The sequence below is a fragment of the Cryptomeria japonica genome, chromosome 11 (genome assembly GCF_030272615.1).
Source record: "Cryptomeria japonica chromosome 11, Sugi_1.0, whole genome shotgun sequence".
In the NCBI taxonomy this organism is placed as follows: Eukaryota; Viridiplantae; Streptophyta; class Pinopsida; order Cupressales; family Cupressaceae; genus Cryptomeria; species Cryptomeria japonica.
Genome location: NC_081415.1, coordinates 218,723,459 through 218,795,547, shown reverse-complemented (window position 1 = coordinate 218,795,547; position 72,089 = coordinate 218,723,459). Strand labels below are relative to the sequence as shown.

Here is a 72,089-nt window from a genome sequence, read left to right as displayed (position 1 = left end):
GACAACCTAGAGAGAGAAAATGTTGCATTAAAGAATGAAATGCAATCCATTATGATGAGACTGACTAAGGAGATTGAGGACCGAAAGAAGAATGAAGAGAATTTGACTCAATCATTGAAGGAAAGAGAAAATGAATGCTTCAAGCTTACCTATAAAAATGATTAGTTAAATCTTGAGTTGACAGAATCAAGGAATAATGGTCAAAAACTTGAACGACAGATTCTTTCCCTAAGAGATGAACTTGCTATTGCAAATGTATACAAAGAAAAATTCAATGCTACCTTAGCAAGGCTTGATGAGATGTTGGAAAGTTAGAGACATGAAAGGACATGCGAGGACTTAGATTTGAGAAAGGAGAATCCTCTGGATCTGGACAAAGCAGTGCAAAACCTAATTAGAAGAAGAACAAGAATCCTTCGATAAGACAACCTAATGCTCATAAATTCAATTGTAGATTCCTTACTTGTAATAAATTTAGTCATATGGTGAATCAATGCATAAGTAGGATGAATAATGGAATAAACAGTATGAACAATGGTCCTACCTTTACCGATCAGTGGTTCATATGCAATAATTTTGGTTACAAGTCAAATATGTGTAGAGAAGTAATGGATAACTTCCAAAACAAGAGATGTTATGCTTGTGGGATGTCTGAGAACATCTCTAACTAGTGTAGGATAAGACCAAATCAGATGAACTTTATACCTATGTAGAATATTTTTTGTCATGTATGAAATAAAACCAGTCACATTGCAAAATATTGCATAAGCAAGAATAGTGCTCTGGTAGACAAGAACAAATCAGATGAGAAGGGAAAGACAAAGATAGAGGAGATCAAAGATAAGCATGAAAATATGTGGGTCAGAAAAGATGAATTCAAAGAAGACAATGGATTTGTACCCAAATCCAGTGCTAGATCTTCATGCGGTAACTAGGGCTTTATGCCTTAGTAGGAACTTTTCATATAGATTCTAATAACCCCCTCTTCGGTGATCTACAATCGATTTTGAGAGGTTGCAGAAGGGTTAAATAACACATGCAAATGTTATCCGAAAGTTTCAGTAAATATTTGATGCTCCGATAAGCGACTCCATGAAAATCAAGGTAACTGGTTGCAACATTTATTACAATGCAGAATTAGGTTTTCAAAGGTTAAAAGGGCATTTCAAAGGTTTATTCATCATAATGCGATCAAGAGAATAGTGTAGAGTAGAAGAGAAAAGTGATTTGGCAATCTAAACAACAATTACAATGATTCTAAAGAGAATTCCAGTGCCTGGTTGTGAATTAAGGTATTTATCTATTTGAGACTATCAGTTTCTGCAAACCCTAAGTTATAAATGGCTTCAACTTCTGGAATTACTACCCTATTAGTTGTGGAAATCAAGGATAGAGCTTGACCCATTTTTAAGAAACATCCTTTTTAAATCTATCAAGAATGATCTCGAAAGAGCATTTTCCTCTGTACCCTATGGCATTATTCACAATGAGGACATAAGGGAATATGTCCACTATGATCTTGATGAACTTGGGAGTGTTGACATGTTGAACTTGTACAAGAAGCATATGGTGAATAGCTTGGGAAACCACAAGTTGGAATATCGCAGGCCAAGGGTTTCACTTAGTTCATGCATTTTTCAATGTTTGATGAGAAAGAATGGATCTGGTTCATAATTAGCATAATCCATGATGAATTTATGTGGTTGGATTAGCCTAACAATATTGCTCAACAAGCAATCCAGGCCATGACTTGTTTGAGTGCATCCGATGACGTTCCCATCCTGAGGAAAATATGAAACAACATTGTGATTTCCACCATTGATTATCAGTTTGACAGTAGAGCAATGACAATAAATGACATTATGGAGCATGATGTCAACTTTGCATCAATAGTGGTTGGATATAAAGTTTACAAGTGAAGCAGACAAAACTCTATCTCTGGTACTACTATATACTCTGCCTATTTGATATTGAAGGAAGACAAGAGGTATGATTTGTGTACAATTCTCTTGAATGATTTGTTAAGAAATTTGAATAAAATCAAACAAGACAAGAAGAACACCTTTAAGTTTGACACCCTTATCATCTGTTTGGCACTATATTTCATGAATGAAATCCCCAATGTCCAAGGAAAGGTCCAATGGGCCTATGATAAGCCGGTTGCAATGCAAATCCAGGAAGAGATTATGGGAATTGGTGATACCACAATGAGGATATCTACTCTATGGGGTTATTTCAAAACATTTCAGGCCACAATAAAGAGCAGAGAAATAATCCCAAAGGAAATAGTGGAGAATTATTAGAGAAAAAATTGCTTCATGGTTGATAAGGACCAATGCCTTATGGAAGCAGTTGAGCCAAGGACAGTGTGGATTATTCCTATGGGTTATGAAGTTGATGTTGCTACCCTATATGTCTATGCTCAACACATGTTGAGTAATTCAGTTGATGAAAAGGAAGGAAGGTTTGGCACATTCAAGGAGAAAGACCTAGAGTTGCATAGATAGTTCATAGCCCCTGCAAGGAAGAATAAAGTTTCCAAGATGGCTGAGGAAGTAGTTGTTCAGATGGGATTCACCCAAGAGGAGGTAAAGCAGGCTAGAGAGAAACATGCACAAATGGAGGCTAAAAAGGAAACCAAAAAGTCTAAGGCCAAACCCGTTCCCTCCAAAGCTCAACCAAAAGAAACCAAGTCTTCCCCTGCTCTGGTAGCACCATCTTTAGGATAGAGCCCATTCAAAAAGGGAATTTTGAAGCAAAAGGAGAAGCCTAAGAGAACCTATGTTATTTTATCTCTGGTGGCCTCTAAGACTGAGTCAAATGAGGAACCAGATAAGGCTAAGAAAAAAGATGAATTTGTAAGGGTGGTGAGGAAGCCACAGTCCAGTGGAGCCCAGCAAAGCAAGAAAGCCAAATCTAAACCTGCCCCTATCGGAAGACCCAAGAGAGGAAGAAAGGTTAGAACTCAACTTGACATAGATCTTGAGTTAGGTGACCAACAAGGTAAATACACATGTGTTCCTCTATTAACAAAAGACCAACTTATTGATGAAATAATAATTGATGAAAATTTAAAGAATATTGGAGTATATTATGAAAATTTGGATAAGGTAGATCAAAGAAAAGTTGAAGAAGTTGTTGTTTTGTATTTACATAACTTTAGCAAAGATTTGATTCAGCTAGAGAAGAGCTTCCCTAAGGATCTATATAACACTATTGATGCAAGGAGGCTAACAACTAGTAAGATTCATAAGGAAATGAAGGAGAGAGAGTTGATTAATGTTTGCACCGGTGTCTCCCAAGATGAAGCCAAAAGGCTCATTGAGGAAGCTAACAAGAAATAATTTAGAAACAAAAATAGGGTGAACGTGTTGATGATTGGGAAGGTGGAAGAAGTGATAAAGGAAATCAAAGATATCTGGAGAAGAATCATGAAGAATGATCCTTTGTATAAAGATGCAACTAAGTCTTCTCAACTAGAAGTAAAAGAAGGTGTTTCCAATGATCAAAAGGATGAAACTAAGACTGAAGGACATCAGGAAGATCAAGGAAACATGACTCTTAATGGTGAGACTAGTGATAATCCTCTAGTGGTAGATAGTTTTGCAGTCCCTGAGATTCATAAGGATGATACTGCACCAAGTGGCAACACCAGTTCATAAAATAAAGGGGGAGGAGCTAAAAAGGAACCCAAGAAAGCAGAGGCAAAGGATGTTGAGGTAAAGGGTAAAGGAGTTGTTGATCCGACAATTGACAATCCTACAGTCATAAGGACCCCACCTCAAATCTCTATCAATCTAGATGGTCCTCTAAAAATTGGTCAAATGTCACATGCAGAGAAGTTGGTGCTTGCAATAGTTGTTCAAGCTCAAGCCAGTAAGGATATGTTCAAATCAGAGTCTGAAGACAAAAAGCTCATTTTGATGTCTGTTGATATGTTACAAAAGGTAGCTCTAGGTGTATAGTTAGATCCTAATGCTAGCCCTCCGAGAAACTACTGCATTTGATTAATAATGTAAATATAAATTTTGATTCTTTAGAGAAGGCTACTACTAAACGAGTTTTGGATAGATTTAAGGAGGCAAGAATGTAGACATTCCAAAAAATGATCGAAGATGATAGAGTTAGACTAAATAAAGGTCTGCAAACTATTCCAAATGTATTGATAGAAGGTGGTAAAATATATAAGTCTTGTCTAATATTGCCAAAGTTCATAGTTGATATAGACAAGCAAATAAGTATTTTCTAGGGTAAACTTGATGGTATTTCATAATCTTTTGAAAATAATGTATCCCTTACTAGTAGTATAGAAGGACATATATTGGCTCTAAATGATTAGATCTTGAGCCTTATTGCAGATAAGGGTAGAATTTTGAGGAGAGTTGGTGAAATCCTGAGCTTGATTGCCCCCCGATTGGACACCATATTGAGCAATAAGGTTGATTGTTTGAAAGCTATAGGACACCTGTTCCATCTGAACTAAAGGATGTGGAGATTCATGCATATGTTTTGGGTGTCTTCATTACAGTTTTGGACAACTTGAAGAGTGGGTGGGACACTCACCTAGGAATTTTGGAGAACATTTTTGTTGACATCTTTAAGTATTTGTAAAGTCTTTGGTAAATATCTTTGTATATAAGTTTTGGACAACACCCCATCTTTGGAATTGTTGTCAAAGGGGGAGAGTAAAGGTGAAAAATATACAATAGAAGAGTGTAATTACAAGTTTCAAAATTATTTATCTAAGGGGGAGCCTTAGAAATTCCTTTGATCCAGTGTACAGTTTCCAACACATCCATTTTTCACGAGTGTTACCATCAATGCCAAAGGGGGAGATTGTTGGCAATTAACACTCATCCAATGGCTTTTGATGGTTGATTATTGGTTTAGGGTTTTAATTGATGGAAACTCTTCATGATATTCCCATCTAGTAATCACAGATGATTTCAGGAAGAGGATGTCAACTAGTAGCCAGTTAATTGATATTCCAGGATGAACATAGCAGTTTTGGTCCGAAATCTTTCCGGTGATTATGGAGTTATGAATTATGTATGGGATGATTGGGCCGACATAAAGATATCATTTTATCATCATTTTGGTGATCCACATTTACCTTTAGTGATCTGATCAAGCTGGCATATGACTACACGTTATGTTAATAGGCCGAACTGATAAACGATCTATTTTGTGATTGCAGATATATAAGACTGGTGTGGAAGATCTTTTTGGTGTATGGTATGATTGTATGTGAGAAAGTGGCCATTGAGAATCCTTTTTGGTGCAGTTTTATGTGCACATTCTTGATCTAGTTGCTGACTGAGATAGAGAACAGAGCATAACAGAGTAGAATAATAGAGGTGATACAATCAGTGTATTTGGCACTTAACCAGAAATCATCCAGGCATTAGAGATTCTATTTTGGAGTTCATTTTTTGTAATTCATCATTGTAATTAATTAGTAAGGCAGTGAGCCTTCCAGGGTTGTAGCCCTTATTGTATTTGAGTTGTAAGTTCTAGGCAGTGTGCCTAAATGCCTATGCATTCCCCATATTATAAAATTGTTTTTCTACTGGCCATAGTGGAATAATATTGTGGATTCAAATCCCACCATGTTTTTTCCTATTTGGGTTTCCACATAAAAATCTCTATGCTATGATTTTGTGGTTGATTATTTTATGTTCATGCATTTCAGTTTCATGTTAATGCTTCTGGTGGTTTAAAGTCAAATCAAAACATTTAATAATTGGTAGATCACCCATTCACCCCCTCCTCTCAGTGATCCTTGATTCCAACACTTTATTCATATCATCAATAATCTAATTGTTTGAATGATTTGAAGTCTTACATACTTGGGAGTTTTAGAATTTTTTGGAATTTCAAACTCTTGAACTCTTTCTTCTGCATCAACATCTACACCTTCATTCTCAGGGTTTTCTGGAGTAGTCTAAACTTGACTTTGGATCTGCACTTGTCTTCCTTTATCTAAACTAGCATCCTGATCATTAGAATCATATCCACAAGATCTAATATGATACATACTACCTTCATCAACCTTCACATTATCACTTTCAACAATCTTTCTCAATCTCTTATTATAATATCGGTAGGCCTTACTTTTAGTAGAATATCCAAGAAAGATTCCTTCATCACATATAGCATCAAATTTTTGAATATCTTCATCTCTTTTGATAATATTTACTACCAAAAATTTTGAAATATCTATCAATAGGAGCATGACCAAACTATAACTCAAGTATTACTGGTACCAACTTTGACATTTAGTCGGTTAAGAGTGTATACTACAGTATTCACAGCTTCTCTCCAAAACATATGTGAAACATTTCTGTTAGAGTTATCTTGTATTAGCTAATAATTATTTATTTAATTAATAGTCTATTATACTCTACGCTTAAGCTAAACTTAGGCATTTAATAATATTGTAGGTATTTAATAATTATTCTAATTATTAAATATTATTTATCCCTTTAGGGCTTCTTTAGGGTTGTACATCTTTAGGGTTTCTATTCTCCTATCATAAGGATTGTATTGTAACTTTTCTTTTTCATTCCCTCTCTGAATGATAATCTCTCTTTTAGAGCCTTTTTTTGTGTTCAGTCTCCAATCTTCTCTTGTGACAGGTATTCTTGCATACAGATGCTCTTGGGATCTCAGAAGTTGTACTTTCTCAACTTCTTCATGGTATCTGAGCTTTCATCTGCTGCTACTTGTCCCTGATTCCTTTTCAGAAGTTTTTCTCAGGACGCAAAGGTTTTAGTTCTTTTTCAGAGGTTTAAATTTGGATCTGAAGTATCTTTTTTGTTTTTCAGCATTTTCAGCTCAAATGGACCTCACCATTGAGCTCAGAACACCCCAAAACCCCCATTTTCATTAAAAAATTGTCCGGTTTGGACAACTTTAGCTTTGGGAAAAAAAATTGAGTTTGCCCTTTGCAGGCACATTTTTCGAGGCAAAAATAAAAAAACAAAACCAATTTTTTTTTTTTAAAAAAGCATTTTTTGGGCCTTTTTATGGTGTGCTCAGGCTGTGACCACTTCTGCCAGCTGTTGGCGGTTTTATTTACTGTCATGTTTGGCAGTTCCCGCAAGTAGTTTATTAAACTTCCCCATCACCGCTCCCAGCTCCCAGCGCCTAGCCCCCAGCGCCAGCCGCCACCCGCCACTACCATTGCCGCTCACAGTGCCCAGCATGCAGTGCCCACTACCCACCGCCCAACCGATGCCTAGAAACCCCGTTGTCGCCGCCCAGAAACCCGTGGCCACCGCTGCCGCTACTTGGAAACCTCGCCACTCCCTGGTCGCCGCCCAGCTAGAGAGCCACCTCTCCTCCTCTTGCTTGCTCTTGCAAGCCCTTTTTGATAGGGGGGAGGTTTTTTGTTCTATCTTGGGCAAATGGAGATAGATTTTCAAAAATGAATAGGTGTCAGAAAGCTCTTTTCGAGATCTACTTAGATATGGAGGTGAGATTTGCTGATTTTTTCATCTAATACTTGTTTTTCTCCGTCCAAGTCAGCTCTCTTTCCTGCACTTTAGGAGCCATATCTTGGGCAAACAGACTGCATTTTTGGAAAATGAATAGGCATCAGAAAGGTCTTGGAGAGATCTTATAATATTTGGAGTTATTATTTTCTAGAAAAGTCACTAGGTACACGAGACAGTGTCTGATGCATTTTATTTTCTCTTGTCTTCTTTTCTGGCTATCAGATTGTACTGGTTTTTTGTTTTACATATTGTGGGGGGTGTTATTTTTTTCTCTTTTCTGTGACTTACTTCAGAAAATCAGAACACCTAAACTCAAAAAAAAAAAAACCTTCTGCATCTTCTGTCTAGTCTGAAAGATCATTAATTAAAAAAATCAAGAGGAGGTCTAGGTTCAGGTACAAGTACACATGGCAGATTCTTCAGTTGAGCTTCTTACATACCAGAACTGTCACCTCTAGAAAACTTGTATGACAAGGCTTCTCAGATCAAGGGGGTTGTGGTCCTATTTGGATGTGGATAAGCCAATGTTGCAACATCCTTTTGAGATTCTTCAACACCACAATAAGATGGATGAGGCTATGGGTGTCATCTTCTTACATGTTTCAAACAACTTGTTTTTTCACCTTGATGGTTTTCTCACTCCTCGGGCTATGTGGTCCAAATTTGAAACTCTCTTTGGTACTGTAAATGAGTTCAGAGCATTACAGATTGAGGCAGAGCTCTCTTCCTTATTACTTGAGTCTTTTGCTCACATTGAGGACTTTCTAAACAAGTTTAAAACCACCAGATCTATCCTACATAGATGTGGTAAGAATAAGACAAACCTAGAGTGTATCTACCTGATTCTCTCTAAGCTTCGAGGTCCCTATTAGATATTTGCTTCCACCTTTTATTCTACTATGGATGCATTGGGTACATGCTTCACCATGCCTACTTTTGATGTGTTTTGTGATTGCTTGACTCGTGAGAAGTCTCACCTATCTTAGTTGGACACTCTCGCAGGATCAAAGCCTAAAGCGTTGGTTTCTCAGACATCTAAAGAGAACAAGAAGCAGAAACTAAAGCCTAAGTATTCAGCTGGTAGTGAGCATCCCTCAAAGCCACCACCTAAGTCTGATTTCAAAACAAAGTCCAATCCCAAATAGGAGCACTCTTCTAAGTCTAGTGAGTCTTCCTCCAAGACTAAGAAGAAATCAGATGAACTTTGCAGTTTCTATGACAAAGAAGATCATCTAGTTTCTCATTGTTGGAAACGATTAGAGGCTTTGGAGGTAGCCATGCAATAGCATCATATTGCTACTCCTCAGCCTCCATCTTCCTCTTCTACTAGGAAAGGACATGCTCTTTCTGCACGAGCTATTCCTTCTGCATCCACTTGGATTATTAATTTTGGGGCTTCTTATCACATGACACACTCACCGTAGCTTGTTAGCTCACTTGCTCATACTAATAATTTACAGATTGCAGTTGGTGACTCAACACAACTTTTAGTTTCAGGTTCAGGTTCTATTCCATTGACAGGTGGTTGTTTCCAGGATGTTCTTTTGGTTCCTGACATTTCTACGAACCTCCTCTCTATTTATCAAATTTGTCATTCTGGCTCTGGTAAAATAGTCGAGTTCTCACCACATGATGTGGTTATTCAAGAGCTCCATGATCCTGATTTGGTTGTGGCTACTGACAGTCTAGATGGTTCAAGTGGTTCTCTTGTAGCACATGCAGATTCAGTGAGCAGACTCTGGCATGTGCACTTTGGCCATGTCAACTATAGATACTTATAGCAGATGAGAACACACGCACTTGTTATTGGGGTCCCTTAGATATCCTATACATATGGTGTATGTCAAGGTTGTGCACTTGGCAAGCATCACCGTGATTCTTTTCCTATAGGGAGAGCCACCCGTGCTAAGGCACCCTTGGATTTGATCTATAGTGATCTTATGTCATTTCCAACTCCATCTTTTTCAAGGTCCAAGTATGTTCTCACTTTCATTGATGACATACATGAGTGTACTTTCTTAAGTACAAGTCTGATGTCTTTGATTCATTTTGAGTCTTTAAGATATTTGTAGAGAAGCAGTTTGGTCTTTCTATCAAGAGGATAGGCACAAATAATGGGAGAGAATATGTGAATCAGGCTTTTACGGATTTCTGCACCGAGCATGGTTTGTAGCATCAGTTATCAGTTCCTCACACCCCTCAGTAGAATGGTATCATTGAGAGAAAGAATATAACACTATGGGAGATGGCTAATTGTATGCTTCAGTCACATTCTATGTAGCCTACTTTTTGGGTTGAGGCAATTAATTGTGCCACTAATATTTAGAATCGGATGCCTCATAAGGCATTGCGCCAGTTGACTCCTAAGGAGGCTTGGTCCCATGTCAAGCCTGATGTTTCTTCATTCCGAGTTTTTGGTAGTGAGGCTTGGGCATTTATTCCAGATGCTCAGAGGAAATCCATGGAGAGGAAGAGCTGACCACTCATTTTTGTTGGCTATTGTGAGGATGTTAAGGCATATAGGTTGTTTGATCCTGATTCTCGAGAGGTCCTATTTAGGTGGGATGTCCAGTTTGATGAGCGCCTTCCTCAGATGGATTCTCCATTAGCAACTTCTCCCTCACTACCTCCTCCTCTCTCTTCATCTTTTGAGGATTCTTTTTTCTTTGAGGATGATGCAGATAATGGTCCACCATCATCACCACCTGTCACTCAGCCTTTTCCCAAGTGGTCACAATTTATAGTTGATGTTGTTGGTTCTATGGCAGGTGATCTTTCTGATACTCATCATACTCATGCACAACCATCTGGTTCTAGTCTTCTGAGTCATGCCATTTCGGATGATCCTCAAAAAAATTTCAGAGGCGACAAGTCACCTAGAGTGGGATATAGGGCCATGGATGAGGAGTATTCTTCTTTGATGAAGAATCATACTTGGGATCTTTGTTCTCTTTCAAAGGGAAGAAAGTTGGTTCGGTGAAAGTGGGTGTATCGTACCAAGTATGATGTAGATGGTTCTATTAATAAGTATAAGGCTTGTCTTGTTGCGAAGGGGTTTTCTCAGGTGGAGGGTATTGATTACTCTGAGACCTTTTCTCTTATCGCCAAGATGAATTCTATTCACTTTGTACTTTCTCTGGCAGCTTCACGGGGGTGGACAATTTTTCAAATGGATGTGAAGAGTGCTTTCTTGCATGGAGACCTTTGTGAGGAGATCTATATGGAGCAGCATCAGGGTTTATGCAGGATTCCTCTTTGGTTTGCAGACTTCAACGTTCATTATATGGTCTCAAATAGGCTCCTGGGGCCTGGTATGAGAAGATGGACTCTTTCTTTCTCTCCACACTCTTTACACATTGTCATTCTGATCACACATTATATATTCAGCACAAGGGGGATGATATAGTTATTCTTGTGCTCTATGTTGATGATCTTATCATTACCGGTAGCTCGTCCTCCTTGATTCGGGATATTCAAAGATCCTTGATGGAGTAGTTTGAGATGACAGATCTTGGCCTTCCGCACTATTTATTTGGCCTACAGGTTATTCATTCTTCCAATGAGATTTCCATACTTCAACAGAAGTATGCTCTTGATATGCTTCACAGATTTGACATTCTTACTTGCAAGCCTACACCCACACCATTTGAGTCAGGTGTTGTTTTGTCTCCCACTTGTTCTACACCTTCCATGGATTCTACCTTATATGGGCATTTGGTTGGTAGTTTGTTGTACTTGACACACACATGCCCGAATATTTCTTTTGCAGCCAAACATATTTTGAGGTACATTCGGGGCACTACCCAGTTTGGCATTCACTATACTTCAGTATCCCCTCACATTGTTGGCTTCATTGACTCAGATTGGGCTGGTGATGCTCAATGTCAGAAGTCTACTTTTGTCTTTGTTTTTTGCCTTGTTTCTGGTCCTATCACATGGTCTTGCAAGAAGCAATCTGCTATTGCATTATCATCTACAGAGGCTGAGTACCGAGCAATGGTGTTAGCCAATCAACTTTGACAGTTGATGATTGAGTTTGGGTTCCCCCCTGATAGTCCCATTATTCATTGTGTAGCATCCTAAAATTGTGACACTTGCAATTTCGACTACATTTGGGTCTTCACAATGGCGACGCAACACTGAACCTGAATGGAGACCCTAAAACTTGTTCATGACACCAAAAACTGCATTTTTCAGCACCCTGGCCTGATCCTCCTTGCACCCTGCTGTCCCTGCAGGTGGGACCATGGCGCCCAGTGCCCTGGTCCCTGGCCCTATTTTTGGGCCCCGTCTCTTTTGGGTCTCGGGTCTTTATGTTTGCAAATTGGAAAATAATCTTTCCTGGTTGGCCTAAGGTCAGAAAAATCAGTCTATCAACCCTAATTGACAAGTATATAAACTACATTTCCTCTCCCATTTTGGTAAGAGGGAAAAAAGGCGGAAGCGATATTCAAACATTCAAGCATTCAAGCATTCAAGCATTCCTTCAAGCAATTGATCATTCTAAGTCTCCATTCAAGGCTAAGTGTTGCATTCAAGACAAGGATTCAACCATTGAAGAGGAGATCACATATCACATACAACATACAACATACAACATACAACATACAACAACAATTACACCTTCGCATGTAAGAATACAAACATTCTTACAACAAGGTATTGGTACTTTATTACATTACAATCATTTACATTTACAGCAATTTCTCATTTCTTAGTTAATTCCAAAATTGGGGTTTGACCTAAGGGCAAACCCCTAATCCCTAACCCCCCAATCGTCCTCTCTTTCCTGTGTGTAGGTTGCAGGTACGTGGGTGTAATTGAAGATCTGGAATCCTTATGCAGAGACAAACAGATCCCCCTTCGTTTCGCGGATTTTTCGGAGGACCGTGTGCACGTCGGGCACCATCGTCCTGTCAACTTTCGCTCAAATTTGCAGGACAACATTGTCTCGACATTTTACTACTAATTCTAGGTCCGCAGCTTCATCCTATATTCCTATCTCTATTTATAAGCGAATCTTTCTCACTTTTCATGCATTCCTAGCTTAATCCTTCTATCTACATTCTTTACAAAAGAGGGTAGCCTTGTTGTCACAACCCTTGAAACTCATTTAGAATCCAATCTTGCATTGTGTGGGATTGGATCTTGTGGGTTTCAACCCCTCTTTTGAATGTAAAGTCCCTCCTAAGTGAAAACCGTCAACCCTAGTGATCCCCTTTCTCTCTCCTTGGAGTGGTGGGGGGAACACTTAGGGTTCGATTGCGATTTTCCGCTTTACATTTTGGTGAACCTGACGTGAACATCCTTTCTGATTATTCATGACTAGATCTGAAAATTGGATGCCTTGATTACATTTCCATGTTTGATCTTTTGCAAATTTTAGAGGTTAATTGCATAAAAACCCTAAATTTTCCTTTTAGCAATTGAGCTTGTGAAATGTTTAATTGTTAATGCTTGTTTCAGATCTACCCTTCTATTACAAATTGTCAATTCATATTTGTGCTTTAATTCTGAAAATTAAGTGGTTAAGTGTCAAAACCCTAATTTTTAAAACCTCCTTGATTCAACCTTTGGCTGATAAGTTCACTGATCAAAACATTTCCAAATTGGCTGTAACTTTGGATTCCGCAACAAAATCATAATATCTTTCATCCCTGAAAATTTGGAAAAAAGTTGTGAGGACCATGTGCACCCCGAGCGCCATCGTCCCCGACATTTTTTTCAAAATTTTGGGAGCTAGATCTTATTGTATTTTTTTGCTAAAATCCAGAATTTTGGTTGATTTTATCAATTACAACACTTTCAAAATTAAAGTCAAAGTTGGTCTAGTGATTGCTTGGATTAAGGCTTCTAATAATTCAAAAATTATTGAAATTGAAATTTTGTGTCAAAATTGTGTTTCTTACTGTCCTAAATCTAAAAAGTGTGTTGGCGTTCATTCGAAATTTCAGCGCTTCATTCAAATTTTTGCAGTTTGTAACTTTTGAAATTAAATGTTTAATTGCAACAACTTTGATTTCCACTTTGAAAATTGAATTTTGCGTGAAATTGAGTCAACTTTTAAAATTCAAAACTTGCATTGCTTTTGGTATTCCCTCTAAAATCATAAAATTCAAAATTTCTGTTTCCCTCTCCTTTTCAAAATTCAAATTTTGCATTTTTCAACAATCTTGGTAGGGTTCAATTTTGAGATTGCAACTTTAATTTGGCCTATCTCCAGATTGTAAAATCACTCAACTTTTTCAGATTAGCTTTAGAAACATCATAACTTTCATCCCTGAAAATTTTGAAAAAAGTTGCCAGGACCGTGTGCACTCCGAGCGCCATGGTCCCTGACATTTTTTCTGAAATTTTGGGAGATTGTCCTGATTGTATTTAACATCTTAAATCTAGGAGATTGGCTCATTTTATTGAAATTTGCTACCTCTAAAATTCAAAATCTTCTCTCTCTCTCTCTAGTGCATGAGTTTTACAACAATAAGTCCTACTTACACTATTCCCGTTAGACGAAGCCTTAGAATTAAGTCTTTCCAAGGTTTAATTACTGAGGAGATGGAACCTAATTTGAATGGCCTTTTTAACGAGGACACGGGTAATTCCTCTAATCCTCCTAATGATGAAGAAGCTCTCCATGAGGTTTCTGTAGAACAACTTTCAAAATTGGATAACCAATTTGATGATTTTCAGCAATGGATGTCTTAAGAGTATCCGGATAGTCAAGCTCTTTCATTAATTGAGGGTCTAAAATGTATGGTTCAAAGTGATAAGAATGGAATTGATATTTTGCGTGGTATTGCACACATTGTGGATTTGAATGTGATGCCTATGAAGAGTTGTGCCAAAACTTTAGGTTATACACAACCTCCTACTCAAGTCAATTATTCTATTCCTTTGACAACTTCTATTGCTAGTATACCTAGCTTTACATCAAACATAATGGCTACTTCTATACAAGACATTCCCCCTATGATCACCAGTCATGGGGGCAATCCTTCCTCTTCAATTAACCCTCTTTCTTCATTCAATCTGACTTCTTCATTCATTCCTTCAATGAGTGTCCCTATTACATCTCCACAAATGAACATGACGCAAGGGGGCAATTCGTTTAACCATTCCATTCCTCCTTGTAGTGCTCCTCTTTTCCAATCATCTCCTATGACTAACTATCATAGTTTCCCGCCACCCTACTCTCAATCAATACCTTCTTTCAATAACATAATACCTCCATCACAATCTAACATGTCTAATATGAGCTCTTCGACTGAAGCGACCATTAACAATCTTGCACAAACTGTCTCTTCTTTACACCAACAAATTGCCTCTATGAATCAATCTAAGTTTAGTGTGCCCACATTTGATGTTGCGAGCCCACTTTCTCTTGACATTGTTTGAGCTATCCCTCCTAAACATGTTGAAATCCCGCATTTGGAGCTTTATAATGGTAAAGGTGATCCTCTAACACATGTTAAGACTTTTCAAACAATATGTACCGATTTTGCTTACGACCAAAGGTTGCTTGCAAAACTGTTTACTAGGACATTAAGAGATAAAGCCCTACAATGGTATTGCTCGTTGCCTTCTTATTCTATTACTTCTTTCGAACAACTTGCAAATGCTTTCATTCAACAATTTCAAAACAATATAAGTCCTCAAGTTACTTTGATTGATTTAATGCATTGTAAACAAGGTGTTAAAGAAAAAGTGACTGATTTCATTGGTAGATATAAGCATTTGTATGCTCAAATCTCTTTTCCAGTACCTGACAATGATATTCAAAGAATCTTTATTTCTAATTTACAAAAAGATATTAGAGAAAAACTTCTGTTTTCTGAGTTTACTTCTTTCCAACAGTTGTGTGCAACTCTTCACAATTATCAACTGACTATGAGTCAAATAGAACAAGCAAATCCTATGGCTCCGAGTGATAAGGGTGATAGTAGTCAACAACCATTTGGGAAGTTTAAACCGAACAGAGAGACCATTAAATTCAATGAAAACATCATCAACAACAATGTGAATGCAGCATTAGGTGTGCCTCCTATTTCTAAGTTTTTCAAGAAAGAGAGAAAGTTTACTCCTTTGAATGAATCATTGCATAGTATTATGAATAAGTAATTGGAACAAAATATGCTTACTCTCCCTCCTATAAAGAAAATCAATCCTACAAAGATTAATTCACCCTATTTTGATAACAAATCTTTTTGTCAATTTCATCGTCAACCTGGGCATGATACTGAAAAATGTTTTGCTTTAAAGGGTAAAATTCAAGATTTGATTGATAATAATACTATCTCTATTTCAGGAGTGAATGATAAAGGCAACACATCTGTAGCTCCTCCTAACCAAAATCTTAAGATTTTAACTGATCCATTACCTTCTCATACCTCTAATGCAATTGAGACTAATGATTCCTCTTTCTCATCTGATGGTCTTGTGTCTATGACTCCGAATGTGATTAACTTTGTAGAGAAGCGAGAAAACCCTAAAGAACCTTCCATCACATTTGATTCTAGTGAAACTATCAGGGCACCTGATGGTCCTTTATATATAGTTGCAAAAGTCAAGAATACACCTTGCCATGGAGTGCTTATTGACCCTTCTTGCATGGTTAATGTTATTACTGAAGAATTTCTTTTTACTTTGCAATTGAATCAAGTGATCTATGACAAAACAGATGTGATTGTGAAATTATTTGATGTATTTTCTTCTCCTACAATTGGTTCTATTACATTACCTATTGAGGTCCATAACAAATCCCTTGATGTGAACTTTGCTATTATTCCTTCTTCCGAACAATTTCGTGTGAAGCTAGGATATCCTTGGCTATCTTCCATGAAAGCTATTGCTTCTCCTATTCACAAGTGTTTGAAATTTCCCCATAATGGTGAAGTTGTTACTGTCAATCATAGTATCTTTAAACCAGCTGAAAGAACTTCTAGCGTTCCTATTGATTATTTTTGGCCTAAACAATTCCAATCTCTTCCTCCGCGAAGTGATCATCTTTTCAAATCTTATCAAAAGTGGAAAACAGATATGATCCTATCTCTAAGTGAACCTAGAACACCCAAACTTGATATTCCTATCATTCTTGAGAAGGAAGTTCTTCCTTTGAAAGATAAAACTAATGTCTTTCCTCAAGAAGATTCCCAACCCATTCCTATGGATGTGACTATGTCTATGTCTAATAAACTTTCTAAAAGTAGACCTATACCTCCTCGTCATGATGGACTTGGTCTCCTTCCTAAACCAAATATTCCTCCTTTATATGGAGCAGTTCCTCCTCCTTCCTCTTATGGAGGGAAGAGACCTTCCTCTTCTCCTAGTACCCAGCCTAAAAGACCACAACCTAAACACCCAAATAATAAGGATGAGAAAATTCCTCCTCCTCAATCTTCTCCACTTCCTACTAAGACTAGACGAAATCATTCTGCACGTGAACGCTGATGAAAGCGTCATCTTAGAGCTTAGGAAGCTATTTCTCAAACTTTGCAATCTCCAAAAACACCTTCAGCTAGCATTATTCCATTTTCTCCTCAGCCAAAAATTGAGCCAAAATCTCCTAAACATAAGATGCATGATGGTTTTGATCCTGTGCGAGTTAAAGATCCTATTTTTATAAATCTTGATGATGATATAGATGAAAATGTTATTCATGATGAAAATGTTACTTCTCTTGCTTCTGATAGTGAATATGAATATGTTGATGTTGATAACCATCTATCTAACAAATTTTCTAAAGCACTTATCCTAGCTCCCAGACAAGAACAACGTGGCTTGGAACATGAACATAGCCCTTGTTTGGATCTTGTGATAGCTCCATCTGCTGTGTTAAATGTTCCTCCTCTAGCGTGTTCCCTACCTTCCCGAAACATTGATCAGCAAGATCGGGGGGTGGATGACGTGCTAGACTAGTTTCATTAGCATAGCAGATTCTTTCCTCCTCTCTTGTGTTACTTCTTCTATGTGTTATTCTCATTCTTCTATTTGTTGTCCTTAGTGTTGTCTACTTGAGGATGATGAAAAGCATTGAGATCTCTTTTGGTCTCTCTCATGTTGACTGAAAAGACACGTGTTCCCTTCTTCTAGGCGACCTTCCTTGATTGGGGAATGAAGAACAATTATGCATATGATATACATGAATTATCATACAGCATACTGACCCCGAGGAAAGCGAAGTCACCTTGTGCTTCGTGTTTTGTGTCTATTATCCTTGGGTTTATCTCACACTTGGGGGCTAAATCCTTGTGATAACATGCTCCTTTCCTTCTCATTTCTTATATGTATCACTACCTTAAAGCAATCACCCCCGTTGAGGCATGTGCGATCGCTTTAACGTAGGGGGGCATACACCTCGTCTATCTCTTCAAGATACTTGAAAATTTCTTGGTGAACTTAGCTTTGCTTTGAAAATTTTTGGTATTTCTCTTGCATGATTCATAGTGAGGGAACCTTACTACTGATAGTCATGGTTCTCCCTCGTGATCTTCCCTTTTACTTTGTCAATCAAAGTCGTAAGATCCTTAGTCCACTGGGGGCTTGATGTGTCTTGCCTCCTTGACGTGGTGAAAGTTTTTCAATGTTGTTTCCTTGTACTTTACTGAAAGTATTAGCGTACGCTTATACTCCCGCTAAAGTGGGGGCTAAATGTAGCGTCCTAAAATTGCGACACTTGCAATTTCGACTGCATTTGGGTCTTCACGATGGCGACGCAACACTGAACCTGAATGGAGACCCCGAAACTTGTTCATGACACCAAAAACTGCATTTTTCAGCACCCTGGCCTGATCCTCCTTGCACCCTACTGTCCCTGGAGGTGGGACCATGGTGCCCAGTGCCCTGGTCCTTCAGGACTAGGGCGCCCAACGCCTTGGTCCCCCAGGACCATGGTGCCCAGTGCCCTGGTCCCCCAAGACAATGGCGCCCAACGTCCTGGTCCCTGGCCCTATTTTTGGGCCCGGTCTCTTTTGGGTCTCGGGTCTTTATGTTTGCAAATTGGAAAATAATCTTTCCTGGTTGGCCTAATGTCAGAAAAATCAGTCTATCAACCCTAATTGACAAGTATATAACTACATTTCCTCTCCCATTTTGGTAAGAGGGAAAAAAGGCGGAAGCGATATTCAAACATTCAAGCATTCAAGCATTCCTTCAAGCAATTGATCATTCTAAGTCTCCATTCAAGGCTAAGTGTTGCATTCAAGACAAGGATTCAACCATTGAAGAGGAGATCACATATCACATACAACATACAACATACAACAACAATTACACCTTCGCATGTAAGAATACAAACATTCTTACAACAAGGTATTGGTACTTTATTACATTACAATCATTTACATTTACAACAATTTCTCATTTCTTGGTTAATTCCAAAACTGGGGTTTGACCTAAGGGAAAACCCCTAATCCCTAACCCCCCAATCGTCCTCTCTTTCCTGTGTGTAGGTTGCAGGTACGCGGCTGTAATTGAAGATCTAGAATCCTTGTGCAGAGATGAACAGATCCCCCTTCATTTCGCGGATTTTTCGGAGGACCGTGTGCATGCTGGGCGCCATCGTCCCGTCAAATTTCGCTCAAATTTGCAGGACAGTGTCGTCTCGACATTTTACTACTAATTCCAGGTCCGCAGCTTCATCCTATATTCCTATCTCTGTTTATAAGTGAATCTTTCTCACTTTTCATGCATTCCTAGCTTAATCCTTCTATCTACATTCTTTACAAAAGAGGGTAGCCTTGTTGTCACAACCCTTGAAACTCATTTAGAATCCAATCTTGCATTGTGTGGGATTGGATCTTGTGGGTTTCAACCCCTCTTTTGAATGTAAAGTCCCTCCTAAGTGAAAATCGTCAACCCTAGTGAACCCCTTTCTCTCTCCTTGGAGTGGTGGGGGGAACACTTAGGGTTCGATCGTGATTTTCCGCTTTACACTTTGGTGTGACAATCATAGTGCCATTCACCTTTCCCACAACCCCGTGGAGCACCAAAGGTCTAAACACATTGAGCTTCACATGCACTTCATCAGACAGTTGATTCAGGATGGCTTTCTCATCTTGGAGTACATTCCTACAGAGGAGTAGGTTGCTGACATCTTCACTAAACCTTTTGCATCTCAATGCTATCTTCAGTTGCACTCTATGTTTGGGGTGAAGGAAGTTGTCCTAGGGGGGTCTCATTGAGGTCTTCCTTCCTTCATGTTTTTTTTGCATGCTTTTCCCATCTCTTTTTGGAGTAGAGTTTTTTCCCATGTTGTTTTCTCTTTTTCTTCGTTTCATAGAGATTTGGTTGTGATTGGGTACCTCATCAGACCTTGTTGTCGGGACCCAAATTTTTTCCTTCTTCTTGTAGTTTCATTTTTTTGGCTACTCCCTAAGTTCATCTTAAGGGGGGATGTTAGAGTTATCTTGTATTAGCTAATAATTATTTATTTACTTATTAGTCTATTATACTCTATGCTTAAGATAAACTTAGGCATTTAATAACATTGTAGGTATTTAATAATTATTCTAATTAATAAATACTCTTTACCCCTTTAGGTTTTCTTTGCGGTTGTACATCTTTAGTGATTGTATTGTAACTTTTCTTTTTCATTCCCTCTTTGAATGATAATCTCTCTTTCAGAGCCTTTTTTGTGTTCAGTCTCCAATCTTCTCTTGTGATAGGTATTCTTGGATACAAATTCTCTTGGGATCTCAAAAGTTGTACTTTCTCAACTTCTTCAATTTCCTTCAATCATCATGGTTCTAGAAACTTCTTGAACTCTTATATTATTTCTTTCCACAACACAATTCTGTTGTGATGTCCTTAGATCAGATAATTGTATCTTGATTCCATGCTATTCACAATATGCATTAAACTCATCGGAGGTAAATTCTCCACCTCTATCAAATCTCAAACATTTCAACTTCAAACCACTCTCTGTCTGTTACCGCGTCATTTATTCTTCATGGCGAGAGTGGTTCATCTTTTCCTTTTTATGTTGGAGTACTAGTTCACACCATATTACCTTGGTTCAAGTTCTTAACACGTCCTCAAATCCTTTTTCTAGTCGTTTAAGTCAAGTTCAGACAATCGATTGAACTCCTTGAACACGTCAAACCATTCTGAACTAGGTTCAACAGGTTCATTTAGGTTCAATAGGTTCAAAGGTGTTCAGGGAAGAGTTTTTGTACTAACGTTTTCTCTAAGTATTTTGCAGTGGCTCTTCCAAAAGGTTTTTCCTGTTCGGTGATATAACATTTGTATTGAACTTATTTGAATTGGGTTCAGAGGGTTCAAATATGTTCAACGTGTTCAACACAACAAGTGGTCAATAGTTTGATGCGGCGTACATCTTGAACTACTTGAACACTCAGGAAGTAGGTTCAAGGTGGTCATCTGGGTTCAATATTGGTGGGTCCTGCGGGTTATAATGTTTTGAGAAGTGCATTTATTGCTAAATACGGAGAGGCAGAACCACATTGTAGAGTGATATCATTCTTTGGTTTTTCGAAGTAAGTGAACGTTTCGGGAACCAGCAGTTTCTTAAAGTACGCAGTCATGCATTCAATGCATGCGTGTGGGGGTCTAATCTACCAATTTGCCGCGTTCGGAATGAAATTGCAAAATCATTGTGTTTAATGTGTTTGTATCATTACCTTTCTCAATAAGGTATGAAAATCATTTGTGTTCTGCGTTTGCTACTTGTTGCTGGATTTTTGTTTATATTATCCCTGGATAGGAGTCTTTCTTGCTGCTAGCTGTCGTCTGATTATACAGCTGTGAAGGTGAGTCTTTCCTTATTTTCTCCAGTGTTTTCCCTTGCATTTTCTCTCATACAGAAGGTTTCACTGCAATCAAATTTAGGTTTCTTGTTTTGAGATCATGAAGTCTACCCTGCACTTGTTTGGAAACGTCTTTAGCTTGGCGTCCACAGAAGCCATAGTTAGTGATATTAACCTGAAAGGTGTGAATTTTGAAGATTTGAAAGAAAGGGTGTTCAAGGGTGTTGATAAGTCTTTTTGTATAGAGATTTTGAGTAGTGGACTTTTAGAAGCCGCAACATTTCCTCCAGCAATTCCTTCTCCAGAGTTGGTTTGGGAGTGTATTGCCAGATATGATCCTATATCTGAAACTATTAAAAGGGATAATGGGGAAACCCTTCTTGCCATTAACCGGGAGGTAATTGCTTCAGTTTTCAAGATACTGGATTACCAGTTTTCTAATTTCTCTCCTACCCAGTCAATCAGTGAGTTCAATGCAGATAGAGCCGGACATAGGAATAATGTGGCGAAGTTCTGGTTGAAGGTCCCACAGAGAGGTAGTTCTAGGCTACCTAAAAATCCTAACAAGAACCACATGTTGCCACATATCCATGATGTGATGCTTCTGTTGCATCGAGCTAGAGGTTCTGCCGAAGCTTATAGCTTTGATGATTGGATATATTGCTATGTGCAATTAGTTCTGGAAGGAAAACAATATTTGGATTGGGTGGAGTTAATTGTTGATTCGATGAGAGAGCAATTGAGTCTAGCCAAGCAATTTCAACAAAACTTCTTCATGTCCTCGTATCTTTTGTATTGTCTGGCTTGTGTTAAAGAGTTAACGGGTATACCCAAGCAACCCACTGAGGAAGATGTTCCGGTGTATGAGTTTTATCCAATGCTGCAAAAAGACAATGCCCTACAAGATTTCAGAAGGGTACACAATGCATTCCTGGGCAATATGTGTCATGAACTGAAGAGTACAAAGGCCAAATGGATTTCAGATGATGCACAGACCTTGATTAAGAAGTTCAGAAGCTTTTACATCTAGTTCCCACACTTTTGCTATATACGAGTAGGAGGCTTTGAAGAGGAACCCTTCAAGCTTCTACATTTCTATTCTGATTGTTTTGTCCTAGCAGAAATATGCAGACAACTGACTTCCGTGGTCAAGAAGGCACAGCCTAAGGACAAGTGGGAAGGCCATTTTCCAATACAATTGGGAGTGTTATCTTGTAATTCAATGTCTGATGCACTAAGTATAGGAGCAGACCTTAGAAATTTTAATTTCTCTCTATATTCTAAAAGAAAAGGGTTTGACAATAAAGGATTTTCTTGGAGCCTTGGCTTAATGCCTTATCTTCCCACACCACAGTTAGAAGATTTCTGGGAAGACTGTTCAGATGAACTTGAAGTCTTCAAAAGGGAAAACATGAGATTAGTGCTGGAATAGGTTATCTCTTTGCAAATAAGGTTAGATATTAAAGGGCTTGAAGAAGATTATCTTGAACTGTTTGAACCAAGGTATTTAGCCCATGCAGAGACTGAAATGCCCCCAATTAATTGGGATAAGGAGGAAAATGATGACATACAATTGAGAACCAAATGAGTTCTAGAAAGAACCGTGGCATGGGTTGCTAAAAAGAAAGCAATGAAGTCAGGTGCCAAGTCCCTTTCTACAAGAAGTATGTCTTCACCAAAATGTCCTTTTAACAGTGCTCATGTTTGTGCAAGTAAGGAAATCAAGTCGGCTCAGCCTAGATGTAGATCTAGCCCACCTCTCGATTTCAGTACCCCTCGGCATACTCGATCACGTAGTGTCACCCAAAGGAAGATGGACCAGGTCAAGGATATGGGAGTAAAATATGTCATGCTTGAGGCTCAGATCTTTGAAATTGAAGATTTGGATGCTGAAGTTGCCTGTGCTCTGGACTCCCAAACGGTGACTGTGGCTATGACGCCACCACCAAAAATGATTGAAGGAACTTCTCATTCTGTTGCAACTCCTAAATGGTTAACAACCTCAGTGAACAAGAAAAGGAACTTTCTTCCTATGACCATTCCAATTCAGGAGATGGTTGCCAAGTACTCCGAGAAGAATCCAAAGCCAAAGAGGTTCAAGCCCACCGCTCACTTGAACAATGACGAGGAAACTGGTAAATGAACGACGGAAATTGCCTCTTACAAACCGAAAGATGAGAACAAAGAGGTCGGTTCTGATGATTTTGAAATCACAAAAGTAGAGTTTGGAAAGATGAGTAGGGATAAAGATAACCATTTTTTTCAAGTATCAGCGAAGAAGATGCTTACCCGGTCAAAGAAGGATGGACGGGAGAAAAGAGAACTTAAAAGACATATAAGTATTTTGGCTCAGTTCATCGATAGCATTGGTTGCCTTGGAGCAATTCCAATATCCCATGCCATTGAGAATTTTGACCCAACTTCTCCAGAAAACAAGAAGTTGATGAACCAAGTTCAACGAGCTAAGAGCATCGCTTAAGTGGTTGAAAAGTGGATTGAACAAGTAATCAAAGATGGTGAAAAATACATTACCGACTCCTAGAAGTTGTGTGATGAAGTACAGAGCCTAATTTCTGAAATCCAAAATCAGCTTGTACCATGGGAGAAAGAAGAGTACAAATGGCAAAATGTCTTGCCTCTGTTTACCAAAATCGAAGAGTATGGAACTACTAGATTTCTGACAGAACATTCAATTAAGCTGATAGCTGATGAATGCCAACTTTTCATGCTAAAGAAAACTATCATGTGGTGGGTGCTCACCTTTCAGTTGGTAATTACGGATGCAAAAACCTTTGTCTATGAACTCCAGGATTTGCAGAGCAGTATAGTCAAGGATAATAAAGTGGTTAATCTCGATCATGACTGGGAGCTAGGAATCTGTAGGTCAAGCACACAAGAAGCAGTCAAGTCTTTCCAGTTGAACATGGAGAAGATTAGAGTTAGGAGTAGTTTCACGCTGGAGGATATAACCAAGGTGGCTAGGATCGAATCTATGGTTTTCATTGGGAATGATCAACTACCGAAGCACTCAAAGAAGATGGTGCAACACAAGTGGAATAAAGAAGTGGCAAAGGCGAAACATAATGCAATGAAAGTCCCAAGCCAATCAATGATCCAGGAACTCATGGCTCCTCATGACACTCACGAAGATGGAGAAGATGATGATGATGAAATATGACATAATGCATCCACTTTGGGCTAGCTTTCTTTATTTTAAAAAAAACATTTTTCATAAGTTATGCAAAAACTTTGGGACAACTATCCCAAAATACTTTTTGTTGGTTTCGTAACTATTTTATTGGGGAGTGGTCGATTTTTCAGGGAGACCCCCCCGTTTAGACTATAAATTAAGTAAAACAGATGATAGAGGGGTTAGATTTTAGTAACTAATTTTGTGAACTTCGACTAAAGTGTTTTTCTTTGGTATTTTTTGTTCTTAATCAAAGGAAGAATCAGATGATTGAGATCTGTTATGAAAAAGATTGACAGATGTATTTTTATGTCTTTGTTGCATAAGGATATATATGAAATCTGGTCGTATTGTTTTTGGGGAGAAGAAAGATCTATGTATTTTAAATCTGAATAGATAACATGTCTTTGTATATGTTCATCCGATCAAGTAACAGTAATTGATCATTTCATTGCAGTATTTCATTATTCTTCTGATGTTCTTTCCTTTGAATGTGTTGTTTACTCTAGAAAAGATTCTTGATTGAAGGCGGATTTATTTTTCTTGAATCTGTTCGTCTTTAATTAGTTTAAGTGCAAGAAGTAAATTGAACTTTGTTTCAGTTACTATGGTTACATGTTTTGAAAATTAAGGAAATAGTTTTCATTGTTTATGAGACATGAGAAAAGTTGCAGCCTTTCATCCAAGAATGAAATAGGCGGCCTTACATGCTTTCTGGTTAAAAGCTTTCATTCAGATATAAATAAAAATAAAACATATTTCATGAAAAACCAAGATAGGGAGCTGTACCTATGCAAAAATTCAGAGGGAAGTGATTTGAACAACACTTACCCAACTGTTCAGTGAATCATTTGTTCTCAGAATAAGGTGACAGAGTTTAAGGTTAATCATTTGAAAACAAAGGGCAAATCTGTTCACTAACACCGTCTCAACCATAGTCTTGAAAATCTTGAACTTCTCCAATGCTTCAGATTTCTCCTTTAAGAAGGTAACCCACATCATTCTTGAATAATCATCATTCAGCAACATGAAATACTTGTCACCCTACAAACTTCTTGTTCTAGAGGGACCACATAGATCAGTATGCACAAGATCCAATAATATATTAGAATTATATTGTTTTCTCTTATAAGTAATTCCTGTCTGCTTCCCTAATTGACATTCCTTATATACCGGATAAGAAGGCTTTATCAACTTCTATAGATCTCTTACTACTCTAGTAGAACTTATATTTACCATGCAATCAAAATTTACATGACACATCCTTTTATGTCATAACCAACTTTCATCAATCTGAGAAATCAAACAACTTTTATTGTCAACATTTAAACAAAATATATTACCTTTAGTTTGTGTTCCTGATGCAATCTTAGTTCCAGAGCTATTGAAGATCTCACATTTGCCATTCTTGAATTGCAAGTTATATCCCTTATCAACCATATGACCAACACTCAAAATATTATGATTTAATCCTTCAGTAGACAAAACATCATTATTTTTGTGCTTACCATCAAGAGAAATAGAACCTCTACCATGAATCACACAAGCTTTATTATCACCAAATCTTACAAAACCACCATCATACTTTTCAAATTTCACAAATTTACTCTTATCACTTGTCATATGATGAGAGAAACCACTGTCAATTACCTATTCATCTTTCTCTTCCACTTTCGTAGCTAAAGCTTTCTCCTCATTAATGCATCTTGTAGAATCTGTTGTTACAAGATCATCTTCCTTGATAGCAATGAACACAAATTCATCTCCTAAATTTCCCTTATCTGACCCATCATCTGTAACACCTTCATCAACACCATAATAACACTTCTTCTGATACTTAGACTTATATGGCTTAAATTGTTTATTGGTATTTTTATCTCTTTCTAGACAACTTGATGCAAAATGTCCTATCTTATTACATGAAAATAATTTAAGTGACAACTTACCTTCATACTTACCAGCACCTTTAGGCAATCTTCTGGAAATAATTTCTTCAAGCTCCTCAAGCTCTCTTTCTTCATCTTCCATCTCTTTCATCTCTTTCTCATATCTAGATACTCTTGTATAACTTTCTCCTAGATCACATGTCTGCTTTCCAGAAATAGTATCCTTGAATGCAAATTCAGTCTTAGGAAGGGAGTCTCCAAACTCAGCTCAAAAGTAGCAAGTTTACCAATCATCATATCTCTTGTTAAATTTGCCATAGTCCAGATCTCATCGATAGCAGTAGCTTTATGTTTATAGGTAGGAGTCAAGGATCTCAGTACCTTGGCAATAATGTCAAACTCTTCTAGCACACAAGCTCATTTACTTTCTGCATAAAAGAGGTGATATATCATCTTCACTCATCTTCACGTTCTCATATTTACCTTATAGGCTCTATAGCTTAGCAATCTTTACATGAGTATCTCCTTCATGCAAAGTTTCCTATTTTACCCAGATCTTATGTGTAGTCTCTAAGTCCATTACATTCATCATCTTGAAATCTAACAAGGAACTCAAAAATGCTTCCTTCGCTCTGATGTTATATTATGATTATTTGGTCTGAAGTAGTAGGACCATTCTACATAACATTATATACATTCTTAGTGATCTTCCAGTACTCTTCTCCTATGCATCTTAAATGAATTTTCATCTGGCTCTTCCAGAGAGTGTAATTCATTCCATCAAACCTCGGGTTGTCCTTCTTTAAAGGAAAGGTTGCCATCCCATATATTCATCAAGAAATAAAGCTTCCTCAAGAGGATCTAGATCTGATACCAATTGTCGGCAACTGGCAGCAAATTGAGAGGGGGAGGGGTGAATTATTTTGCACAAAAACCTTCTCCAACTTATACCACAAATCTGATCTGAAAATTAACAATTAAAACATGAAACAACACCACATCAATATCATACATAACACAAAGATTTTTGACATGGAAAACTTGGTTAAGGGAAAAACCACTGTGGGAACCTACCCACAATGAGATAATACTTTGTTAGGAGTAAATGAAATATTACAATGGGGAATGCACATGCATTTAGGTACATTGCCTAGAGCTCACTACTCAATCAAGAAACCCAAAAAGGCTACAACCTTAAGGGAAGGATCACTACCATAAAAGAAGTCTCACTAACTTACAAAATGATTCAGACAACAATCCATATTGCATAAACTGCAAAAATAGCATTTGCATATGCCCGAGTACAGTTTCGGTTAAGCACACAATCTGCTCTGCAACACTTTTCTTCTCTCCTTCACTTACGAAAGATAAAATCACTTGTTCACTCATACAATTAGACCATACACACTTTCAATGATTGTAAACATTCATATTACATTATTAGTACATTTATTCATACAGGATATCAACCTATATTTCAAGGTCAACTAAACCCTCAATACAAATTACAAAATAATAACCTCACACACTACAACATATGCAGACCAAAACAATGTCGGCTAAGACATAGTCTAGACCCAAATAAATACTGCAAACTCGCAACATTTCCAACAATTACGCCTTGATCATCCACAACACGCTACAACCACAAAGAATGTCACATAACACGAAGAACATCATCGAAACAAGAAAATATTTAATAATGCACACAACAATCAATGTGGACCACCAATACTCATAGAACAAAATCTAGAAATATTCACAAGCAATGTGAATTCCACCATAACAACCGCAACAACTTGAATTACTAGAATCATCATCATGTCATCACTGAAGCTCAAGAACACCATCAAAACTGACTGTCAACATGAAAGATTTGCTTGTGGACATCCAAAACATGAACCAATCAAACTAAGGATACAAATCAATGTCCCAAACACATCCCATACACCTACAGCTAAAAATATAGCAATTCTAGAGCAATTCAGAGCATAAACTACAATACCAAATAACACAAACAACTGAATATGAACCTCAATATCGGATCTCAAAACTCGATCAAAACATCATGTAGACCACTTAAAATTATTTTGAATCAACTAGAGATAATTATCTCTAAATCCATTAAACTACATTAGCTCAACTGCAACACACTAACCAAACCAGCTCATTAATCTAATTGCAACACTGGAATACACAAAAGAATATGTTGAAATCAATGACAACACATCATTCCAACAAACTCTTAGAAATATCCAACAGTATGCAAACACCAACAAAGGACTACACAATTCATGACATATTTCCTTATCTGTACAATAGAAGCATATCGATGCCTCCTTTTCCTCCTCATTTCATGGTATCAAAGTTTGACAAGTATAGAGGAAAAGGAGATCCCAAGGCACACATTAGAGATTTTTTAACGAATTGAATAGAGGTGGCAAAAGAAGATTCCTACTTTATGAGATTATTTCCATAAAGTTTAGGTGGACAAGCCATAGAATGGTTTTCACAACTTCTGCTTATGTTCAAGTCATGGGGTGAATTGACAGAGGCCTTTATACCAACATCTCATACAACATTGAAAGTGAGGTATCAGTGACCACATTATGCAATACAAAGAAAAAAAATGGAGAATCTTTTGCTTCATTTTTACAATTATGAAGAAGTTTGACTAATTGATGCCATTGTGAAATTTTATAAAAAAACAAATGGTTGAGATGTTTACCCAAAATGTGAACAAAAAAGTTGGATGTGAACTTCAAATGACCTGTTTGTCTACATTTAATAAATTTATTGAGAAAGGTCTATCAGTTGAGAAGGTCCTCATCTAGCAAGGCACCATCTAAAGAGAACAAAGATAATCCTAATGGGAAAGATAAACCCCAATTTTGGAAAAAACAAAACAAATAAAGAATACGGTTAACGATGGGGTTGCGGATGCCATTATGGTCAATCCAAAGATAACTTTCCTCGGTGCTAGTTCATCCTATAATCAAATGAATAGACAAAGAGCACCAAGAGCTCCAAGGAAGTACACACCTTTGGGAGAACCAATTGGAAGTGCATTGAAGAAGTTAGTTGTCAAAAAACTCATTACATTACCAAATAATAAACTATTTTAACTAAGGGTAAAACCTTCATGGTGGAATGACAATGAATTTTGCAAATATCACAAGAGAAATGTCCATAAGACTAGCAATATTCATAAATTCAAGATTCTCAATCAAGATCTTATTGACAATGGTGCAATAGAAATTGATAGTCATACTTCTAATGAAGAGCATGTGATTTTCAAGGAACCATTCCCAAAACATGATAAGGGAAAGGTCCCTGAGATAGACAATAAATCCAATTTTACAAATGTGGCCTATGATTATATTGTCGGCCATATTATTGAATTAAATAATCATGTGTCTACAATAACAATAAAAAAGAAAAGTTGGGCTGAATGCAATGTCACTTCTTGAAGGCGTAAATTTACTTTATAAGGTATTACAACTAAAACTACTTCATCATGCAATAGCTAATATGACCTTGTAGACCAATTGGGGAAGGCACCCACTCTTATTTTGATCCTTAAACTTTTACACATTTCATCCTCACACAAAGCCATCTTGGACAAAATCTTGAAAGAGACATATGTTCCTTTCTACCCCTCATTGCCTTACATTTATTGAAGCAGATGATGCATATCCGCAACAACCACACTATGCACCACTTCACATTGAAGCTTTACTCCATAAATATCACATAAAATGAGCCTTGATAGCTAGAGGAGCATGTCTCAATATTTTTACATTGAAAGCTATCTTAAAATTTGGATTCTCTAAAACATTATGGATTCTAGGAAAATTATCAAAGTAAAGGCATATGATGATGAAGAACGCTCCTAGAAAGGAACAATCACTCTACCTCTAAGAGTTGGGCCAATAACAAAGGATGTGTTTTGCCAAGTCCTTGATCTTGATCTCACATACAATATACTTTTGCAATGATCATAGATACATGCAATAAAATCATTGCCTTCAACTTACAAATAATACATTAAGTTTACATATAATGTAACTGAAGTCACAGTTAAAGGGGACCCAAATCCATACATGTATTGCAACAATCTTTGACCAAGGCCTGAAACAATAGTCCCCATCAATCAAGAATCTATTCCAACTTCAATGTACATTGATCCAGCATCTTTGGATGCTTCCACTTCAAAACAAGTAGATCTTAAAGAAAAATTCAAGGAAAAAGGCATTTGATAATACAATTTAAATCAAACTATGTATCTAAGGCAATTGATGGACTCTCCCAAGACTTATGGTAGACTACATCCTTCAAAGTAGATATCAACAATCATCATAAAATAAGATCCCACCACTTTCAAAAGATGGGGTGAAATAGAAGAAGAAGAAGAAGGAGATCCCATGACCCCACTACTATGCTCTCTGCCCCTATCTCCTGGATGTGGTTTAGGATGCTTGTCTATAGCTCCCTTCTCTTAGATATGGTGGCACTGCTACCTCATAGAGTCTTTTCTAGTAGATAATCTCACCACCCACTCTTAGGAAAAAGGTATAACATGTAGCCATGTCTCCTCTATAATGGTTTATATGGTCTCCTCTACAATGGTGTACTGCTCTATAGGCTTGTCCTTCTAATCCTGAGCCTCCTACAACTCTCGCCTTATTCTATCCACCTATCCCTCCAAGGCATCTATGTCCATGGCTTGTGTCTACAACTGCTATCAAAGAATATCCTCCCTCATCCCTTCATCCTCTCCTCCCAATGCCTCTCATTTGTCAGCCTGCTCTGGGGTACCCTATCACTACGACTGCTCACTCTGTATCTGTAGGGTAACCTGTGCTAGCTATCCTCTTCTCCCTCATGATGGACTACCATCTCTACCTTCATCTCCCCTCTGTGAGCCTCCATCTCCATATCCTCCTCCTCTCCCTTGCACCATCCTCCTACATCCTCTTCGTTGTGTCCTTTGACCTAGTCTCCCATCCTCATTATTATCGTCATCATCTAATATTGGCAATGGAAATGGATTTGCTCTGAAATATGCCTCATAATTCAGCATCATCCCTGCATCTACAATATCCCTATGTAGATTCCAAGGCATCAAGACAAGAGTCTAAAACTTGGCCACTATAGTCTTATATGAAAAAACTGGTCCCCAGTGTACCTACTCTCACACTATCCTACAAACTCACCTAACCCTCAAGGAATCTATTGTACCCTACCAAACTCTCTCGATACCTTACCTAGTAAATACCTGTTTATTATATAGGGCATCTACTTGGTCAAACACTTGGTCCTGTAATTAAATGGGAGCTTTGTTGCTTCCTTTGGCCAGTCCTCGCAATCGAGGTAGGGTCTCCATATCATTATGTCTATGTCCTCGATGACCCTCCTCTAGTACTCTAACTTCCCTATCCGAGGATAGAAAGTGATCATAGAATAATAATGTGCATACAACTGACCATGTCCTCTTAATCTGAAGCACACTGGTTGGGTCACTACAATGTGCTCATATGACCATACTTATAGTAGTGTGACTTTGTAGCCAATATCGTATCCACCAACATAAATGAGCTAGTGTAAGTCATGGTACAAGTGGACTAACACACATGGACCCCATGAAAACTAAGTACTCTGAGTCATCAGCATCTTCGTGGCTCATCCCCATCCAGTCATCAGTCAATGTGTCATCCCATCTAGGCATAAGAATCCACTAATCACTCTGCTTGCAACTATTACTAGAACCTCCCCACCATCATACATAGTCTCCCAGCTCACATGTCCCCTCCAGATCTCTAGGTCCTAGCCATTGAATACTCGGCATAAATCATCCTCATCTTTATCCCACTCATAAAATACCACCTCTCTAGTAATGGGAATACAAAGTATCCTATAAAAATTCTCTAATGTAACTGACATCCCATTGGTCAGGAACTGGAACAAGTAGCTCTCTGAATGCCATCACTCTGCTAGTGTAGTTAGCAATCCCATGTTTGCTCAAATCTTAGGCCCATAAACATGATGTGTCTCAAAACCATTGCCTCCATAGCCATGTGGTCATCCTCTATCAGTTGTATCAGAAGTCTTTGTGTCATGGAATATCTCTCTTGCAACTCCAAGAGAGGCAAGTACTCCTGCAGTCATACCATACAAATAGAATCAATCTTATTAATTCAACTCCTAGAATTATCCTATTTTTGTGGTACTTATGTTTATCACATGGTGCTTCTTATTTATCCTATCCTAATAGGACTTATGTTTATCACATGGTGTTGCTTATTTATCCTATCCTAGTAGTACTTATGTTTATCACATGGTGCTACTTATCTTATCCTATCTTTGTAGGGCATATGTTTATCACATTGCATTCTCCTAGTAGTACTTGTGTTTATCACATGGGGTTGCTTATCTTATCCTATATTTGTAGTGCTTATGTTTATAACATGTCACTATTTCTATTTTTGTATATGTTTATCACATTGCACTAAATCCTAGCATTTAGCTTTACCTTGTTGGGGCATCTGTTAGAGTTTATCACTTCGATAGTATATCCAAACTATTGCACATGTTCATCACATTGGAGGTTATTTTTTCCCAAAATTTTTTGTTTTCAAATATGCTAGGAGTAATCCCACACATGTTGAGACTTTCCATATGCACTTTTACCCTGCACATGTTTATCACATGACACTATTTCTATCAGTATATATGTTTATCACATTGCACTAAATCCTAGCATCTAGCTTTCCCTTGTTGGGCCATCTATTAGAGTTTATCACTTCGATAGTGTATCCAATCTGCCACATATGTTCATCACATTGTAGCTGATTTTTGCCCTAATTTTTTATTTTCAAACATATGCATGTCAGGAGTACTCCCATATGTGTTGAGACTTCCCATATGCAATTTTACCTTGTACATAAGCATTTTTCAAACACATACATGCCAATGTTCGATGCACACAAAGTATATTTACTATTCACAGCTTCAAACACATACACAAAAATTGCAAGCACATACGGTATTACAAGCATATACGTAGATTTATCCTACACATATGCGATGTCGCATCCTATATGTACCTAAACATAACCTATGTGTGCTAAAACCCTAAAAAACCTATGACCACATTTTTTATTTTGTATGACTTCATAGCCTAATAAATGCATCATAAGTGCAAAATTGACGAGCAATTTTGAGGTACATACTAGCTCACCAATGTCCATTGACCGCTTGAAGTGTTGAACTCAATCAAACCTGTGTAGTCTAACTGCCATCGCTCTAGAAATGCTAACTGCTCTTCTTAAGCTCCCTAGATGCTCTGCACTCTAATCTCTCCAATGACTTGGATGTAAATGAGGACGGCTTTCCCTGTGGATCCTATATGTAGGCTGTGAAACCCTAGTTGGTTGTGCTTGCCTCTCGATGCCTTCTCACTGCCTAGTGATCCCTTTTGACCCCTATTTTCACACATTTGAACCTGTTACCTTATCCTTATATTTTCAGCCTTTCTTTCATATCAAGAGATTATCCATCATTTTTCAACATTTCTCACCCAATCTCTCGAGGAGACAAACCACTCTTGTACTAGGAAAAATATTGTATTGGTTAATCTTATTTTTTTTGAGTCAATGCAACAAGTTGCATTGTCTTAAAGAATGGAAAAATGTAGACACCTAAAATTGTTTTAGCCTAATTAAATAAATATTTTATTTATTTAATTATTTTATCCTAAGCCTTCTATTAATTAAATATTTATTTATTTATTTAATTCATTAAACCTTTTCTAGCCTTTCCCTATTTAAATAAATAGTTTTATTTATTTAAATTATCCTTTCGCTAGATTAAATAAATATTTAATTTATTTAATTGGCCCATCTTCTTCTATTAATTAATTAAATCGTTTATTTATTTAATAAATTAATTATCTTTTTCTCTCCATGACACTTGTCATTCATCTCTTAATTTTTCTCTAACCACCTCCCTAATATTTTTTTATTTTCTATACTTACCCTCTAATCCTAGCTAACCATTTATCTATATGTACACCTCTTAATCCTATCCCTCCATTTCTAGGATGCTCTATATATAAGAGGATCCTTTCATCCTTATCAACCCCTAATATGTATCCTAATGTGAATCCTAATGAATATCCTAATTCTTATGCTCGTGTGAATCCTCATAGAAATCAAGCATCTATCTATACAACCACAATTCATTCTTTGTTGAGCTCTTGTGCACACATAAAATATGAGAGCAACCAAAATATCAAAGCAAGATCGACGAAGATTGGAAAAAATAGAGATCAAACCCGAATAAGCATGTGAATGGTATAATCTTTCATATTTTTTGCTTTCCATGTTTTTTGGTTCTTCATTGGTGTATGGTGGATCTCATTGTAGAAATAGGGTTTTATGTGGTTGGATCTTTGTTTGGTTTTACAATAGTTTATTCTTCCAATTTCACTATATATAGATCATATCCATGAAGAAAAGGAGAAGATGAAGATGACATGGGTGAGAAAATAAGATGAGAAGGTGGAAGAAAGGACTAAGCATAAGTTCACACCTACTGGTCGTACATATTCCTCTTTTAGCAACTAGACAATATGCATTGTCTAAGGGGGAGAACTGATTGAAGATATTATGGTCACCCTTGTGGTTTGGATGCTGAGTTGTTTTCAGCATGGTAGAGGTTGTGAAGATATTTTTGGAGGTTTTTGGATGTTTATGGTGAGCTGTAGTGTTGTTTTTATATTTTGATGAAATAGAGTAGCTTCTTTTTTAGTTACAATGGTAAAATGCATTTATGTCAGTAAAACCCTAAGTAGCTAAATGCAATAGGTAAATTGTCTTTTTGAATTCACTTTGATCACTTGTGATCTTGTGAATTTGAAGAGCTCTTGGTGAGAATGACTTTTCTATGTGACAAGTGTTTTTGAAGGTTTTCAACATACCCTAGGTTTTCAGTTTAGTCTGTGAAAGTGTAATATGGCTACACCCATCATTTTAGCTATGATGAAGCATTGTGTTTGTATCATTTTGAGCCAAATTCATAATGATGTCATTGTTTGGACTATCCATGCAAAATTATGAAGGATGTCGTTAGGGTATTGACTAGTTTAGGTTGCACCAATACTATTTCGATGAAGAAGATGGTGAAAAATGATATTGTTGTGCAAGTTACTGGTTTGGTGTATGATGGAAAAGCCATGACTATGTGTAATAGGTCAAAAATAGGGTTCACAAGTTTAGCTAAGTAAGCTAAAAATTGGGCCTATTTCACACACATTATATTAAAAGTGAGAGTGAATTGATAGATCCAACCTTAATTTTATTACGAAGAGGGTTTATTTAAAATTAGATCCTATTCCATTTTGTTTGAGTTGAAGATGTAACTGAAAAGATGTGAATTGAATGCTAGATCTATGATAAGAAAGTACATGCATGAACAAGAAACCTAAATTAAGTATGTTGTCTGATATTGAAACAAAAACTGTAGAATATGTATAGGAATAAAAATGAGATCCAAATGTGTACGTTTTCCTAAATCTGAGCTGATATTGATGTAATGATAGTGCTTGAATTAGCATATTCCTATCCAAACATCGGAATTTTTTAGCGCGAGTCTAAAACTAGATCTCTAAGACACTGTAAACAATTTTTGTTAAATCTGGACATATTCAAGGAGGACTATGGCACCTAGAATACCCTATTCTAGGACCATGGTTCCCAAAGTGTCCTAGTCCATGCACTTTCTAATAAATTTGGGCAAGGTGCTTTGTTTCTAGGTCCTAGCCAGTTTCTGATCTTCTTGGGTCCATCAAATACCTATAGCTATAACTATAAGATGGAAACTGATGGTGTGTTATGGATAAAGGTTTTCCTAGGTCAAACCTTGAGTTTGGCATTAACAATAATTGATATAGAAGTTGAATTGAAAAGATTGCATTTTGAGGGCAAGGCCATATCTCAAATCAAAATACCATAATGTAAAATATTATAGCTTCAATTGGTGATGCAATCCTATTAGGATAAGTCCCCCATGTGTTGATGCAATAACGTGATAAAACTCATAAAATCCATCATGAAATCTTAATTAAAACATAACACGAAGATACCTTGATGTAGTTTGTTGCTCCTTGAATCATATATACTCTTGATAAATAATAATTTCTCTTGAATTGGGTGATAATGCTAGCATGAGATGAGGTGTTGAAAATGAACTAAGGAGTGTAAGTGTAGGTTTTTTATTTTCCTAGTTGGGTTTATTATTTTCCTTTTTCCTCGGTTTTTCCTACACTTTAATTAAGCTTGCTTAGGTTAATAAAACATGTTTACTTAAGACAAGTGGGTATTGAGGTGTTGACATGCTATGAGGAGGTGCATTTACTATGTTTAGACCATCATGGTGGTCTCTCCTCATTGGTTGGTATTGCCACCTCCACCCCTCACTTGAGTCTATATAAACATGCTACTTTGTTTCTATTTTCATATTGGATATGGGGAGATTTCTCTTGATGCTATTCTGTCATTGAGAATTCACATCAAGTTTCTCTAGTATTATTATTCTGTCCATTTTATTTCTAGTATTTTTTTCTAACTTTGTCAATTCGATTCTAGTTTAAATCTATTTTCTCATATTTTAACATGGTCTCAGAGACTGTTTTGAAAGATTAGATTTTTTATATAGATCTTGTAAAATATTGTTCCGTTTTATTTTGAATTTTCCATGATCTGAAAAACTAGCAAAGGTTTATGAAGATCTAGTAATATTGTTTTACATATATGTTTTTTTTGTAAAACAAGGGTTTTGAAGCTTAGATTTGTGAAGGAACTTTCAAGAAGTGTATTTTGAGGCCTAATAGACCTTTCCTTTGTATTTAGAAGGCCCAAAAACCTCTATGTTCAAATAAAGTGTGTGCAGATCAGACACCAGAAGCTTTGCATGTTGTTTTTTCCTTGTTGAAGGTATTTTTTTACACTGTGGCCCCATCTTCCGCACATGATAAAGAAAAACGCTTTCTGGGTTTGTTTCGCCACTAACAAAAATCATCTAGGGAGTTGCTAGATTTTGCATTCAGTCACTTGATCTTTTGAAAATTGCATTTGAAAGCTTCAACCAGACCCCTCACCATTGCAGTTTTCATTTTTGCATCTGATCTTCAAATGAGTTGTTCTCAGTCATACAAAGGTGTTTTCCAATGTAATTTTTTTTGAAATGGCGAATTTTTTCATTCTCTTTGTAGTGGTGTAATCATTTTTTTCTTAGAAGTTACGAATTTTCCAAAAATTAAGTTTTATCAGCAGATCTGAAGGGAAGTCCTCGTTTTATGAACTTCAAACCACTATAACTTTCACATATGATCTCGGATTTAGGTCATTCATTTTTTGAAAGTGGATATTTTTTCATGTAGAATAAATTGGTGTTGGTTTATTGTTCATAATATAAGATATTATTTTTGCCTTCAGTATTTGTGTCCATTTTTTGGACTTTGTAAAACTCTAGAAAATAACTCCAGCATTGTAAATACACTAAATTATAAAGTGCCACCTTATAATATCTGGGGTGGTGATTTTTTATCTATTAAAAAGGGGGGGTGGTCCAGTGTGTTCTCTCTCTATTTTTCGTCTATCTTTCCTGCACAAGCAATCTTACTTTCTACATTAAAATGGATCAAAATACAATACCAATACTCACACCTTACAACTACTGTGAGTGGATGTCAAAAATGACAATCTCTCTTAAGAAGTTGGGGTTGTTTAGAGTAACAATGGGACTTGAAACTGAACCAACACTAATTGCAAAAAAGCCAAAATGGTCTAACAAATGTGATGAAGCTTATGGTAATCTATGTATGTCTATATCTTCTAATGTTCTTTTTCATGTTGAATCTACTACAACTCCAAATGATGTATGTACAACATTAGAAGGGTTGTTTGGTAAACAAGATGAGTTAAGGGGACACCAATTGGAGAATGAGCTAATAGGGTTAAATCCATATAAATTTGATACAATTCAAGACTTCTTTCCAATACTAAAGGCTATAAGATTGCAATTGAATGCATGTGGGATAGATAAAAAATATTCACAAATGATTCTAAGCATTCTTTGCAAACTTGGTCCAAACTGTTCAATTTTTGTTTCTACTTTCTATGCTACAAAAAGTGCCTCAGTCTTGATGATTTTGCAAAAGAACTCACACAAGAATAAGATACGCTGATTCAAATGGGCATAATTAATCCCTCCAAATCTCAAGCCTTGGTTGCCAACCAGGGTACAAAAGATCAAAATGGGCTTTCTAAGCAAGAAAAGAAACAAAAGAACCAAGGAGAAAAGAAGAAAGAATAGAATCCAATTACTTCAAAAGAAACTAATGATGCATCTTCTTCAAAGGGTGACAAGCCCAAGAAGGAGAAAACTAAGTGTTCCTACTATAAGAAACCTGGTCATGATGAACATAAATGTGTGAAGAAGAAAATTGATCATTTGACTCATCTTCTAGAAAAGAACAACATCAAGGTGCCTGATTTTGTCAAACCAAGTTCATCTCAGGAATCTTCAAAGGACACAAGTAAGGGGAAAGGAAAGGGAAATTCTCTGGTTGTTGTTTCTTCCCAGTCTAATTCTTAGATCGTTGACTTGGGTGCTTCACACCACATGGCTTCATTGAAAGATAGTTTTTCCTCCTTGGAGTCATGTTAGATACCATCTATTCTATTGGGTGATGACACTCTTATAGAAGTTCATTGGAAAGGGTCTATTAATGTGAGTGAAGGAACATTTCAAGATTCTCTTTGTGTTCCATCTTTGTCAACTAATCTCTTATTTGTCTATTAGATCACTCACACTGGCTCTAGCAAGCAGGTTGAGTTCACTCTTGATATACTGGTAATCAGTGAGATGCATAATGGATCCATAATTGCAGTGGGAAAAGAAGATCATCAGTCCAGACTGTATCACTTTTCTCACTTTGTTCCTAATTCTCCTTCACTTGTATTTCTCACTCACTCTGATGAGGTGAGTCATTTGTGGCATCAGTGGTTTGGCCACTTGAACTACTACTACTTGTAGCAACTCAGTCAGCATGACATGGTTATAGGGTTGCCTTCTATTCGATTTTCTAATGGAGTTTCTCAAGGATGCATTCTTGGAAAGAACCGTGAAGAAAAAATTGATAAAGGCAAAGTGTGGAGAGCCACATAGCTTTTGGAGCTAGTTCACGGTGATTTACTAGGACCATTTCTACACCCTTCTTTCAGCAGGGCCAAATATGTCTTGACATTCATTGATGATATTTCTCGGTACACCTTTGTATATTTTCTCAAAAAAAATTCTAAGGTCTTTGAGTCTTTTTAGGAATTCAAAGCCTTTGCAGAGAAGTAATCAAGGAAAACCATCAAGGTTTTGTGCACCGATACTAGGGGGAATATGTCAACCAGAGGTTTGATCAGTTTTGTATCTTAGAAGGCATTGATCTTCAACACATAGTTCCCTACACTCCATAATAAAATGGAGTTGCAAAATGTAAGAATCAGTCCTTGAAGGAAATGGCTAAATGTATGATCCACTCTAGATCATTGGCACCTCTGTATTGGGTAGAGGCCATCAATTAGAGCATGCTCCACATCTCTTCTTTGCTACAACTTCAGATCCACAGTCCTTTCGAGAAGGTTTAGGTGTCCTTGAGTGGGATGCTACTATGCAAGAGGAGTTCGATTCCTTGGAGATGAATCATACTTGTTATTTAGTCCCTCTTCCTAAGGGAAGGAAACTTGTTCCGTGCTAGTGGATCTACTGAACAAAATTTGCTACAAATGGGTCAGTTGATAAGCATAAGGCTTGCCTAGTCACCAAACGATTCTCTCAGGTTCCTGGGATTGACTACTTTGAGACTTTTGTGCTGGTTTCCAAGATAAATTCCATCTGACTTGTCCTTGCTATTGCTACAGCCCATTGCTGGGAAGTTCATCAGATGGATGTGAAGAGAGATTTTCTTCATGGTGACCTTTAGGAGGAGATATATATGGAGCAACCACAGGGGTTCATCCAGGATCCTTCACTTCTTTTTCATCTTAGAAAGTCTCTCCATGGCCTTAAACAAGACCCTTGAGCCTAGTATGCCAAGATGGACTCCTTCCTTCTGTCATTTGGGTTCACTCAGTGCCATTCTGATCTGAACGTCTACATTTTGCAGTAGGATGATACTCTCACCTTCCTTGTTCTCTATGTTGATGACTTATTGATCACTGGGAGTAACTCATCCCATATTAAGGCAGTCGAAACTGTCCTTCATGATCATTTCTTGATATTTGACTTAGGCCTACTCCACTACTTACTAGGGATTGAGATCACTCAGATGTCTTCTAGTATCTTCATTGGATAGCCTAAGTACACTCTTGATATGCTCTTGAGATTTCGCATGGCTGACTATAAGCCTGCACCAACTCCATTTTTGTCAGGAGTCAAACTTGAGGCTTCTTGTTCTTCACCCTTGGCAGATGCTACCTTGTATCATCAATTGGTTGGAAGCCTCATATATTTGACTCACATGAGGCCTGATATTTCATATTGCATGGGCCTGGTCTCTAGGTTCATACAGGAGCCACATGAGATGCATTGGAAAGAAGCTAAGCAGATTCTTCACTATGTACAAGGTACTCACAGTTATGGGATTTATTATACAGCATGCGTGTGTATTGGCTTGGTGGGATATATAGATTTAGATTGGGCAGGTGATTCTAAGGATTGCAAGTCCACTTTAGGATATTACTTCTCTCTTGGTTTTGGTCCAGTTTCTTGGTCGAGCAAGAAACAATCTACTATTGCTTTTTCATCTAATAAGGCTGAGTATCGAGGAGCAGTTAATGTTGCTACTGAGGCCATTTGGCTTCAGAATATTCTCACTAAGTTTGGTATTTCCTTTCGAAATCCTACAATCATATTTTGTGACAACTAAAGTGCTATTCAGGTTTCTTGCAGTTCGGCTCCTCATCAGTAGATCAAGCACATTGAGATTCACATGCACTACATTTGGGAGCTGATTCACGAGCAGGTTCTTGATCTTCAATACTGTAAAACATCAAATTAGACTATAGACATCTTCACCAAACCCTTCACTGAGATCAAGTTCATTCATTTGAGATATTTTCTTGGGGTGCAACAGGTGTTCTCTTTTGTTGGGGGGGCGGGGGGGGGGGGCTTCTTAGTTCTCTCTCTCTCTCTCTGGGGGGCATACTCTCCTTTATTGGAGGGAGATTCTTCTTTGTTGGGGGGGAAGACTATGTACATGGCTACCTCATCAAGCTTCATTTGTCGGGACCCATATTTTCACCCACCTAATCTATGGTTAAGGGGGGGTGTTAGTGTAGGTTTTTTATTTTCCTAGTTGGGTTTATTATTTTCCTTTTTCATAGGTTTTTCCGACACTTTAATTAAGCTTGCTTAGGTTAATAAAGTATGTTTACTTAAGACAAGTGGGTATTGAGGTGTCTACATGCTATGAGGAGGTGCATTTACTATGTTTAGACCATCATAGTGGTCTCTCCTCATTGGCCGGTATTGCCACCTCCACCCCTCACTTGAGTCTATATAAACATGCTACCTTGCTTGTATTTTCATATTGGATATTGGGAGATTTCTCTTAATGTTATTTTTCCCTTGATAATTCACATCAAGTTTCTCTTGTATTGTTATTTTGTCCATTTTATTTCCAATATTTTGTTCTAACTCTTTCAATTTTATTTTAGTTTAAATCTATTTTCTTAGATTTTAACAAGCAGAATGCCTTATATAGGGTCTTCATAATAAAAGTCACCTTTAGGATGACTTATATTTAGTGTATTTTCACACGGATCTAGATTTGAATAGGATAAGACTCCCCGATTATCCTCTTGAAATTAAGGGTAGAAAGCACATGACCAGGAGGTGTGGGGTTACCTAGTCCGAACAACTATTTCTAAACATTTTTAAAATGCAAGATAATGGGGTTCTAATGTTAATTCTAGCTCGGTGGCTCAAGACATGATGTATAGATATGCAAAATATGTTTTGGAAGTTGAAATTGGGGTAGGATTAAGGATAAATCAAGATAACAAAAGATAAAGGGCGCACCTAGATTTAAGGGCCCAAATAATAAAGTGTTGATGTAATAAAGTGGAATAAGAATCATAATATTGAATTAAATATTAATTAATTACAATAAAGGTCCTATAATGCATTGAGGAATGGGAAGTACTAAAATGAGTGCTAAGAGATTGTGATTTTGGATACACTAATAAAGGTGTATAATTTACAACACTACACAATGGAAGACATTGTTGATCTAGGAGTTTGGTATGTAACAAAGTGTTTGGTGTACAAAGTCTACTACCAGAACCGTGAGAGTTATACCACCACGATAACAATTCACATTGTGCATCAAATGCTGGTAGCTAGAGAAAGATTTGACGTTTTTGAACTTTTGAGGCAACAAATTTTGGAGAGCTTGGAAAGAACAAAGAAGAGAAAATAATAGTTCAAGTATGGATGTTTGATTATCTATTTGGCTTTCATGTTCGTGAATGAGGTTCCAAGAATTAAGGATGATGTGTGGGATAGTCTTCCCCGACTACAGTTCAAAATAGACAACAAAATTAGGTCTTTTGGAAAAAGTGGATATGCATACAACACCCTATACTTAGGGTGGTTCAATAATTTTCAAGATAGAATGCAAGAGAGGGAGATATTTTTAGCAAATGTGGTTTGGTTAAGTACAAAGATGTGTTTACATTTCTGTTAAGTAGATGCTTACTACCAAGGTTAGCCCCAAGTGTTCCCACGTTTCCCCTTGTCGTACAATATGCTACTAATTTTGCCCCATCTTATTCCTCAATACCTTCATCATCCTCTCAACCATAAAAATCTTCAACCCCTATCATTTCTGAGATCCAAAGAGTCATAACACCATTATATATCTTATCTCTTTGAAGGGACCCAACAATGGTGTTTCCTAATGTTGGTTTTGAGCCTAGCTTAGGAGGCCAAGAAGAAGAAAATAATAAATTTGATACTCAATAGAAATTTTTAAAGAAGTTCCCTCTCTCAAAAATAATCATAGTCACATTAACACAAGAAAGGGATGCAATTGAGGACATAAAGGAATTGTCCTGCAACCAATTCATGGATGATTATTATTTTATTATTCAAAAGAGTTCAAGTAGTTCTTTTTTAAAGTAATTGTTGAACAATGTCAACAATAAATGGGCATTCAAGATGTTACAATGGAGAATAGTAAGCAACTCCCAAAGGAGACAACAAGGAGAGTCAAGGAAAAATTGGTAGAAATGACCCCTTACATGGGGAGAAAATTCATGAGATAGTGGTATTTTGTTGTTAGAAGGCTCAGATATTTCTTGAGCCATGGGCTTTTCTTTTTAGAAAGACAAGAGAGTATTGAAGTCATTGTTGATGAATGAAGTGCAAAGGATTTGTATTTTAGCTTTGGTTTTGATGGTAAACATGATGTATTGGTCATTTGGTCAATTTTTCTAGCCACCAATGACCCTTTAATGATTAAAGAACAAAATGAATTGTGTGGGAATTTAAACATAAGAAGGCCATCAAATACAACTATTTTTCAAGCTTCACAGTTGACATCTCATAGTGCTAAGTTCATAAAAAAAAGTCCATCAAAGACAAGAAGTGGACATACAAAAACTAACAAAAGAAAATTAAATGCTTAGAGAGAAATTGACCACCAAAATGCATTACTTCCTAATTCACAACCTATAATCTCATTAGAAGAGTTATTAAAGTTGAAACAATAATTGAAGGTTACAAATTTAAGGGTCACTTACCTAAAAACGGAATTTGAAGAGAGAAGAAAAGGAGAAGAGGTGCTAACAAAGAAGATTGAAGGCATAGAGACGAGAGAAAAGAGGTTGGCAAGTAATTTGATTAGTTCATTGCTAGGAAAAATATTGGAATCACTACTTAAGAATATTGATAAAGCATAGAGTAGTTACAACTCAATTATAAGAATGTTCAATGATCATTCTAGAAGTGTAAGAGACATTTGCAATGTGTAGAAAAATATTTTGGAAGAAGAATTGAAGCTCTAAATATCTTGTTGAATTGTGTATAAGTGGATCAAAATTAATATCAAGTCATTTGTGACATGTATGCTAGATATCATCATATTTTTTATTTGATAGGGTCACATGAGCTATATACAACAATGATTAGAAAATAGTTGTTTGCATTTAAGAGAAACTCAATATTTCGCATGCATTCACTTTTCAAGGAAGATATGAATCTCAAGGATATTGTAGAATAGAAAACAAATATTAAGAACATTCTCGGTCCTATTTTTGTAGATGTAAATGTTGAGGAGATAAAGAATATTGAAAAATTAAGAACCTACATGGGTGATCTCTCAAAACTTAAGAGTGTTTTCATTCAAATAACAATAGCCTTTAGAACCTTACTAGGAAATCACCGCATCCAATTGAATGGCATTTTTATCTTAGAGATGAAGAAGAGTGCAAATTTGAGTTGAATGTCAACTCAACCATCTATAGGGTCATCATATTGTTACTTAACTGAACATTGGTATTGTTTCAAATTTTGGTGAAATAAAGAAAATGCAAATTTTATTTGCATTTTAATTTTTCATCTACTATCCACCAATTTTGCTAGGTCATCCAATCACAAGCTCCATTAGTCTTGGAAATGAAATAAGATGAAGATACATTCAATTTTTATTTCAATCGATTCTTAGATTGAAATCATATGCAACGTCATCATTTTGTAGTCACATGCTCTTCTAATGCAGTTACGTTAGTTCTACATTAACCAAAATTTTAAACGATGGAGTGTCTTCCTTGAATTTTGAGCCTTTCTCCAATGATCTCTGCAATTTAAATATTCTTATTGTTGGTGGGAAAAGTTTATTTTATTTCTCAAAGATACTAAATTGGCATATTCCTTTGATTGGCAAAAGAATGTATGACACATGTACATGGCCCAAAGCTTGTTTTCTCCCTTGTTGTATACAAGGGAAATCAAGGCCATATAAAATGGCTTTTCAATTTCATTTTTGGTGGGATATTTTAGCATTATTTGAAGTTAGAGTTTGTAGTGAAAAGTAATAGTTTGTAATTGTTCAAATCTGTATAGCAAATGTCAAATCTAGTTATGAATATCAAAGAAGGTGTTATTGCAAAATTTTCTCCATGATGTACATTTAAACTTTACATGAATAAAATTTATCAAGGATATTTTGAATCCATCTTTGCAGTGTTTCTTTAATGTGTGTTTTGTCTATGGCTTTCTCTCAAGGAAATAATTTAATGCTTTAAATAAATCACAATAAACTTGAGTTTATATTATGGTTCTTGTAGACACCTAAATAAATCTACTTAATTAAATGAATACTTATCATTTAATTGATTATTTAACCATCGATCAACAATTAATTAAATATTTAATTAATTCACCCTAACCCTCTTCTCCTATTAATTAAATAAATTATTCAATTTATTTGATTTAATTCACTTAAACCATATTTCAACTTTTAATAAAATAAACAAATCATATTTGTTTAATTAAATACCCTCTCTCACATTTAAATAAATCAATATTTATTTAAATCCCCCGACCCACTTGCATTTTCCTACAAATGCAAGTTTCACATTTAAATAACTTTTTATTTAAATGAATCCTATTTACCATCACCCACTAACTATTCTTCTAGAACTTTCTAACCCCTTTCAAATTAGTCTAATCCCCAAATTAACCCACCTTTAACCCATGAACATTCCTACACATGAAGGACTCTTACAGAGTCATTAATGTTTCTCTCCTTCAACACACTAACCCACATGGGTCTTGACCATTTAGTCAAGGCTTAACTATGGGTAAACTTTGCACAAGAGTTTACCCATTGGATAAAATCCTTACCCTTGGATAAAAGCTCTATCCATTAACCCCAACCATGGAGAGTAACCCTCTCCTCTCAAGCCCTCTCATGTTGCCACTTGTCACCATGACATTGGTGCAAGTTACAAGCATGGATTGAGGATCATGCTCCTCTCATGCAATCCTATCCCTTGCTAAATCAGATTAATCTTGACCATCCAATCCTCTATTTTGCCTATAAAAGGAGCCATCATCCTCAAGTAAGAAAGAAAAAAATGTGAGCATTGTTACTATAGGTGGATTATCATTGTGACTTAAGCTTTCTCATAGTATAGCAATCCTAGTTTGTGCATTGACATAGTAATAGGATTTTAATCATCAACCACTTCAAATCTTCATTTGTCATCTTGGTGTGAGTGCTTAAGCTGAGGGCATACTTCATGTAGTCACAAGATCTTGAAGAGGAGAAGGACAAGGAAGAGCCAACATCATCAAACATAGGGGGAAGTATTAGAGTTGTCTAGTTCTTTATTTTCTTAATTGCTTTGTTACTAATATTTCTTGATATGCTTTTGAAATGGATTTATCTTCATGTTATGCTTATGGTTGAAAGTTTACTAACATGATTTCTTTGTGATTCTCCACTAATTCTTTTTACATAGCATCAGTTCTAAAGGAGAATTCTTTAATTTTCATATACGGGACTCATTAATGTAATGCATTAGTGCAATTGTTAGAAGGTTACACTTTTTTTTTGTCGGTGTTAAAAGGTTACACTTATTTTATGTAATTTGACTCTATAACTCTAGGATAGGCCCCAATCTATTGTGTAACGCACTTGTGGTTCATAAACAATATTCAAATATCAAATCCTTTTTAATCTCCATTTTTTTAAGGAATAGGTTAGAGTTTAAAGTGTTCTCAAAGCTGGTAAATGTTTAATTTCCAAGAAGCCAAATTAGAAGAATTAGATTGTATTTACTTGGTATATTTTCATTTAAAACCCATCTGCATCTTACAATGTCTTATTAAAATTTGATGAAATCCATAGATATTGTGAAGGGGAATCACCTAGGTTTTGCAGAGTCTAAAGAGAAGAAGAAAATTATCTTATGATTGTTCCTTGTCAATTGGCCACTGGTCTAAGAAATTAATAATTGAACTTGACTAAAATTTGTAGAGTTTCTTGGGCAATCAATTGGAATAATTAACATGTAATACATTGATCCTAACATTATAACGTATAGTTCATTATTTGAGCCTAATGCTAAACCCATCAAATAAAATCTTAGAAATTTGCATCGTAATATAGTGTTAGTGGTAAAAGAAGAATTAGAAAGGATTCTTAAGGCTAGATTTATTAGATCTATTGATTCTTCATATTGGATCTCTAATGTGGCATCTATTCTAAAACTTGATGAATATTGATCTTTTTATTTGTATCAATTTTAGAGATCTAAACTAGGCATTTCCGATGAATGTTTTCCCTCTTCCTAATATTGATATTATTGTAGAATCCACCATTTTATATGAGTTGTTACTATTTATAGATTCATTGGGTACAAGTAAATCATGATTAATCCTAAATATCAAGAAAATATCACTTCCACTACACCTTGGATAATATTTTGTTACATGTGGTCATGCCTTTTGGATTTAAAAATTATAGAGTTGCATATCAAAGGGCAATAGAATAGTTCTTCAATGATCTTATTAATAATGTGTTAAAACACTGCACGGGTTATCATGGGAAAATCTAGAAAAATGTGTAGATCATTTATAATATTTTAGAATAGTATTTGAATATTGGCAACAATTCAAAGTGATGCATGGAAAAGGGGATGACCAAAAGAACTAGATTTTTGTGTTCACACAAAGTAAGGGTAAATCTTTAAAATATGTGCATTTGGAATTGATAATAGTAACTTATTAGGGTACATTGTATCCTAGAGAGGCATTGAGGTAGATACAAACAATTTTAATGTTATTGTTAGCATTCTGATAGCCCTGAAAATTTATTGTATGAGAATTCTCAATTCTGAGCTCAAATAGTGATCTTTCTGGTTTTATTTGCATCCTCTATCAAGGTCCAAGATCTAGGGTATAGGGTTTATCAAAATTTCTTATGTCTTATGAAGAAAACCCTAGCACATTTGATATATCTCTTCGTTACTTTTTCCCACTAAGGCCAAGGGTTGTTTACCATGGGTAGGGCCATTGTATTTCCTAAGTGCTAAGTTGTGGTAGACCAGTTTTAGAAAAGATTTCCCTATAGTTGGTCTCTTTTAATATTTGTGCATGTGCCCACATTTTTCCTAAGTCTAAAATCCTAAATGTTTCAGCTTGTCGATAAAAGCATAACAAATCTAATGGTCCATGTTTCCCCGTGGTTGAAAGTGCAGTGAAAATAAAGACCACAACATGATGCCATGTGTCTTCAGTGGAAAATGACACGCTGGCGGTGTAACCTGTCAAAGCCTTGTGTCACCGGTTCTTAGGCAGTAAAAATTGGTTTACTAACAGCCTTATCAATTGGAACATGTTCAAGATGAAAGGCAATGTTATGTTCTGAGATAAAAGGTGCCTGACTTTTAATTCTGAGAGGGTTAACTGGCACTGTGTTAAAGCAATAAAGTGTGAACATATCTAACGGCCCCCGTATCCCCGCGATGGAAGTTGCAAGGAGGTTACAGACCGTGGCATCACAAGATGATGCCACATGTCTCGGGCTAACCAGGAAGACCTACGGTGGGGCCTTTGATAGAGTCTGGTCGAAAGATGACATGGCGTTGATTCGTCATGACTTCGTGGGTCTGCAAATACAGATGGAAGGTCAAATACTGCATCAACAAATAATGATCGTTTGATTTGCCAGGTTGGGTAAGATCTGCAGCTGAGTTTCAAATTTGAAATTAAAAGGGATCATTAAAGATATTGATCGTAGCCCGCACGGGAAAGATAGGATGAATAGGATGCAAACTTGTCGACTTAGGATTGATGGCGATGAGTTTGAAGTTTTGAATGTTGACTCACCCCTAAGGAAGCTTGTGCGAGGTCCTTGTTGGGTAAAGGACTGATTAGACAATTAAGGATGATATCTCAGAGATGTGAAAGGATCGGGATTACTTTCAGGTTTAGATATAATGGATCATGAGTTCTCTGATGAATTCAGAGATTGTTTGTTGACAGGAACCCTGAAGCAGAAGACTGTACACTCAATAAGAATAAGATTAGAACAAAATCATTCATGCAAGGTGAATATATGTAGGTAGCAATAGAGTGATGGCCTAGAAATGACATTGACCTAAGTTGTAGGCATGATTGTTGGAATTCATAGCTGGCAAGATGAGCAGAAAATATAAGGATGATGATTCTTCACATAGATTAGCACCGCCACTTTGAATGGAATTTTGATTTTAAATTTACTAGGCTAGTGGTAGAATGGGTAGAAACGGATACAAACTTCTTCATTTTTCTGAGAACAGTTTTAGTAAGAAGATGGTGTTCGAACAAAATTATGCATGGACTCGTTGCATGTTTTGTGACACTGGATGGATGTTTTTTCTCTGGTATGAGGTTGCTCATTGTCAAAGGGGTTGTGAAAGATTAGAGGATTGTTAGAAGGGGTGTGAAAGCCTTTTCTTATCAAGAAAAGCGACCCAGGACATCTCCTTTGTTCTTACTTTGCAATTTATTGGCAGAGTGTTCCAAGAGGGAGCTCGCAGGGAACTGAAAGAAGGATTTGTTTGGGTAAGGATTGGTAGCCAGTCTTCTTTGCAATGACATGAAGGCTACAACGCCTTCTCAACAAATTATATTTGCCCCCAAGCTCCTCTTTCCATTTCCTCTTATCTAGGGCATAAAGGTTGGAGATTTTCCTCTAATTCATGGGAAATCTTATTTCTTATCGGGATCTATTTTCCTTTTTAGGAAGGGAAATGTTGTGTAGAGCAGACTGAGCATCTCAGGGTCCATCCGAAAGTGTCTGGGTGATATCGGCACGACTCAAGTGATTTCGTTTCTACCGATAATCAGTTGAAAATTTTGGTTCCACCTCATCACGGGCACCAGCATGTGGATAAGGAATATTTTGTAACAAAATTGTGTACAACCTCTTTGGCTTGGTTTTGGGTGACAGTGTCTTTTGGACTGAAGCTTGTTGCTCCCTTGTTTTCTATAAAAGGGAAATCAAGGCCAGAAGTTAAAATTCCGGATTTTCTAAGAAGGATCTTTGTAAAAGTAGATCCAATCTACAGGGTTAGGTTCCATATACTTTTAGAGAGTCATGAAAAAATAGTAGGAACTGTAATGTCATTTTGTAGAGCAAAAGTAATGAAGTAGTTACAAGTTTCCTTTTCAAATGGGTTATTTTGTAACTGAAATTGTCATCTGTTATTTGATAAAAGATAGCTTATGATATTAATGCAAATATATTATCTAATCTTTACTCTCCTATGTGCAATTTTATCTTCTTTTGAGCAAATGGGATCAAGGGTTTCATTTGTTTATTGCATTGTTATGATGTATGTAGTTTTCCATTTGTGCTTTAGTCCAAGGGGTTAATTAAAATGCTTGAATGAGACTACAAAGAAATAAGACTTGTACCAGGATTTGATAAGTAGTTCGGGTAAGGGATTGTAGATAGAACGATAGTGTAAGGTAGTATTGTTCAAGACTAAATCAGCTATTAGATAAGTTTTTATCAGATTTCAACAATGTTTCAGAGACTCTGTAGCCCAAATGAACAAGGCACTGGTATTTGCTAGAAAATGTCATTAGGTTTTCGGTCTCTAGTCTAATTTCTTTGTGATTCCTCAGAACAATCTTTTAAATATCAAAATATCATTGTTAAGTTTTCATGTATTATCTACTTTGTTTTCAGTAAATTCCTAAGTATTGTTGCAAAGATCAGGAAGTTCACTAAAGGGATTACCCTCCTGGGTTCTTAGAGCCCGAAGTGTAAAAGGATCTTGTATCCTTGTTAATGTTGGTCCAAGCCTAAAGGATATTGATAGTTGGAAGTGGCTTTCCATAAATATTTTTGAAGAAAATAGCTTGGTCTCTGCCCTGTGGCAGTGTAAACCCATTTATTTTGAGAACCAACACATTCCTCTAAAGTATTTGTTATAACTTTGTAGACTCTTAAGGAAAAATACAAGCCATTATATAATTTATATCCTAATTAGTGGATAACATTGTTATCCACAAGGTTAATATGTTAATATTGAATAGGACAGATAATTGAAAATGCATTTGAGAACACGAAATGTTTCCTTTTTATGTTCCAATTCGCATGTTTATTATTTATGGTACACATTTATTACTATATTTTAATCTAAAGTGTCCACTATTGGAGTTTCTTTGGCTCAAAATGATGAAAGTAGGAAAAAATACATAGTATATTGTCTTAGTCATTTATTATTAGATTTTGATACATAGTATACACGTATGAAAATATCATGTTTTGTCAATCCTCTTAGTGCAAAATATTAGATAATATATTTTTTTTGTGTTGAGATAGATGTCATTATAAAGAAAATCTTTTAAAATACATGTCAAAATGCACTCTATCAAGTATGTGTGCATGTTAGGTGACATTTGTTTCAAAATATTATCTTAAATTCATCTTTCAAAAGAAAATTAAAGGGAGAACCATTTTTTAGTCAATTGATTGAATGAAAGTTCAAATTTATATCACACTTTTTTAAATAGATAGAAAAATTTATTCATTTTTTTGTACATATGAATTTTTTAAATATCAATAATTCTCAAGTCTCTAAAATCCTAATTTTACGTATGTGCATACATTTTATTAGATTAACATAACCTAAATCAAAGGATAACATATTTTATCTATTTAAGCACTAACAATTAGAACTCACTTTTGAGGGACCAGAAGTTGATCTTCAAGCTGAAAAACTATCATCTTACCATTCTAGTACAAGGGTTCCTGAAATTTGGTAAATGTTATAAATACCTTTCTGAATAAAAAATTATCAATAAAAACCTCAGTTTCTCCAAAAGCCCAGCTTAAGGAAATGCAATAACATAGAATAAGAGAATATGAAGCAGAATGTCTTCTTAGGTTGAATCCTAATTGTTTCTCTCAAACATTTATGCTATAGCTAGAAAGTCACATTTGTGCTCATCGTGTGGGGAATAAATAGAGCTATTTCCATTTCATAAATTCATTTCTGCACGCATATTACGAGCTGTTGCATAAGGTGATGTAGACTCTGCTCATTCACTGCGTTGAGGAAGTTCTATAGCTGTTTTGCTAGCTTTTTCATCAGAGTATTAAGCCTCACAAATTTGCATGTTCCAGTGTTCTTAGTGCATGTGCAAGATTACCTGCTTTCAAACAGGGGAGACCGAGTAGAGAAAAGAATATTGCACTTCGCCACAAGAGAAGTGTTTTTTACAGGTGATAGACATTTCTCTAATGCTTTTACAGCTACAACTAGAATATAACCTTGCATTTATCAATTTTAAGAATGTTCTCCAATTGTGGAGTATATTATAGAAGGAACTTCAATTGTTAAGCTTCCTAGATAATTCCATCAGAATGCTTTTCTGATTGGACAAAGTACAGTAGGGGCAGCCTTTGGAGAAATACTGAGAGGAAGCCTGATAGTTAGCTTCATGTATTTGCAAGTTTACAGGTTTTGGCTATTCCCAGTCTGACTAAAAGATTGTATAGATTGTTGCTGATGGTTGCAGCATGCAAGATGGAAATGTGATCCACATATACTGGGTTGTAAATAATGTTGGACAACAACATTAAGGACAGGATCATTCATAGTTATTATGATCAACTGTGTAATATAACTCGAGGCTGTATGCTCCACATGACAAGATGAATTGAATGTTCCTTTCTCACTCGAAGTAATTTCTATCTGTGGAGAAGCTGGGTACCAGAGGCTTCAGTCCTGCTTTTTGAGAACTAAGGTAAGAAAGGGTTTGGTCTTGTAGTTGAAGAACCAGATTATCAATCAGGCTGGCAGCTTTGTAAAATGCTCTGGTAATCTTAAAGGAGAAGGAAGTACAAGTTAAGGCTAATAGCATGTATATTGCAGGTGTACAAAATGGAAAAAAGAATGGAGCTCAAACTTTTATGCTGCCAACTTAAGAACACCACTACATCTGGTTTGGGATTGACAGATTTATCTTCAAGAAGAGATATTAGTAGAAACCATCATAAGAAAAAATAGATTCCTGTACACAAAATTATATATTAGTAGAAACAAAAAGATTATACTATTCAATTTAAAAGAACCACACACAATCTACAATTGATAGATAGAATAGCCAATGAAAATTTGTCTTTAAAAAGGTACTAATTTCCTTTTGAATTTTGACATTTTAAGAATTGCAAACAATCTACAATTGATAGATAGAATAGCCAATAAAAATTTGTCTTAAAAGTACTAATTTTCTTATGAATTTTAACATTTTAATATTTATAATTATGACATATACGTCAAAGAACAAAAGAAACTCACATTTCAATTTATTGTAGATGTATCCCTTTGTAGTGTCAAATTCTTCATCCATGGAAATAAAAACTTCAAGATTGTATCAATTTTACGGAAGTATTTCCTTCTCCAACTCATTTTTACTAGGATCAATGACATTATCCCTCCAAAGGCTATTCCATATGACAATCCCAATGCTATCTCATACCATGGATATTTAGAGATTTTCTTTCTTTTATTAATTGAATCTTGAGGAGGAACAAATTGTGGCCAAGAACAATTTTTAGGTAAGGGACAACCCCATAAATTAGGACTCCCTAAATAAGATGATGCTTGAAACCCAGTCATATATGGTCCTTGTGGTATTCTTCCTGAAAGATTGTTGTTTGATAGATTCAATGAACCTAAAGAGCTCAAAGATTCAATCTCTATAGGGACTTGTCCTGAAAAATGATTTCTTGAAAGGTCTAATGACTCCAATTGATGCATTTCTCCCAAACTATTTGGAATGGCCCCATTGAAATTGTTCATTGAAAGGTTTAAAAGTCTCAACCCCTTCAGGTTCCCAAAATTAGAAGGAACTTCTCCCTCCAATTCATTGTTTGATAGATCTATGGATGTGAGAGTGGAAAGAATATATGGATAGTGTCGATTTGTACCTTTTAAATCCATATCCAAACCATCTCTATATAAGTCCCCACCACGGAGAGTGGACAACACAAAACCATTCTGACTTTCATTTGACATTGCTTGCAAGAATACAATTGTGTGTGGAATTGAGGCTGGGATATGATTGGAAGAAAGGAGCATGATCTGGAGGTGCTTTAGTTGGCCTATCTCTAAAGGAATACTGCCTGTTAAATTATTCTCCTTCAACACCAGTACTCTTAGCTCTAAAAGATTTCCAATTAATGTAGGTATTTTACCTCCAAATAAATTGTTCCCAATATCAAGAACCTGTAGCTTTGAACAATTTACCATTGAATGAGGGAGTGATGCATTCAGATTATTACTATGAATAACCAATGAATATAATTCACTTAGCCTGCTAAACTCATGTGGTAACTTTCCCTCCAAACTATTATTTCCTAAATTGAGGACAACAAGGGAAGAACAATTGGACAAGCTTGCAGGGATCACACCAGTTATGTTGTTATTTGCAAGATTTGCAAGATTTAACATTCTGAGGTTAGATAATTTACCCAAACTTGAAGGAATGTTGCCACTGAACAAATTGTCATTGAGCATCAATATTACAATATTAGAACAGTTGGACAAGCTTGCAGGAATCACTCCAGCTATATTGTTGTTTGCAAGATTCAGCATAAGGAGTTGAGATAAATTTCCCAGGCTTGGTGGAATATTGCCACTGAACAAATTGTTATTGAGCAGCAGTATCCAAATTTTAGAAGACCAAATTGATGGGATACACCCACTCAATCTATTTCTAGAGACATCTAGTACTTCAAGTTGCATCCATCCTGAAGTATTTGAAAATAGGCTTCCTTCTAGATGATTTCCTGAAAAATTTAGATACATCAATACAGGACTAATTTCCCATAGCCAAGAGGGAATCACACCTACAAGACTGGCATTAGTTTATTCCAACCATACAAGTGAGAATTGTGTTGAAATCCAAGGTGGAAATGGACCATCAATCAGACATGACATTAAATGTAACTCATCTAACTGAAAGGGTGGAATCCATGTTGTGCTAATATTTAGCACACAGTTGGATAAATACAAAACCTTTAGGCTCGTAAGCTTATGAAAGAAAGTTTCTGAAATTGACTGGTAATGGTTTAGTGATAGGTGTAGATTAGTTAAAGAAAGTGGAAGTGACAAAGAAGAGATGGTTTCATATAGAACAATTGCCATCACAATACAAGACAGTGAGGAAGGAGAGTTGAGCAAATGAATGGGGAATGGTCCCCCACTGAGTTGCTTATTTCTAATATCCAACTGTTCGAGTAAAGAGAGATTCCCTAAAGAATCTGGAATGATACCGCTCAATTGATTGTTTTCAAGATATAGTTCCCTCAACAAAGAGAGATTCCCTAAACAATCTGGAATGATACCGCTCAGTTGATTGTTTTCAAGATCTAGTTCCCTCAACAAAGAGAGATTCCCTAAACAATTTGGAATGATACCGCTCAGTTGATTGTTATCAAGATCTAGTTCCCTCAACAAAGAGAGACTTCCAAGAGAAACCGATATGCATCCGCTAAATTGGTTGTTACTAAGTTCAAGTTTAGTTAAAGAAACAAAATTGCCAAGGCAGGAGGGTATGCTTCCATTCAAGGAATTGCCTGAAAGATTAAGGACTGTAAGGCGGGTGAACAAACAAACGGAGGGAGGAATCATCCCACTAAAGCTATTGATATATAAATCTAAAGTGGCAATATAAGAGGGTTTTCCAATGCAGGAAGGTAGGCTTCCATTGAAACCATTGAATGACAAATTAATGACTGTAAGGCGGGTGAGTGAACAAATGAATGGGGAAATCATCCCACTAAAGCTATTTACAGATAAATTTAAAGAGTCGATATAATAGAGATTGCCAAGGCATGAAGGTATGCTTCCGTAACCAAATTGAATGAAAATCATTTAATTCAATTAAATCCTACTATCCCCCCCATCCACTTGCAAAATCCCAAACCCCTTCCTAATCCCTTCTAGAATCTTCTAATCGCTTCTAATTAACCTAACCCTCCTCTAAACTTTGTCACATCCCTAAGCAAAGGGAAGTCACTTCTCAAAAACCTTAAAGTCTTTGATAACCATTAAAGGTTTTCAACCTTCAACCACCAAAACCCTTAAAGTCTTTGATAACCTTTGAAAGCTTCCAACCTTCAACCACTTAATCCCCAAAGTCTCCAATAACCATTAATGGTTAATTCAAACCCTCCCACATGGTTAAAACATTTGTTTTGACTCAACCTCTATCCAACCCAAGGGTCTCATCAGGCCATTAATGCTTTGACCATGATTATCTCTTAATCATTTGCACAAAGGTTTATCCTTGGATTAACTCCTAATCCAGTGGGTAATCCTAACTTAGACTTGACCCTTAGCCTCTAGATAACCATGAGGTCTTCTCAGGCCTTTAATGCCTCCAACCTCTTCTCTCAACCCAATCCTATGTTGACACTTGTCACCATGTCATTGGTGCCAATTGTGCACATGGATCCCCAACTTTCAAACTTGGCCCTTGATTAAACCTTTCAATCTTGACCATCCATTGCCCTGTTTATGCTATAAATAGAGCTCTCATTCCTCCATTCTAAACAATCATCTTTCAAATTTGAAGCATCACACTTATGCTCAAATTCTCTCAAGCTTTCATTTCATATATGCTCATAATTTAGCCTCTCTTTAAATCAGGAATATAGACTAAATATGCATGTTTAGAATAAGTTCTTTATCATTTTAGCTCAATCATAGATTAAATATAGTATGCTAGGATAGTATTCATACTAATCTTGTCATCTTATCATTTAGTTTATTGCATTTTAGCATCATACATAGCTTACAACACATCTCATACTAAAATCAATCAAAAGCATCTCTCGTTCTCATATTTGCCATCCCTAAACCATTTTGCTCAATGATCTGAGAGCAAAAACGTTGGTTTGAGGGACATTGTGAGATAGAGAACCATGGGACCCTCCTTGGGAAGCTGAGTAATATTACGTTACTCCATAGCTTGCACCAAGAAGTCCTCTGTGTGTGTGTGGACTAGGTATTAACTAAATTTTCACATTTTAAGTTTTATAAGTCCACTTTTCCCGCATACATTTCTGGCGCCCACCGTGGGGCTCGACCCCAAATAACAAATCGGTTTTTCAAATTAATGACTTTTACAGGTCCGCGGGAAACAGGAATCGGCGCGTCGGAAACATTCCATAGCGCATCCGGTTAACAGTCTAGCGCATCCCGCTTACTGTTTAGCGTGTGGGATCCATACTCTAGCGCGTGAAGACCGTTCTTTAGTGCATAACCCCACTAACATTTTCTTGCAGGTCTCGATGCGGACAAAACACAGAAGTAGTGCATCCAGTAAACAGAGTAGCGCATCCAATCCATTGTTCAGCACGTGGAGACCATCATCTAGCGCGTGCAGTTCAAACATTAGCGCGTGACCTCCGTTAAGTTTTTTCTGTAGGCCTCAACGCGGAAACAAAACAGAGTAGCGCATCCGGTTAATAGTCTAGCGCATCCCACTTACTATTTAGCGTGTGGGGTCTATACTCTAGCGCATGAAGTTCTTTCTTTAGCGCATGACTTCCACTAATATTTTCCTGTAGGTCTCGACGCGGGAGAAAAATAGAATAGCGCATCGAAAAAATAGCTTAGCGCATTGGGGGCACATAATAGCGCGTGGGTGCTTTTTCTTAGCGCATCCGTGCAATAGTTTAGCGCATAGAGTTGGCAGAGCCAAAAATTTATGACAGAATCAGAAATTAGGTTTGTGGGAGACATAATATATATGGAATATAACATTCAAGTATAAGAAAGAGAAAAGAGAATATACTTTCAGGATGTTTGAGAGGGGTTTCAGACCTCTAGGAGTTATAATGCAAAATCTAGTTTTTGGAAGATCTTCCAAATTTCAGACTTAGTCAAATTTCAGGGCATTTCAAGATCAAGATTGTAAAATTTGTAACCAAGATCAGAATTTAGGCTTGTGTAAGCCCACACTAACACTTGATCACTGACTATGTGCAGGTTCTAATATTTTTTGTGCATGGGAAGGAGCAAGTTTAGAGGCTTTAAGTTTCTTTTTTTACTTTCTTTCAACAAAAGTTGGTTAAAAAGAACTCACTCTCCTTTTTTGCACAAATTAAAATAAACCTCATCATTTCATTTGGATGCATAAAATGAACTTCATGCCTTCCTTTTTGGTGTTTTAAAAGAAAATTCATCTTTCTTTATTGCATGGTAAAAAGAACAACAAAGCAAACCTTTCATTCCTGCAAGTTAGGAAAAATGCTTCATTTTGGAAGGTGTAAAAAAAGAACCAACAATTTTTACTTTGGCAAAAGTTTTAAAAAGAACCTCACCATCCTTTGGTGTTTAAAAGGATTCACTTCATTTTGCAAAGTAAAAGAACCTCATCTTCATTTTGTGCAAGGCAAAGAGGGAAAGTTTTCCCCTATCGACTTTAATTTTGTTGACCAAACATCACGATTTACTTTGTTGACCAGGTTTGTTTTACAAAAGTTTTGGAAATACACACTTTACTATGAAGGGTTAAAAAAAACATCATGCTTTTTTGGAGCAACATCTCCAAATAGAAGTTAGCAAATCATTGTCTTGGAGGCTAAAAAGAACAAATTGATTGCCTTGTCTCGAAAGTGGAAGGTATATGCTCTCCCCATAACTGGGTGACCAAAAAGCCAAGCCACTCTTAAACTTTCTGTACTTCAAGCATTTAAATCCTTTAGCAGGCCTTCCTTCCCGAGGGGTTGAAAAACTCTTAAAGCCATTCTTTGGCCGGTGTGAAGGGAACGACCTAAGTGGGGAACGACTTTGAAGCCAAGTGTTCCAACCCACTATAATCAAAAGTGGAGGGTGACGAAAGTCCCTTTCAACAGTTGCGCGCAGTGATTAGCCTTCCCCCAGTATCCTTGAGATATGTAAAGCCTTTGTTCTAAAGGTTGGGAAGCCTCCTGAGGGAGTTTATCACTGACGGCCGAACGGGAAGCCTGATTACGAACTTTAGCATTATAAACTTTCAGCTGAGTCAGTCGCCAAACATTGGCAACATCATAGTGCAAGGGTGGGGAAGAATCCGCCCCCAAGATTACTCACCATATATCTCCCAAGATACCTACTCAACTGTGAAGCAATTCACTTTGAGTTAATTTCTGGCAAAAGGCAAAAAAACAGGTGCCCTCTAGGGGGTGACAAGGCTGTTTGAGCTGACGGAGTATCGAGACTAGTGGGCTATGATATTGTCAATGACCTTTGAATAAAGAGTCTATTTGATGTGTCTTTTGTTGTAAATCAAACCAGTGATAACATCGAGGATTTGAACACATCCTCAAAAGAATATACACTCAATGTTTAGCATTAGGATGATCATTGTCTTCATGTGTGCTATGTATTCTTGTCACAAATGCTAAAATATCTTGCAAAGTATTTAACAATCAAACTCAAAAATCAGTTCAAACAAGGAAAAATCATAAAGTGGAGAAGATTTCCATATCCAACAAAACATCTTTTGAGATGGTTATCAATATTTCAACTATCTTTAGGAAAGACTTTCATCCAACAAGATTATGGGAATACCAAACCAAGTAATCCTTTCTAGAAAAAGTTTTCAAACTTCTTGAGTATCCTTTTAGGTCCAATATCAAATGGGGTCAAAAGAAATCAAATCAAAACACCAGAGAAATCATTTCCAAATCAAACAAGTCAGTCTTAGAACAAAAGTTGTCAAATCCAAAACTAGCTAAAGATAAAGACTTTATCCTATCAAAATTAGGTATTATCATCACCTTGATCAAAAGGTCCATCATCTAAAGGATTCTATCAAACAACATACCAAGTTTAAACCTTAAGTTGTCAAATCAAGTTTCTATATTGGGAGACTTTATCCATATCATTTGACACACTTTGTCGTGAGGGGGCATCTAAACCTTCATTTGATAAAAGTGGACTTAAGTTTCCAAATGAAGTATCTCAATCCAAACATCGAAGGAAACCATTGATCATTCGTGTATGACCACTCCTTATATTTTGAGACGAACAAGTCTTCATCACAAAAATAAGTTAAAGAAGAGACAACCTAGTCCTAGGACCCTTATCAATAGGAGTAAATTTCTCTACATCAAACTATCAAAAAACATCAACTTTTATCATTCGTATGACCATTCATCATCAAACCGAGAAAAAGGAAACTCAGTCAAAGGAAATGAATCCTAGCCTAAATCAAGATCACAATATCATGGCTCTCCAATCTGATCCCATCTTTGATCAAGATCCCACTTGTCAAGAATCTTATGATGATCCCCTAAAATTTTGGTATTCCATCCACAATGACCCTCTTTCATCTCAAGAGCAGAGTCCCATTCAACATCCATCTCTTAAGCAAAATCATGATATCCCTTCCATATCCTCCACTATTCTAATTCAAAATCAAGAGAAAAGAACAAACTCAAATGATCCTACTCCAAGTCAAGATCAAGATCAAGGAATCTCTTCATCCTCCAAATCTATCTTAGGTCCTTTCATTCCAAAGTCAATCTCTTCATCCTCCAAATATATCTTAGGTCCTTTCATTCCAAAGTCAATCTCTTCTTCTAAATCTATCTTAGGTCCTTTCATTCCACAATCAAACTCTCCATCCCTTTTATCCATCTTGGGTCCTTACCTCCCTCCATCCACCAATCCATCACCTCAAATGATCCATAAGAAAGATCAATGAGGAGCATATCTTTGAAATTATTTCAACCCTCTATCTAAACATCTTTCCAAAACTATTCTTCTATCATTTCCTCTATCTATTTTGGGTCTTTCTGTCTCAAAATTCAATTTTCCTCCATCTCTTCATCACTTCTCAAGTACCAACACTCATCCTGAATACATTTCCCTCTATCCTTGCACAAATCTTCAAACATTCTATCTATTATCCAACACCTCTTTTCTATCCTTCCATCCCTATCATTCAATCCTTTGCATACATCCTTCATCTGTGAAATAGGCATTTGTGTCATTTTGTCACATACTTGCCCATGCTCGAATCTCATGTTCAGGCCTTTTCCTAGATATCTATTCATGAAATACTTCAGAATCCGAGGTTGTTCCTCTTTAACATTTTCTTTTGGTTGGGATACACACTCAATCTAGAAAAGAACCACTTATCGTATCTTGGTACCGACATCTTTTGATTACTATATCTCATACACTTAATCGATTGCTCTAAAAATCATTGTGATCTCTTAAATTGAAGACATGGCTAGTGAAAAATCTAAAATCTTGCTTCAGCACCATTGTAATTATCACACCCATGTAAGATTCATCACTTACAAGCCAAAAAAAAAAAAAAAAAAAAAGAAATATCAAAAGCATGAGCAAGAAAATGAATATCAAGAAAAGCAAAATGCAATGAAATGCAATATCAAAATGATTGGCTATGGGAACATGCAAGTAACTCCATCGGGGTTATAGACGCCTAGCTGACAATGGAGCAATATTTGTGAGATTACAACGATAACTTCGTTGGGGCTATGGATGCTCGCTGGCAGCAAGGCTCTATCCAGGATGCTTTTGAAGTTAAGGTAACTCATGTAGCTAGCCATGTTGGATTCTGAAAATTACAATGATCATATGAGCCAGAATGAAACCACTTGCACACACATGGGTAATCAAAGACTAAGTACCTTGATCCAGTTTGGGATTCTTCTTCCCTTTTGAGTCTACTTCCTAGTTGCTAGAAATGTTCAATTGAATTTTCTAGAGGTTCTAAGTGTGGGTTGGGTCTCTATCTTTGAAAAGTTCGAGAACACTTATTCAGATGGTGCTAAATACTATGACAATCTTACATATCACCTTTTTGCAAATGGAAACCTCTATGCTGGGGGGCAAAGTTCATCTACTCTATTCTTCCTACCATATCTCCCAAATCCTCTAATCCATATCCCTTATCCTATATATTCATTTCTTCTATCCTCCAATTCTTTCTACAATCTTGCTTCACTCTAATCCATATCTATCTATCCTATCTATTCATTGCTTCCATCATCTAGTGCTATCTATATCCTATCTCTATCCATATCCCCTTTTTCATCCTTGATCTTGATCAAAACTATGGACAACAAATCTATTTCCACCTCAATGGTTCAGTCATTCATTCATCCATTCCTCGTCTTGATATACATTGGGGCAACCAAATACATCTTTCTTCTAATCCAAAAACTCAAAAAAATCAAAATATCCCAAAACTCAAAAAAATCAAAATATCCAAAAACTCAAAAAAATCAAAATATCCAAAAACTAAAAATCGACAAAAATCAAAAAAATCAAAACAAAAAAAATCAAAGCATGAACACATGGACCATCCATCAAATCAGATCAACAACAGGAAAACTCTCAAAGTCTGCAATGAAACTTATCACATGTCTTGTTAATCAATTCATTACTCGAAATCAACATCAACATCAAACATGTCTTATACAGAGATAGGTACACTCGAAACCAGACAGATCGGTCTTATACGAGGTACTCACTCTTTGAAACTAGACATTTCTATCAATCATCAAGTCTTGATAATCAATCCATCCATCAAACATCATTTTTCATCAAAGCAGAGTGACAAACAAACCATTAAAACTATTTCTCGAGCCAAATTTGTGCTAAAACAAAAGTTGTCAGAATCCTAAACAAATCGCACGATAAAAGATGTCTCTCTTATCATAATCCAGAGACCTCATCATCAGTATCAACAGAATCCTTTACCATCTTACGGATTTTTATCTCAAAAACACTTGTTTAAAATTTTCAAATTCTCAAATCCAGTTTCCAGATCGGGAGGCTTTTATCCATATCATTTGATACACTTTGTCGTGAAGGGGCATCTAAACCTTCACTTTGATAGAGTAAGATTTGAAATTTTCAAAAACAAGAATCAACTGAATCCAAACCAATCAAAGGAATCCATTGATCACTCATGCATGACTAATCCCCTTATTCTGAGAAGAAAGAACTTTTATCGTAATATCACGTTGAAGAAACAACAACCTAGTTTTTCCAAATTCATCAAGAGAAATAAGTTTTTATACATCAATCATCAACCAAATCATAACAATGACATCAATCAGTATGTCTGCTGGATTTTATTCTAGTTAGCCTTATCTTTATCAATTGATGGTAGTATAGGGTTCACAAATCATATTGTACATATCATATCCACCCATCTAAGACATCACCAGAAATTCACAAATGCTTATCAATCCTGGACATACTTAGTGTAGTCACTGTCATTGGTTTATCTGAAACAATTATCCAAATAATATCCCACCATGGCTTGGTGATCAGTATACATATCCATATCAAAGTAGTATCAACGACAAGGGGCAAAATCCTGACCTCGCTTGGGGCATTTCGCCTTCAAGATTTTCAACATCAGACCAAAAACGTAGCAAGACAACAAGGATCAAAACAACCAACAAATGACAAATAACAATGTGAGAAGGCTAAACATCATGAACTTGAACTAATTTCAACTAAACAAAGATCTATTTGCAAGATGTTTTAATTGACAAGAATACATTTCCAATAGCATGCATGATTACTTATGGTTGTTAATTTTTGCTTATCATATCTCCTGAGCACCTCCAGGATGTCTTACGACTAGAGAAGCAAGGAAGGAATGTGATGTTTTATTTGTCTTCTATCTGTGAGTGAAGTCTTTTACCATGCAAATTTGTCCTATGAAGAAATCTGGTGGCATATCACTGAGGACATTTCGGATTTGTATGGGACAAAGGTTAACTCTTGTCTGTTTACGCAATATGCACTCAGGTCGTCCTGGTTCAATTATACCTTAACGCTTGTGCTATCTTGCAAAATCAAATATCATGTAAATTTTTTTCAGGTCATTATGGTCCAATTATACCATTATGCTTTTATAAATTTTCAACATATCCTAAACAAATCAATGCTCAATGATGATATCTATAACGAAAGCAAACATATGGTTCTATCGGATGGCAAATGCAGAATGAGGATGCTACCAAAAACATAGTTGTATATCACTTTACACATAGCTACATATCATTTTACAATTAGTTGCATATCATTTTACAATTAGTTGCATATCATATCATACATCTCATTTTCAAAATATCATTCATCATTCATCATTGCATCTCTCGCATGCATATCTATCACATCATCATGGAATCTTTCTTCACTTTCATATCTTTATCATTCTTCTAAACTATCTTCTATCATTCTTCCAAACTATCTTCATCATTCTTCCAAACTATCTTCTATCATGTCTTATACAGGTGGTATCCTTCTTGAAACCAGATGCTTGATCATCCATATCTTATACAGGTGGTATCATTCTTGAAACCAGACGCTCGATCATCCATGTCTTATACAGGAGGTGTCATACCTGAAACAAGACTTGCTCTCATTCCAATCAATCTAATCAATCTTATCAAACCCAAGCATGCCATCACTATCTACTCTTCCATCTTTCAAAACAACATTCTTCTTCTTTCGAGAGATCATTCATGCTTTGTGTGCACGAACGATCTCCCGAGGGGGCATTATCATATCAAATCTCAAAACAAATCCAATATCAGTTTCCACATCAAAACAAAGATATCAAAATCAAACTTACATCAACAACATGAAACAAATTTGCTCATCTATATCAAATTCAAAATCCTATCATTTCATATCAACTTGTAACACAACTCAAGTTCTCAAAAACCATATCAAAACTTGTAAAACAACTCAAGTCTCCAAAATCACCTAACTTGTAAAACAACTCAAGTTTCCCACCCATATCAGCTTGTAACACAACTCAAGTTTCCAACCCATATCAGCTTGTAACACACATCAGGCTTCACACATTGAATTTGAAACAGAACACACAAACAAATCATATTCACCATCAAATATCGAATCTGAGGCATCACACATCAAATCAAATCTGGGGCATCACACATCATATCGAATCTGGGGCATCACATCAAATCAAAGTCAGGGGACGACTGACAAATCAAAAGAACGACACAAAAATTGCATTTGATCATAAATCATGATAAGGCATCATTTTCTTTGAAATAACATGTGCACACACGTCACTTCAAAGAGGGGCAAAATGTAGACGTATAAAAATGACCATATTCCTAAATGAATATTTTATATTCATTTCTCTATTTAATTAAATCCAATTTAATTAAATTATCCACATTCTTCTATTTAATTAAATAAATTACTCAATTTATTTAAATTAAATTCACTATACCATTTATTGAATAAATCAGCTTCCATTGAAGTGATTGTATGAAAGATCAAGGAATCTAAGCTGGGTGAGCAGGCAAATGAAGTGGGGAACCGTCCCACTAAAGCTATTTTCAGATAAATCTAAAGACTCAATATAAGATAAATTTCCCAGACAGGGAGGAATGATAGTACCTGTTAGTCCTACCCCTATTCTCAGTGATGTGAGAAAATGAAGTTGGCACAGGCTCTCAGATATCACACCTTGGAAATAATAGACTACTGCATCAACTGAGACAACGTGGTTGGTGTGATTGTCGCAGGATATACCGAACCATTCGGTGCAACAGTCTGTCCCATTTACCCACGAACTCAGATCTTCTGTGGAGACATTCAAGGCAGCTTTGAAGCAGAGCAGAGCTTGGGATTCGTAGGAAGGACATCTGTTGGGCATTAATGGCTGGGAAAGAGAAGGGCAGAAGAGTTGAAGAAAAACTGAAATGAAAACAATACAGAGGTTTTGTAAAGCGGTGGCCATTTGGGATGGAGGGAATTGCAGTTCTTCTTTGGGCACTCTATTCTTAAACTGCCTGCCCGTCAACACAGGTCAATGAGTTTTCTTTCTAAAAAAATTAGATTAATTATGAGCCACCTCTGTTAATATTTTCCCTTCGGTCATTTATTACAAAATATCAGAATTCTCGACATTGATGGGCATTGAAGTAGTTTTACGATATTTTTATAAAAAAATTTACTGTTGGGTAAATTTCTCCGATCATTCTTCTACTCAGCTAAGTTTGTGGTTAAATCGGCCTTTATTGGTAAGGCTATAAATGCCTGAAAATTTTCTCTTTTAGTTTCTAGTACAGGGAAATTTTCTGTTATTGAGATTTTGTTTTTTAAAATAAATTTTTTATATTTTATAAATTTGAATTTGTGTTTAATTCGATGGACATTAAGTATAAATGGGTTGGTATTAAATTATTATTAAATTTTAATTTGAAAGTATGGGAGTCACTCTTATGTATAGTTTTTAAATTACAGCAAAATTGTAATTGTGGATTTGAATTAAAGTAAGAAATAACATATATGAAAGTTGGGTCTGTGTTACAAAAGGATAGGCACTCAAAATCATGTAAGGTACACACTAGATATTAATTCTTGAACAAAAATACACTATAAACAGTAACGTATAATATTGACTACTCTTAAGCATCATTTAGTTTAATAGTCAAAGATAAATTTTGGTTAATAAAAATAAGATAAATATTATCCATTTGTTTGTGGATGACAAATAAAATTATGATTGATTGTTTTACCATTGAAATGGATGATGTTTAAGAAGAGATTATAATATTTCATACATGCACTTTCATACTAAATATTATTATAATTTTGAATTTTCTCTCATGGCATTAACAAAATGATACTTTCTATTAATTTTCAGTACCCAGATGATACAAAACATCACTCTCTTTTCATTCATAATGTATTTTTTGGTATGATTCTAAGATTTTTGACATACGCCCCCCTTCACCTTTTTTTTTTTCTCGTTTTCTAATACATTAAATTGAGTAAGGTTGAGACTTCAACTACCAACTTATAGCTTAAAACTCACAAAAAAATATTGTTCAATAAATCATTCAAAATATTTCCCCTTCACCCTTATTTCCAAAGGTGACATATAGAGAAATGGCATGCTTGAAAAACACCATTTGATGATATTATATAACCATACATGCATGTCAAAGTTGTTATCAAAATGACATATGCTTGATGTGTAATTATTTTTACAAAAATACATCAATTACTATTGTACATGATAGGTTTAATGCTCAAAATCCATATGTGTGTCTCTTTTAAAAAAACCATATGAATTTTGTAAATGAAGAAATAAATTGGATTTTATTGGAGTCGATTTTATATTTCGGTAGATTTATTGTAACAATACATTATTTGTTGAACTTGATGCCCAATTTCTTACTTCTAATAATGTCAAGACATGAATGAAATATTGCTTATATTCTTAAGGTCATTTATACAACACTACATAGGCCTTTCGAGGCCTTGAGAGAGTCACATGCTTCTATTGGTGAATAAAGCATAAAGACGAAAAAGAGGATGGAGACACTAGAGATTGGATGAGTTTCCCTATATCTTGGTAGTATTTGTGGAAAGTGTAATCTTTGAAATTGGTGTGGTTTGTGTATCTACACTTGTTTTGTGGATATTATAATCTTTCAAATAGGTGGTATTAGTCTATCTGCAATAGTTTTATTCTTATTATATGATGGAGGAACAATTTGGTTCCAACAACACTAGAGAAGAGATATCAACACTTTTTGAGGAAAGTGAACTCTCATAGAATAGTTATTCTCTCATCATGGATGCATCAAAAGAGATATTTTGACTCTCAAAAGAGGGTATGTTGGTGTAAATAAATATTCATTTTGGATATTATTACACTTACTTAAGTTAACTTAAGATAATGCATCTCTTCGTAGTTTGGATTTGAGACACTTAGGGAAGTGTGCACATAGGGATAGAGCTTGTAGGAGAAATTCCACCTTTTGTGGTCTTATTTTGCTGTTACACTCCACATTCGGTGGGTCATCCACCTCTTGTGGAATATTATATTATTTCTCCTACCTACCCTTAGTATTTCTTACCTACCCTTGTTTCTCATTGAGTCACATGTCATATTTGTGTGCTCATACATCCATATGGCCTTGCCTATATAAGCAGGCCTATATTCATCGTATTGGTTAATCCAGTTGATCATTTGTATATTGATGAAAATACAGTTTGTTCTTGTCATTTTATTGTCTCTTTTATGCTTTTCATTGTGCCCTTGATCTTGGCAAAATCCTACATGGTATCAGAGCTATTGGGGCTTCATTGATTGGTTTTTGGAGACATCATGGAAGGCTTCTATTTTCGGATTTGGGGATCTTCATTTTTTGAGGGCGTCATATAGTGATTTGGACATCACTGTTGAATCCGGGAGGCCATTTCCATAAATTTTGACTATAAAGTCGACCTATTTTGGTGAGAAATTTTTTTTCCCCAGTTTGCTATTATCATACGGATTTCGAAATTTAAAAAAAAAAAAAAAAAAATTTCAAATTTTTTTTTTTTTGAAAAAATCGAAAAACAAAGCAAAAAAAAATCAATTTTTTTTTTTTGCATTGTTGGGGGTCCGCAGACCCCCCCGTGCTCTGTCGTACCTGCGTGTCGCAGGTGTTGCAGATCGCGTACCTGTCGCAGACACGTACCTGCAACAGACACGTACCTACCAGCCCATACTCCTCCGCACCCCTCTTGCCGCCGGTCTCCGCCGTTCGCATGCCGCCAACGGCACCTATCCACGCCGCCTCCGGTTGCTACCTCTTCTCTGGCGACCGTCTACCACACGCCGTCGGCGAAAGATTTTCGACGACCGCCCAGCCTTCAACCCCACCACGCAAAGCCCAGTCGGCTACCAGGACCCCGCCATGCGGCTCTCACACAGTCGTCCGTACGACATGTCACCCACCATGCAGAGCCACCAGGTCATCGTGCACGTCAGCAAATCCGTACGGTACGACCTGCACAGTCATTTGCCATATCAACCTGTCCGTACAGTACGAACACCCAGTCAGCAGGGAGGTGAATTTTTCGCGACGGTCATACGACCGTCAAATTTAACACAGTGAATTGCTAACGTCAACGCCACATCAGCATTTTTTGAAATTTTTTTGACCTCTTTCCATTGGGCTTTTCAGTTTTACAGTCAAACTTTGAAAGGCCATATCTTGCTCAGTTTTGCTCCTTTTTTGGTGCAATTTTTTTTGAAATGGGCTAAAATTTCATGATCTTCGCAGTGGTGTGGTTATTTTCTGATTTTGGTGCATAGGTTTTTCGGAATTTTTGGATTCTCTCAGCTGTACCTGTCTAATCCTCAATTCTGCAACTTCAAAGTGCTTATTTTTTTGTCTACTTTCATAATCTATGAACAAATTTTAGAGATTTTGAGTGGAAATTGTACTTTCAGATATTGGTCTTATTTGGCCTATTAGGTACTTGTAAATTGCTTGGATCTTAGTTAGATCTCTTGCATTATCAGTTTGAGACTCTTTTGGCCTTATTGAGGCAGTTGTAAAATTGTAAATCAGAAGTCCACTTTGCCATTTTTTGCAAGTGGCCCATTGTATACGCACTACTTATAAAGTGCCAAAATCATCACATTTGGGGGGGGGTTCTTTGATTGAGTGAATTTGGGGGGGTGTCTTGTGTGATTGTGCCTCTCTTTGTGCTCTTTCCATTTTTGTTGCAATGAGTCCTAGTAAATTTCCACCTTTAACTCCACATAATTATGCATCATGGAAAATTAAAGTATGGAGTAAATTAATGGAAAAGGGTCTCACATATTACATAGATGGAACAATAACAACACCACCTAATCCTAAGGTTGATCCAAATGCTCAATTAGAATGGCTCATAAAGAATTGCATGGCTCTTGGAACTTTACGCAAGTAAGTATCAAATGACCTCATTTTTCACATTGAGAAGTGTAAAACAATCAAAGAGGCTTGGGATATGTTTCAGAAATTGTATGGACAAGTTGATGAAATCAGAGGCTATCAGATTGACAATGAGCTCACCAACTTAGATCCCAAGAGTTTTGATACAATCCAAGATTATGTCACCAAAGCAAATGAGCTAAGAGAAAAGCTTAAGGATTGTGGAATTGACAAAAAGGATGCTCAGTTGATATTCAACTTGTTGGACAAGCTTGCACCAGAATATGCAGCATTTGTATCTAGCTGCCAAACTCATCGTTTGACAGTGGGGAGTTCTTATGTTATGCCTTCATTTGATGCTTTCACAGAAATGTTGATATTGGAACAATCTAAGTTGTTGAACATGGGGTTTCTCAAGTCTTCAAAGTCCAAGGATTTGGTGGCTAATCAAGGGAATCAAGGAAGTCAAGGCAAAGATTCCAACAAGAAGAAGAAGCACTCTAAGTCTAAGCCACACCAGGAAAAAGGACAATCATCCTCTCCATCACAAGGCGATTTTTCATCCTCTTCCAAGAAGGGGACACCACCTAAGAAGGATAAACCAACTTGTGCATATTGCAAGAAGTATGGTCATGATGAGCATCGATGCCACGCAAAACAAGTTGATGAGTTAACCAATCTTCTCAAGAAAAACAACATCAACTTGCCATCCACCTACACAAAGAAGGATTCATCTCCTTCCTCTTCCTCACAGTCTAAGGGAAAAGGGCAAGCATTTGTGGCTACAACAGGTTCTTCACAGCAATGGATACTTGACTCGTGTGCCTCATATCACATGGGTTCTACAAGGGAGCAGTTTTCTTCATTGGAGCCATCTAAGGTACCTCACATTTACATAGGTGATAACACACAAGTAGAGGTTGAAGGGAAAGGTTCAGTTGACATGGATGATGGAACATTTGAAAATGTTCTCTATGTTCCTAACTTGTCTACCAACCTTCTCTCCATCTACCAAATCACTCACTATGAGAATGGGAAAAAGGTTGAGTTTACACCAGATTCAGTTGTGGTAAAGGAACTTGATGATGATACCTTGGTAGCAGTGGGACAAGTCAATGACAACTCAAGGCTTTATTCATTCTCCCATTTTGTGCCAAGTTCACCTTCTAGGGCCTTGCTTACTCATTCAAATTCAAAAAGTAAGCTATGGCATGAGCGGTTTGGTCACCTCAACTACTGCTATCTTCAGCAGCTAAGCACTAAAGACATGGTCATAGGTCTACCTCGAATCAGTTTTTCAGAGGGTGTATGTTCAGGTTGTTCCATGGGCAAGCATCTCGAAGAGAAGTTTGATAAAGGGAAAACTTGGAGAGCTTTGGAGGTTCTTCAACTTGTTCATAGCGATGTAGCAGGTCCATTTCCAGCACCTTCATTTAGTAAGGCTCGCTATGTTCTCACCTTCATTGATGACTACTCCCGCTTCACTTGGGTCTACTTTCTCATTCATAAGAGTGAAGTATTTGACAGATTTTAGGACTTCAAGACTCGTGTGGAGAAGCAATCAGGGAAAGTGGTCAAGATTCTTCGCACAGATAATGGAAGGGAATATGTGAACAAAAGACTTGAGGATTTTTGTACATTTGAGGGGATTGATCTTCAGCATTCTGTTGCATACACTCCACAGCAGAACGGGGTTGCAGAACGCAAGAATAGAACTCTCAAAGAAATGGCTAGCTATATGATACATGCATGTTCTCTTGATCCTGCTTTTTGGGCGGAGGCTATCAGTTGTGCCACACACATCCAGAATCGGGATCCTCACAAAGCTTTGCAAGGTATTACTCCTTTTGAAGCTTGGGCTGGTAGGAAACCGATTGTGAGACATTT

The 72,089-nt window shown here is 36.5% G+C and overlaps 2 protein-coding genes across 2 annotated transcripts; one reads left to right on the top strand and one right to left on the bottom strand.

Moving 5' to 3' along the window:
• The first annotated feature begins 40,784 nt into the window (after window positions 1-40,784).
• Window positions 40,785-41,321, top strand: LOC131860143 (secreted RxLR effector protein 161-like). The gene has a single exon (XM_059214518.1). The coding sequence runs from the start codon at window positions 40,785-40,787 to the stop codon at window positions 41,319-41,321; it is 537 nt and encodes a 178-aa protein (XP_059070501.1).
• A 43-nt stretch (window positions 41,322-41,364) lies between these two features.
• On the bottom strand, window positions 41,365-69,047 carry LOC131860142 (LRR receptor-like serine/threonine-protein kinase GSO1). Its single transcript, XM_059214517.1, has 3 exons — window positions 68,959-69,047; window positions 53,945-55,105; window positions 41,365-41,434 (listed from the first exon to the last, which is right to left on the bottom strand). The coding sequence occupies exons 1-3, from the start codon at window positions 69,045-69,047 to the stop codon at window positions 41,365-41,367; spliced, it is 1,320 nt and encodes a 439-aa protein (XP_059070500.1).
• Between the last annotated feature and the right edge of the window lie 3,042 nt (window positions 69,048-72,089).

Bases quoted from the DNA above. Each gene is read 5' to 3' on its own strand.
- LOC131860143 (XM_059214518.1), top strand. From the start codon at position 40,785: ATGGCTGACTATAAGCCTGCACCAACTCCATTTTTGTCAGGAGTCAAA.
- LOC131860142 (XM_059214517.1), bottom strand. From the start codon at position 69,047: ATGCGAACGGCGGAGACCGGCGGCAAGAGGGGTGCGGAGGAGTATGGG. The intron at 55,106-68,958 runs GTACGCGATCTG...CAATTTGTTCAG, and splicing joins CAGGTACGTGTCTGCGACAG to TGGCAATATTCCACCAAGCC. The intron at 41,435-53,944 runs GTATGAGATAGC...GATGTTTTACAG, and splicing joins AAAATCTCTAAATATCCATG to TATTGAAGATCAAGAACCTG.